The sequence below is a fragment of the Manis pentadactyla genome, chromosome 13, assembly GCF_030020395.1.
Source record: "Manis pentadactyla isolate mManPen7 chromosome 13, mManPen7.hap1, whole genome shotgun sequence".
Taxonomy (NCBI): Eukaryota; Metazoa; Chordata; class Mammalia; order Pholidota; family Manidae; genus Manis; species Manis pentadactyla.
Genome location: NC_080031.1, coordinates 80,167,289 through 80,239,377, shown reverse-complemented (window position 1 = coordinate 80,239,377; position 72,089 = coordinate 80,167,289). Strand labels below are relative to the sequence as shown.

Sequence of the window (72,089 nt, the reverse complement as noted above, 5' to 3'; positions counted from 1 at the left end):
CCCACTGTCCATGTCCACACCAACATTCAATATTGTTCTCTTTACTTTAAGCTATTCTGGTGGGTATGTAGTGTACTTCATGTCTCAGTTTGTGCTTTTCTTACACCTAATGACAGTGAGCATGTTTTCGTGTGTTCACTGGCCAATCTTACAAAAGTTTTTGTCCAGTGTTCAAACGCTAGCATTTTTAATGGGATAGTTTATTCTCATATATTTATTTTTTATTATATATGTGTGTATATTTTATCCCAATTTTTTGCTTGATTTTCCATAGCCTTAGCATTGATTTCTGAATAGTAAGAGTTTAAATTTCATTGACATTTATCTCTATTATCATTTTTATCTGTCATAATTCATGGTTTAGGATTTTTGGCATGTGTCTTATAAGACTTCTTATATTCCAATTTTTTGAAGACAGTTTTCTCTATTTTCTTCTATAAAATGTAGTTTTACATCTTACATTAGGTATATCATCTTTTTCTAGTGAATTTGTGTATGGCCTGAAATAACATATGAGATTCTATGTTTTTCCTTTACTGGTTTTCTTCACCATTTTATATCCTTTCCTTATTAAATTTTCATAGCCCATTAGAAAAAAGTTCAGTGTAATTCTATGTAACTATTTCTAAAGTCCTATCTGATTCATTTGTTTATATTTATGCTTATAACAGTCCTGATTAACATACCTGTATAGTCATTCTGAAAATCAGGTGGTAAAATTGGACAATATGGTTTCCTTTTTCCCAAAGTGTTGATTTTCTAAACATTTGGATTCCATGCACATTTCAGAAAGAGTTACACACACACACACACACAGCCTTCTGAAAAATTATGTGGAATCTAAAAACAAAACAAAATGAATAAAACAGCAGTAGACTCATAGACACAGATATAACTGGTGGTTACCATGAGGAGGTGTTGAAGTGGGCAGTTTAAATATGTGAAGGGGATAAAGAGGCAGGATATCTTATTCATAATATAAATTAGTTACAAGGATGAAAGTACAGCCTAGAGAATGTAGTCAACATCTCTTTAATATGTTTCTATTCTGACACATAGTAACTGCACTATTTGTGGTACACATTTAGTAATGTATATAACTGTTGAATCACTATGTTGTATATTGAAATAAATATAATATATCCACTATAATAAAAATATATAAAAGGAAAAAAGATGTTTCATCAATTAAACATCCATAGTGAAAATGTATCTTTAAACATCACTAACACCATAGATAATATCAGCTGCATTGTAATTCTAAATTTGAAATATAAATTACTAAATGTTTTAGTAGAAAACACATGTGAGAATAGGTGTATGTAACACTTATCTGTTTGAATCAACATTCACATTTGACCTTTTTGCTACCACCTTAAAACTCTTTGGCAGGTTTCCATTTTTTGTTATTATATAGAATATTATGAGGAATATAGATAGACAGTAGTTATCCACTATCTATCCTGGATCATCTTTTTTATATCATCAATCGTGACCCCTTTGCAATCTCATCACTGGGATATGAGACTCTTAGTGTTAGTACAACTATGATGGATACTTAATTTCTTGAGATTACAGGTATTTTGCAGTGGGGGAGTGAGGGTTGCAGAGTGAGCATGACACCATGAGCATCAAGTTTTAGGCATGTGTTGTCAGGATTCAGCCAATACTATTAAGCATAATTTATTTCTGTTGCATAAATATGTGCATAGATGTGAAATGAGGACATCTGGTATAACCCAAACAGCATATTTTGGAGTAAGAAGTGCCTTATCCTCACATATATTAAAGCCATAGAGCAAGGGAGAAAAGTCACATGACCAAATATTTAGACATTGAAAGGTATATGACATATTTAACCCCTATTACTGACAACTGTCCTTCTTTACCCCAAGTAAACACACATACACACACACAACAAAGATGCACACAAAAACCAAAGGAAAATGGAAAATAGATTAATATATATATACAGAGAGAGAGCTAAAATAGAAAATAATATATAGATACATTACATAAAATAATATATATACAAAATAACTAGAAAATAAAATTTATATATGCAAAATAAAGTAATTATATACATTATTTTATATATGTATATAAAAAACACATTCCAGCATCTTAAAAACATGATAAAATTGAAAATAAACAAGTTGAAAATAAAAACATGGTAAAATTGAAAGTAAATAAAACAGGATGCCCACTACACCTGCTTTTATTTATATGTCTTAGACTTTATTACCAATGCAGTTCACCTAAATATACTGAAAAGATAATGAAAATTGAAAATTAATTGATAAATATATTTCTATTTATAATGATTTGACATTACACTTAGAATATCCAAAAGAATCTACCTAAACACAATCAGAACTAATATCAAATAAGTGTAATTATTCCCTTTTGAATAATGTTATTACACAATATTTAATCATATCCAATAGAATAAATTTTAGAATGACCATATTTTGAGATTTACTTGACATTTTAGGATTACTCAGGTTTGTAGAAATCCTAGGAATTAGAAATTTTTTTCTGCAGCATCTACAATATTTATGATACTCAGGTTTACGGACTTTAAAAATTGTATGACAACAGTTGTGTTAAGATATTATAATTCATAAATTGTTATACACAAATAAAATAATTTACTGAAGAAACTATAAGTAAGCCTTACAGTCACAAAAAGCAGATGAAAATGGGAACCTTTAATAAAATTATTGACTCATTTATGTGTTCACCTGAAAAGTCCCCACACCTTGAAATATATCATATAAACAATTTCTTTTGGATGGTTTTCCTAAGAAAACAGACAGCTGCTGCTCTGTCTGTTTCAGCTATGTGGAAAGTGGAGGAATGTAAATAAAGACCAATTATTGTACTGAAAAACAAGAGGACCACACAGACGTGAGAAGAACATGTGGAGAATGCTTTAAACTTCCCTGTTGTTGATGGTATTCTGACTATAGCACAACCAATGAGTATGTAAGAAACTAAAATACAGGTAAAGCTCACCATCACTACAAGTCCCCCAACAATAAAAGTAAATAACTCATTGATGTGGATATCTGAAAAGGACAACTTTAGCAATAGATGAATATCACAGAAGAACTGAGGAATTTTGTTATCCTTACAGAAGGGTAATTGCACCAATAAGATGGTGTGTATCTGTGCACTCAAGACGGCAAAGATCCAGGAGCTGGCCAGAAGATAGGCACAAAATTTGAGAGTCATGTTGGATAAGTAGGATAAAAGGAGGCAGATGGCCACAAAAAGGTCATAGGACATGATAGGGAGAAGCAATGTTTCCAACCCTGAAAAGCAGATAAACAGGTACATCTGCATCATGCAGCTATTGAAAGAGATGGTGGAATTTCCTGTCCGAATGTGTACAAGAATTTTGGGAACTGTAGTGGAAGACAAACAGAGATCAATCAAGGACAAATTGCTAAGGAAGAAATACATGGGGGAGTGAAAAGAAGCATTTGAGATGATTGTTAGGATGATCAGCAGGTTTTCAACCATGGTGGTGAGATAAATGCAGAGGAGCAGGGAAAACAGGAGCGACTGTTTAGTTGGGTCATCAGAAAACCCCTTGAGAATGAACTCCACAACACTGGTCTGGTTTAGTCTCTTCCAAATTTCCATCACCTGCATGTAGATCTTGGGGTTTACAGAAGCTTGAAGCTCAGAAACCATATTTAATCAGGCCATCAATCCATGTTGGAATTTATTTCTATGAAAATATAATAAATACAATTTATTTGGGGTATGGTGTAATCATATTGGTTCAATTGATTCATTGCCATCAAATTAGTTCAAGAATAATTAAATTCTATATTAAAACAGAAACATTTTATCACACCCAAACTAAGCTATGTCATACATTCACTAATTCATTTTCATTCGATTCCCCTGGTAATTATATTATCTGTTTACCAATGAATAAACTGAGATTCATAAGATGTTACGTCTTTCCCATGATTTAGCATATACTTATAAGTAAGTGAAACTAATATTTCAACACAGATTCTCTGACTGTTCTTTTGCAATTCACATAAGGTGTAATTTCACCATGAAAATGCCAAATGTAAAATTATTGAAACACTCTTGTTTTTTGTACTATCAAGCGTAGTAGTTATAATCTATATTCCACTTTCTTTTGACTTTACAACCTCCCTAAGACTCATTCCAGCTTATTTTGGGTGTGTGTCCCAGAGCCCTTAATCTTTGTCAGAACAATTAAGCTGTAGCAATTCAATTGATCCTTAATTTATGTATTTTTAAATTAACTTGCAAGGCCCTTGAATAATAGAGTCTATGTCATGTTTACTCTTGTATCACATCTTTTAATAGTTCAGACTTGAATAATGGAATAATTACATGAGTGAAAAATTATCAAAACAAAATATTACATTTCAGGAAACTTTGGCTAATATAGCATCTGGCAAGATAGGGAGTGGCTCCCCTATTTTCATAACATAAAGCCTATGTGTTACCACTTGCAAAAAATAAAGAATGAATGATTTTTAAGAATTAATTGAAGCAATTCACAGTTTTTTATTGTCCCCATGTGTGAGATTAAACTCATATCAGAGAATTGTTGAACAGCAAATAAATGATTTAAAATACATGAATCAAAATTATGTAATTCTAAGTGAATGAACCTGGACAGAAAAGGATTCAAAGCTTATTAGCTCAGTAGATGTGAAATGAAAATTTGTTATTAAAAGTTTTCTGGTATATAGAATAATGAAAACAATTGCTTTACTTATGAAAACCTTTATCTGTTTGAATTAATAATAGAACAAATATAATGAATATACAACTAGTCTAATGTGTTTGGAAAATAATAGCTGAATTGAATGAAATGGAGATGACATTTCCAGGAGTAGACTATGGCAATGATTGCATAGAGGGAGTATTACAATTGACATCCTTCCTTTGTGTTATTTATGTCATCTGTGCCTATCTTCTTGAAAGTTTAAACTCATCTTGAAGTTCAATGTGAGTTTTCCTTTTATAATGCTCTTGAAGTTGGTAGAAGCTAAGTTTTCAATTAAAATTAATTCCAAGAAACAGTAAGGTGTATGGTTTTTTAAAGCATCATGTTATCAAAAAAATCTCTTTTGGAAAACAAAGGTAACCAGAACCTCAGTTTTTCTCATATCTCCCTGGGCATATTCATTTATCTTAGATTACTGGTCCAACGGGCCCCTCCAAATATAGCCATTTTACACATCTATTGAAACATACCTGGCTTCTAAAGGAGGAAAAGCCAATATTCAGAATAGGTGGCAAAATTAAGGAGATAGAGCCTAACTCTCATACATTAGAGATAAATAAAACTCCCAAATGTAGAATTCTTAAAGAATATTAATTGAAAAATGTGCTCAAGGCATTCATGGAAATTATCATAATTTCTGACTATGTGTGGCCCCAAAAAATCATGTTCTCTTTAGTAACAAATGCGTGGATGAGTTGTTCTTTCTCAAATACCACATTCCACCCCTGGAGTAGACAAAATATTTATTATAGCAGATCATGTGTATAATATAAACATCTGGAAAAGTCACACTAGAACCAATCTTGTATATGTAGACTGAATAGCTATGTTTAACGATATCAACATATTATTTGAATACTGAATTTATCTCATTAACCGAATTTTTATTTTTTGGAAAATTTATAGTCTCATCAGCATAAAATCAAAGACCAACTTATCTCATGCTACAAAGAACACAGAAATTCAGAAATGTGTAATATATATTTCTACAACATATATGATAGACAAACCCTTAGGCAGTGATATCAAGGAAAAGAAAGAGAAGACAAAAACAAAGAAAAGATCAGAAATGTAAGAAGAAGTTACCACTGACACAGGAAAACTCAAACAATTATATGAAAATCACATAGGAAATGATATACTAATAAATTTGACAAACTAAAAGAAATATATAAATTCCTAGAAACATACAATCTTTCAAGACTTACCCAGGAATAAACTGAAAACCTGAACAGACCAATTACTTCTAACAAGATTGAATTGGTAATCAAAAAATTCCCAATAAACAAAATTCCACAACCAGACAATTTCATTGGTGAATTCTACCAAACTTTTAAAGAGTTAATACACTTTTGAAAGTACTAAAGAAAAATGGAAGAGGAAGGAATAATTCTAAACTCATTCTAGGAGGTCAAACTACAAAAACTAGAAAAATATGAAAAAAGAAATCTACAAACCATAATTCTACATTCACTGAATTGTCATGGTTTGGACATTTTATAGTCTCATCAGCATAAAAACAAGGAGAAGCTTATATTATAAGGAAGAGAAATTCAAAAATGTGTAATGACATATGCTTTTAAATATTTCTAAAACAGCTTTGGAAATGGAGATGTTAGAAGAGTTTTCACCCTAAAAGTCATTTCAAAATATGAACTATAACCCATAGCTACAGATTTCAGATACTAAATAATATCAATATCTGTAAGCCTTATTATTTGGGTGACATCTGTATACTAAATCTCTCAGAATAACTTTCTTTGAGAGCAGGGACTACTAAATGTATAAAACTAAAAGATGCCCATGTAGACATTCTATGTATCATAGGCTGCCAGTAAAGGGGATTTTGTAAAAAACTGGAAATAACTTACCTAAATTAATGTTTTTTTTTTAGATAATTATTTTTTATTGAAGGGTAGTTGACACACAGTATTGCATTAGTTACAGGTGTACAACAAAGTGATTCAACAGTTATATACATGATAATTCCAGGTACCAGCTATCACCATACCAAGTTGTTACAATATTTTGACTATGTTCCTTATGCTATACATTATAACCAGGTTATTTATTTATTTTACAATTGGAAGTGTGCACTTTTTTTTGTTTTCTTTTTTTCTTTTTTTTTTCTTTTGTGAGGGCATCTCTCATACTTATTGATCTAATGGTTGTTAACAACAATAAAATTCTCTATAGGGGAGTCAATGCTCAATGCACAATCATTAATCCACCCCAAGCCTAATTTTCATCAGTCTCTAATCTTCTGAAGCATAACGGACAAGTTCTTACATTGAGAACAAATTCTTACATAGTGAATAAGTTACATGGTGAACAGTACAAGGGCAGTCATCACAGAAACTTTTGGTTTTGCTCATGCATTATGAACTATAAACAGTCAGTTCAAATATGAATACTCATTTGATTTTTATACTTGATTTATATGTGGATACCACATTTCTCTCTGTATTATTATTATTTTTAATAAAATGCTGAAGTGGTAGGTAGATACAAGAAAAAGGTAGAAAACATAGTTTAGTGTTGTAAGAGAGCAAATGCAGATGATCAGGTGTGTGCCTGTAGACTATGTGTTAATCCAAGCTAGACAAGGGCAATAAAACATCCACGGATGCAGAAGATTTCTCTCAGAACAGGGGGGGTGAGGTTCTAATCCTCACCTCTGTTGATCCCCAATTTCTCACCTGAAGGCCCCCCTGCAACTGTGCCTGTATTAGGTTGTACCTCGCTTGAGGAATCTTACCCATCTCTGGTTAATCAGTCAACTTCCGGGGCCATACAGGGAAATGTGAAGTTGGTAAGTGAGAGGGAAGCCTTATTGTTTGAAAAGGTTAGCTTTTTACTTCTTTGCATATTTATGCCCTGTGGCTTCTATGCCCAGCATTTATCTTGAGGTATCTTTACCACTTGGAAGAATTATACTCTGTAAATTTGAAATGAGGCACAAATTCAGTTTAAGGGTTGTAATTAGGAGGGAAGAAGGAAAGCTATAGAAGTAGCAGGCGGAAGAAAACATGGGAAGATTGATTATTTCTTTGACATAGCATCTTGTAGAGTAACTTCAGCATGTATAGGTTTTAAACTACTAATTAAATTGCGCACACAAATTAACATAGTAGGAGTATAGTTACGTAACCAAAGCATACCTGTAATTACCAGCCATCTCCAGTGAAAACAAGAAAACCAGTTAGGCACCTTAGGCATTTGTGAAAATTTATCTATGATATAGTGGATATTGTCCAACTGAACTTGAACAGAGAGAAATCAGACATATTAAAAGAACCCATTCCTGGGGATTGTTCACATCCCATATGTTCTTTTAACAGTAAACAGTCAGTAGTTGTAAGATTTTGGAGAGCTACAATTTGCACTTCTCCTAATTCTTGGTTGAGTTCCAACAGTATAGACTCAGTCAAATTTGTTGTTTTACTGTATGCACAGGCCAACTTAGATATCTTCTTCTTCATTCCCATGGCAATTCCAGGAACTGGTTGCATGAGTGCATCTATAGCTGTAGCAGTGCATTGATCTTTGTTGGGGTTTTTTGATGGTCATCTTCTTGCATGAGTCTTCCAGAGAGTGCTGATGATGGAAGTTATTTTTCATATCATATCTTAGTTCATTTTTGGGGTAGCCAAGTTAGGCTTTGATCCTCTGTATAAACACAAACAGACACTTTGCCTACAGTTTTATATGACATTTATACCCTTTTGTAGAACTCATTGGAGGTCACCACACAGGAACGGCCTTTTTTTTCTTTTTGTTATCATTTATCTACACTTACATTACGAATATTTTGTTTACTAGGCTCTCCCCTATACCAGGTACCGCTATAAACCCTTTTACAGTCACTGTCCATCAGCATAGCTAAGTGTTGTAGAATCACTACTTGCCTTCTCTGTGTTATACAGCCCTCCCGTTTCTCCCACCCAACCCATGCATGCTAATCTTAATATCCCACTTCTTCCACCCCCTTATCCCTTCCTACCCACCCATCCTCCCCAGTCCCTTTCTGTTTGGTACCTGTTAGTCCATTCTTGAGTTCTGTGATTCTGCTGCTGTTTTGTTCCTTCAGTTTTTCATTTGTTCTTATGTTCCACAGATGAGTGAAATCATTTGGTATTTCTCTTTTTCCGCTTGGCTTGTTTCACTGAGCATAATACTCTCCAGCTCCATCCATGTTGCTGCAAATGGTAGGATTTGCCCTTTTCTTATGGCTGAGTAGTATTCCATTGTGTATATGTACCACATCTTCTTTATCCATTCATCTATTGATGGACATTTAGGTTGCTTCCAATTCTTGGCTATTGTAAATAGTGCTGCGGTAAACATAAGGGTGCATTGGTCTTTCTCAAACTTGATTGCTGCATTCTTAGGGTAAATTCCTAGGAGTGCAATTCCTGGGTCAAATGGTAAGTCTGTTTTGAGCATTTTGATGTACCTCCATACTGCTTTCCACAATGGTTGAACTAACTTACATTCCCACCAGCAGTGTAGGAGGGTTCCCCTTTCTCGACAGCCTCGCCAAAATTTGTTGTTGTTTGTCTTTTGGATGGCAGCCATCCTTACTGGTGTGAGGTGATACCTCATTGTAGTTTTAATTTGCATTTCTCTGATTATTAGTGATGTGGAGCATCTTTTCATGTGTCTGTTGGCCATATGTATTTCTTTTTTAGAGAACTGTTCAGTTCCTCTCCCCATTTCTTAACTGGGTTATTTGTTTTTTTTTTTTTTGAGGCGTGTGAGCTCTTTATATATTCTGGACGTCAAGCCTTTATCGGATGTGTCATTTGAAAATATATTCTCAAATACTGTAGGGTTCCTTTTTGTTCTATTGATGGTGTCTTTTGCTGTACAGAAGCTTTTCAGCTTAATATAGTCCCACTTGTTCATTTTTGCTGCTGTTTTCCTTGCCCGGGGAGATATGTTCAAGAAGAGATCACTCATGTTTATGTCTAAGAGGTTTTTGCCTATGTTTTCTTCCAAGAGTTTAATGGTTTCATGACTTACATTCAGGTCTTTGATCCATTTTGAGTTTACTTTTGTATATGGGGTTAGACAATGGTACAGTTTCATTCTCCTACATGTAGCTGTCCAGTTTTGCCAGCACCACCTGTTGAAGAGACTGTCATTTCGCCATTGTATGTCCATGGCTCCTTTATCAAATATTAATTGACCATATATGTCTGGGTTAATGTCTGGATTCTCTAGTCTGTTCCATTGGTTTGTGGCTCTGTTCTTGTGACAGTACCAAATTGTCTTGATTACTATGGCTTTATAGAAGAGCTTGAAGTTGGGGAGTGAGATCCTCCCTACTTTATTCTTCTTTCTCAGGATTGCTTTGGCTGTTCGGAGTCTTTGCAGTTTCCATATGAATTTTTGAATTATTTGTTCCAGTTCATTGAAGAATGTTGCTGGTAGTTTCATAGGGATTGAATCAAATCTGTATATTGCTTTGGGCAGGAATGTCCATTTTGATGATATTAATTCTTCCTCGCCATGAGCATGGAATGAGTTTCCACCTGTTAGTGTCCCCTTTAATTTCTCTTAAGAGTGACTTGTGGTTTTCAGAGTATAAGACTTTCACTTCTTTGTTTAGGTTTATTCCTAGGTATTTTATTTTTTTTCATGCAATTGTGAATGGAGTTGTTTTCCTGATTTCTCTTTCTTTTGGTTCATTGTTAGTGTATAGGAAAGCCACAGATTTCTGTGTGTTGATTTTGTATCCTGCAAGTTTGCTGTATTCCGATATCAGTTCTAATAGTTTTGGGGAGGAGTCTTTATGGTTTTTTATGTACAATATCATGTCATCTGCAAACAGTGTCAGTTTAACTTCTTCTTTACCAATCTGGATTCCATGTATTTTTTTCTTTTGTCTGATTGCTGTGGCTGGAAACTCCGGTACTTTGTTAAATAACAGTGGGGAGAGTGTGCATCCCTGTCTAGTTCCTGATCTCACAGGAAATGCTTTCAGCTTCTCGCTGTTCAATATAATGGTGTCTGTGGGTTTTTCATAGATGGCATTTATTATGTTGAGGTACTTTCCCTCTATTCCGATTTTGCTGAGTGTTTTTATCATGAGTGGATGTTGAACTTTGTTAAATGCTTTTTCATCATCTATGGAGATGATCATGTGGTTTTTGTCTTTCTTTTTGTTGATGTGGTGGATGATGTTAATGGACTTTCAAATGTTGTATCATCCTTGCATTCCTGGGATGAATCCCACTTGGTGATGGTGTATGATCCTTTTGATGTATTTTTGAATTCGGTTTGCTAATATTTTGTTGAGTATTTTTGCATCTACGTTAATCAGGGATATTGGTCTGTAATTTTCTTTTTTGGTGGGGTCTTTTCCTGGTTTTGGTATTAGGTTGATGTAAGCTTCATAGAGTGAGTTTGGGAGAATCCCCTCCTCCTCTATTTTTTGGAAAACTTTAAGGAGAATGGGTATTATGTCATCCTTATATGACTGTGAAAATTCCTAGGTAAATCCATCGGGCCCGGGAGTTTTGTTCTTGGTTAGTTTTTTGATTACCGCTTCAATTTCATTGCTGGTAATTCTTCTGTTTATATTTTCTGTTTCTTTCTGGGTCAGTTTTGGAAGATTGTATTTTTCTAGGAAGTTGTCCATTTCTCCTATTTTTCCCAGCTTGTTAGCATATAGGTTTTCATACTATTTTCTAATAATTCTTTTTATTTCTGTGGGGTCCGTCGTGATTTTTCCTTTCTCGTTTCTCATACTGTTGATTTGTGTTGACTCTCTTTTCCTCTTAATAAGTCTGGCTAGAGGCTTATCTATTTTGTTCATTTTATCAAAGAACCAGCTCTTGGTTTCATTGATTTTTGCTATTGTTTTATTCTTCTCAATTTTATTTATTTCTTCTCTGATCTTTATTATGTCCGTCCTTCTGCTGAACTTAGGCCTCATTTGTAGTTCTTTTTCCAATTTCGATCATTGTGACATTAGACTATTCATTTGAGACTGTTCTTCCTTTTTTAAATATGCTTGGATTGCTATATACTTTCCTCTTAAGACTGCTTTTGCTGTGTCCACAAAAGTTGGGGCTTAGTGTTGTTGTTGTCATTTGTTTCCATATATTGGTGGATCTCCATTTTGATTTGGTCATTGATCCATTGATTATTTAGGAGCGTGTTGTTAAGCCTCCATGTGTTTGTGAGCCTTTTTGCTTTCTTTGTACAGTTTATTTCTAGTTTTATGCCTTTGTCGTCTGAAAAGTTGTTTGGTAGAATTTAAGTCTTTTGGAATTTACTGAGGCTCTTTTTGTGGCCTAATATGTGGTCTATACTGGAGAATGTTCTATGTGCACTTGAGAAGAATGTGTATCCTGTTTCTTTTGGATTTTGAGTTCTGTAGATGTCTATTTGGTGCATCTGCTCTACTGTGTTTTTGAGTGCTTCCGTGTACTTACTTAGTTTCTGCCCGGTGGATTTATCCTTTGGAGTGAGTGGTGTGTTGAAGTCTCCTAGAATTAATGCATTGCAGTCTATTTCCCCCTTTAGTTCTGTTAGTACTTGTTTCACATATGCTGATTCTCCTGTGACGGGTGCATATATATTTAGAATGATTATATCCTTTTGTTGGACTGAGCCCTTTATCATTATGTAGTGTCCTTCTTTAGCTCTTGTTACTTTCTTTGTTTTGAAGTCTATTTTGTCTGATATTAATACTACAACCCAATTTTCTTCTCGCTGTTTTTTGCCTGAAATATGTTTTTCCATCCCTTTACTTTTAGTCTGTACATGTGTTTGGGTTTGAGGTGAGTTTCTTGTAAGCAAGTTATAGATGTGTCTTGCTTTTTTATCTATTCTATTACTCTGTGTCTTTTGATTGGTGCATTCAGTCCATTTACATTAGGGTGACTATTTAAAGATATGTACTTATTGCCATTGCAGGCTTTAAATTCGTTGTTACCAATGGTTCATGGTTAGCCTCTTTAGTATCTTACTGCCTAACTTAGCTCGCTTATTGAGCTGTTATATACACTGGAGATTCTTTTCTTCTCTCCCTTCTTTTTCCTCCTCCTCCATTCTTCATATTTTGGGTCCTTTGTTCTGTGCTTTTTCTAGGAGTGCTTCCATCTAGAGCAGTCCCTGAAAGATGTCCTGTAGAGGTGTTTTGTGGGAAGCAAATTCCCTCAGCTTTTGCTTGTCTGGGAATTGTTTAATCCCATCATCATATTTAAATGATAGTCGTACTGGATACAGTATCGTTGGTTCAAGGCCCTTCTGTTTCTTTGCATTAACTATATCATGCCATTCTCTTCTGGCTTGTAGGGTTTCTGTCAAGAAGTCTGATGTTAGCCTGATGTGTTTTCCTTTATTGGTGACCTTTTTCTCTCTAGCTGCCTTTAAAACTCTTTCCTGGTCCTTGATCTTTGCCAATTTAATTATTATGTGTCTTGGTGTTGTCGTCCTTGGATCCTTTCTGTTAGGTGCTCTGTGTATTTCTGTGGTCTGTTCGATTATTTCCTCCCCCAGTGTGGGGAAGTTTTCAGCAATTATTTCTTCCAAGATACTTTTCATCCCTTTTCCTCTCTCTTCTTGTTCTGGTAACCCTATACTACAGATATTGTTCCTTTTGGATTGGTCACACAGTTCTCTTAACATTGTTTCATTCCTGTAGATCCTTTCATCTCTCTCTATGTCAGCTTTTATGCGTTCCTGTTCTCTGGTTTCAATTCCATCAATGGCCTCTTGCATCCTATCCATTCTTCTTATAAACCCTTCCAGAGTTTGTTTCATATCTGTAATCTCCTTTCTGGCATCTGTGATCTCCCTCCGGACTTCATCCCATATCTCTTGCATATTTCTCTGCATTTCTGTCAGCATGTTTATGATTCTTCTTTTGAATTCTTTGTCAGGAAGACTGGTTAGGTCTGTCTCCTTCTCTGGTGTTGTCTCTGAGATCTTTGTCTGCCTGTAGTTTTGCCTTTTCATGGTGATAGGAATAGTTTGCAGAACTGGGACGAGTGATGGTTGGAAGAACTTCCCTTCTTGTTTGTTTGTGGCCCTCCTCTCCTGGGAGAACCCCGACCTCTAGTGGCTTGTGTGGGTAGATGTAGATGCATACAGACAGGTCTTCTGCTTCCCGCCCGGCTGCTATGGAGTTTATCTCCGCTGTTGCTGTGGGCGTGGCCTGGCTCAGGTTTCTTCTCCAAGGTGGTGGAGTTGCATTATAGGGGGATTGGCCGGGAGGCTATTTATCTCTGTAAGGGTCCTCTCTGTTCCCTGCAGCCCAGGGGATTAGGGTACCCAGAGATCCCCGGATTCCCTACCTCTGGATTAAGTGTCCCGCCCTGCCCCTTTAAGTCTTCCAAAAAGCACCCGCCAAAACAAAACAACGACCATAAAAGAAAAGAAAAAAATTTTTTTTTTAATTTTAAAAACAAAATTGATTAATTAATTTAAAATGTCTGCTCATTTTTCTTTATTCTCCGGCGCCATCCTCAGGCATCTGCTCACCAGTCTTGCTGCCCTGTTTCCCTAGTATTGGGGTCCCTATCCCTTTAAGACTTTCAGAAAGCGCTCACCAAAACAAAACAGAAAAAAAAAAATGGCCCCTCGCTTTTCCTATGTCCACTGGCGCCATGCCCCCGATACCCTCTCACCATTCTTGTTGCCCTGCTTACCTAGAATCCAGGGCTTCGCACACGCACTGTGTCTGCTCTCTGGTCCAGATGGCTGGGCCTGGGTGTTCAGCAGTCCTTGGCTCCGTCTCCCTCCCGCTCTGCCTACTCTTCTCCCGCTGGGTCCTGGGGGGAGGGGCACTCGTGTCCCTCCTGGCCGGGCTTGTATCTTACCCCCTTTACGAGGCACTGGGTTCTTGCATGTTTGGATGTGGTCTGGATGTTGGCCTGTGTCCTCTGATCTTTATTCTAGGAAGAGTTGTCTTTGTTATATTTTCACAGATATATGTGGTTTTGGGAGGAGATTTCCTCTGCTCTATTCACGCCGCCATCTTGTCCCCCTCATGTAAATTAATGTTTTTATTTGTGTTTTTTTTCACTGCTGTCATTTCTGTTTCTTCTCATGAAAAAAGTGGGCTTAAATGATCCACCAGTTTCTTCTCCAACAGCAATGATAAAGCATGTGCATGATGAATTCGTGATTGGTCATAATGATTTAACCAAAGGATATGGAGTTGAAAGAGGTAAACAAGGAAGCATGAAGAACATGAATGTGCTCTTAGGTGTTCTCCAAGGTACAATCAATTCAATTTCTCAGGAGAAAGGGATACTAAGCAGATTGTCAACCTCAGGTGTGTACCCCAGAGATATTTTCTCTGGAGATGAATAAGGATTTATAAAGTTATCCCTTCTTTCGGTAATACTCACAGCAATCTAATGATAGCATTTTTTCACCACAGAGATTAGGAAATTGTTACATTTCCGAGGAGTTTCTGTTAACACTCTCTAAAGTAAAATTTCAGGTATGAACTTATGGTAATATCACCTTACAGTATGAACTCTACTGTATTTAATTGGTTCCCTTGTCATTAAACAAATATCCTTCATCTGAACTGTTGTGTTTAAAAAATTAAGTTGTCTTACTTTCTTTTTGTCTACCACGTTGTGTGACATAACTTATTTATCCAGGAGTCTGTACACCTTTTATAGCACTTATTACTTTTCACATGTAATTGTATAACCTTTATGCTAAAAACCTCTTCAATACAGATGACACATGTTATTTAGATCAGGATTTCCAAGACTTTGTGGAAAAGTAGAAAACTTTTCCTTTTCTAAGGTATGCAACTGTGTGAAGTAAAATGTTAAATAATGCATCAAAACAATAAAGATATAATTGAAAAGTACTGTATTGTGTGCTAGATATCTAAAACTTAGAATAACATGATTACCACCCTACCTTGTTTATCACCTCACTTAAACAGTTTGAGAATATTGGCATCAGCAAGGATAATATCCTCAAATATTTTTATTTTGTCATTATTTCTATTTTCTCCTAAACATGGCTGTTATTGATAATACAGACATAAAAGCCTTAAGGGACTACTTATAATTTGAATCCTTTAAATTTTCCCATGTGTAATTTTAAGGGTGAATTTCTCATTGTTATTTTATAAGTTACCAATTATAAATGACTGTTGTGAACATATATTAAAGCAGATATAAGAATTGTACAAAACTTTCGTGTTGATGTACATAAATGTATTAATATACTTAGTATATTTTTCTAGTTTTATTGAGACATAATTGATGTACAACATTGAGTTTTAGGTGCACAATGTGATGATTTCATACATTATATACTGCAAAATGATTACCACAATGATGTTAATTCATACATACATCACCTCACAAAAGTACCTCATGTGCATGTGAGTCTGTGTTAATATATTTAATATTTACAGTCTCAGCACCTTTCAACTGTATAACACAATATTGGTACCTCTAGTCACCCTGCTGTACATTAAATGCCCAGAACTTATTCCTATTAAAATTGGAAGTTTGATCCATTTGATCAACATCTGCTATATATTCCAAAACCCCTCCTCCTGACAACCGCTATTCTCACTGTTTTTATGAACTTGGCTTACTTATATTCCACGTATAAGTGACATTATACAGTATTCATCTTTATTATCTAACTCATTTCACTTAGAATAATGTCCTTTAGGTTCATCTATTTTGATGCAAATTGAAGGATCTCCTTGTATGTATATATTTTACTACCTTTAATCATTCATCTTTCAATGCACACAAGTTGTATGTTTTGTTTTGACTTTTGTGACTAATACTGCAATGAACATAGGTATGGAGCTATCTTCTCAAAACAGATTTCTAGGTCACATGACTCCTTTGTCAACTATTAGTTAGTTCAATGTACATCCATTAGCTTATATCTGGAATGTTGATTTGCTTCCATTGGTCTATGAGTCTACTTTCATGCCAATGCCATATTGTTTTAATTACAATATATTTGTAATGTAGTTTGAAATCACAAACTGTGAAGCTTCCAATTTTGTTTTTCTTCTTTCTACTAGGGTGTTTTTTTGCTTCTATATGACTTTCAACGTTATTTTGCATTTCTGTGAAAAACGCCTTTACAATTTTGATAAAGACTGCATTTAATCTACAAACAGCTCTGGATAATTTTGTCATTATGACATTATTAAGTTTTGTAATCCATAGATATGATAAATATTTTCATTTATTTGTATTTTATTCAATTTCTTATTCAATGTTTTATAATCCAGAGCACAAATCTTTTATCTCATTTGAATTTTTTGCTGAATATTTTATTGTTTTTGAAGGTATTATACATGGGATTGTTTTATTTATTTTCATATAGTTCATTTTTCTGTTTAGAAACAACTGAATGTGTATGTTGATTGTATATCATAGAAATTTATGTTGTTATTTTTAACAGTTTTTTATGGAGTTCTTGGGATTTTCTATAAAAAAGACCATGTCACTTGCAAACAAACAAAGATAATTTAATTCTTCATTTCTAATTTGGATATATTTCATGTTTTATTTATTTGCCTAATTGCTTTAGTTAAGATTTTCAGCACTACACTGAAAAAAACTGGAGGGAGTGGGCACACATGACTTGTTCCTGATCTTGGAGGAAATTATTTGATCTTTTTATCATTGATTATAATGCTAGTTGTGGGATTGTCATATATCTCCTTGAACAAGGACATATGAAACTGAGAAACAGAGAGAAAAATGGATGTCTAGGAATGAAAGAATGAGAAGAGAGTTGTATGATAACTCCAAATGAATCAATATTTGTGCAATAGGGATATCAGAAGGACAAGATAGAGACAAAGGGTTAGAAATACTCTTTGAGGAAATAACTTTTGAAAACTTCTGGGGAAGTTTTCTTTGGGGAAGAATATATACACTCAGGTCATGGAAGGCCAGAGATGCTCTAACAAAAAGAACCCCGGGAGGACACCACCAAGACATACAATAATTAAAATGTCAAAGATTAAGGATAAGGAGAGAGTATTGAAAGCAGCCAGAGAGAGAACAAAGATTACTTATAATGGAAACCCCATGAAACTATCATCAGACTTCTCAGCAGAAACTTTATAGGCCAGAAGGGAGGGGCATGAATAATTTGATGTACTGAAACAGAAGGACCTCTGACCAAGAATCTCAACCCAGCAAGATTTTCATTCAAATATGAAGCAGATATTTAACATTTCCCTGATAAATGAAGGCCTAAGGAATTTATAACCACTGAAGTAGAATTACAGAACACATTAAAAGGACTGCTGTAGACAGAAATGTTCCTTAGGCTGAAGAGCTTTCACCAGTGAAAATAAATGCACATTAAAGGTAGTAGACAAATTAATTATTAAGGACACAAAAAATTAAAACAAAGCAAAGGTAGTAAAGTTAACTACATAAGATGGCTCAAAGGATACCCAAAAAAATGCAGATTATGGCATCTAAAACATAAAGTGCGGAGGAGGATAAAGAAGACCAAAGCACTTTTAGATTGTGATTGAAATAAAACAATCATCAACTTAATATAGGCTGTTATGTACTTCATAAGCTATCCTTGAACCTTATGATAACCACAAACCTAAAGCCTGTAACAGACACACAAAAAAGTAAAAAAGGGAAATCCAACCACACATCACTAAAGAAAACCATCAACAATAGAGCTAGAAAGGAACAGAGAGTAACCTCAAAACAAACAGAAAACAGTTAATAAACTGGTGATAATATATACCTACCAATAATTACATTAAATGTAAATGGGCTGAATGCACCAATCAAAATACACAAGTGGCAGAATAGATAAAGAAACGAGACCAATATATATGCTGCCTACAGGAGATTCATTTCAGACCCAAAGACATGCACAAATTAAAAGTGAAGGGATGGAAAAAGATGTTTATTGTAAATAATAGGGAGAAGATGAGTCTAGTCCATGCTTTCTCTTCCATGGATGGAAGTTACACCCCACCATAAATTTCAAATTTATTTGTAGTTCAGGAAGTCCCAAGGTAAACTCCATATAATAGTTGTTATATATAATAATAATACGATTTCTTTGTTTATAGCGTCTCATAAAGAATGGAGTATATCAGAGAGGAAGTTATTATAGGATGAAAGTAGCATTAGTTTGATAATCACTGATATAAAGATGGTGGCACAATAAAATACCTAATTTGTGGTAACACATGCCTGGCTGAATTTCTTTTATAAACAAAATTTTGACAATAATTTAAACATATATCAAATACATAGCTCCAGTAGAACCATTCAGTAAGAGCATAAGACAGCCAGTTAGGAAAAAGTAGCCAAGTTAATTCATTGAATAAATTTTGAGGTGTTGTGTGGAAACAGTGTAATAAGGATTTGTGATCAACAGACTTGTAACATCCACAATTTATTCTTGAAGACAATGTAATAGACAATCCCAATGTATGGAGGTCCATCTGTATTTCAAAAAAAAGAGAAATAACCATTATAGATATAATGCATATATAACTTCTTTCTAGGAATCTTATTTAAGGCAGGACACGGGCCCATAAACATTGTCAGGGCTCCCTTGACCTCATTGTTCCACAGACTGTGGATGAGGGGGTACAACACAGGGCTTAAGATATTATAAAATGCTGACACAACCTTGTCATGGTTAGCTGACCTATAGGACTTGGATCTCATGTAAGTAGAAATGCCTGCTCCTTAAAACAGTCCCACCACAGCCAAATGTGAGAAGCAGGTGGCAAAAGCCTTTCTGTGGGCTTCTGTAGAACGCATCCGGAGAAGAGCAGCCAGGATGAGACTATAGGAAATCTGGATGAGGGAAAATGGGACCAGGAGCATTACCACACAGCAGGTGTACACGTTGGCACAAGCCAACCACACCAGAGTGAGCACGTCACCAAAGAAATGGTCAATCTCATGAGCCCTGAAAAACAGGAAGCCCAGGGAGGCAGCAGCCTGCATGAGCCCATCAGCTGCTCACAGGAACCAGGACCCCCAGGTCATTAGCAGGCATGGTCGTCAGTTCATGAGGACGGGGTATCTCAGGGGGTAGCAAATAGCCACTTCGCGGTCATAGGACATAACAGCCAAGAGGAAGCACCCACTTCCTCCCAATGTGAGGAAGAAGATCTGCACCCCGCAGCCAGTGGGGGAGATGGACTTTCTCCCTGTCACGTAGTGAGCAGCCATCTTGGGCACAGTGGCGCAGACCAGCACCTGGTCCGTGAGGGAGAGCTGGCTCAGCAGGAGGTATATGGGCGTGCTTAGCCGGGAGTCCTGGTGAATCAGCAGGATCATGAGGGCATTGACCACGAGGGAGAGGAAGGCAACTGTCGGAGCCATCACAAATAGAACGGGTGGACTCTTGAGTGCTTATGAGTCCTAGGAGAATGAATGTGAAGTGCTGTCCCCACTTTCCATGATTTCAAAAGGATTGACCCTGAAAACAGCGAAGTAGATGAATTTTCATCAGTCACAATGCTCCATTTCAATTATATTTTTAATGAAAATAACTGAAAATAACAAAACTTATTTCAAATATTTGATCTGTCATTTGCAAAATCTTTTAACTAGGGCATAAAATTAATATCAGTATTTTCTTGTTTTGAAGGTTTAAATTTTAAGTACTTATCAGTTTAGTTTGTTTAATTGACACAATGAATGACAATTCTTCATAAATCCAATTTGCTTTGTAAGTGTATCTTTATGCTCTATGATAGCAACACAAATGGACAATATATTAATTACATAATTTATAATATATTTGTTTTAGCCTTGTAATATCCTTGGAAGCTGAATTAAATCGATGCATTTAACTGTGTTAAAGCTAAGTACTTGATAATGGAGTTATACCTATGTAACATTTCAAAACTTATTGAAACTTACCAAAATCAGATAATTTTCCTGATGTTGAGTAATCTTAGGAGGCATTCTTTCCTTTCCAAACAACATAGCTTATTTCCTCTGCTCTAGGAACTGACAGGCCTGAGTCTGCAGATGGAAACAAAACTACTTGGAATTGGCAGTGCCTTCAGCTTGAATGTATCACGTTATACACTGAAAACAAGAGTGACCTTCTTTGAATGATTTCCCCCAAAGCAAGACTGTACTGCTTAGTGCGCCCTCATTTACTATATAAAGGCACTCATGTAATGACACTGATTCCCCTCAAATTCACAGAAATATAGTATCTTCTGATAAAGAAGAAAAAGAAAACACTCATTCATTTCTCACCCAACACAGAGATAAATTACTTTCCTCCTTGGTGCCAAGAGAACACACATATTTAAAGGCAATTTCATTTCTTGTCTTCTGTTACCGGAACTATTTATTATTTTTGAGTAAATATGACCAGAGATGGGGATGGTAATTCAGTCTCAAGGATCTGATGTCATTCAATGAAGTGACATGGTGGCAGGAGTCCCCATCCTCTATGGTCATGCCTTCTCCCCACTGCACAAAGCCCTCCCATACTGGAAAGCCAATGAAGACAGACAAAGGCAGTGCCAAGCGTTCCTCAATCACCAACCCCACTGCAGGAGCATCATTGTTGTATGGGCGGCATTCTGCTTGAGGGTTTTAGTTTTTTGACTCAAAGTTAGACATCACAGAGCCCACTTCCTCTTTGCATTTTCCAAAACTTTTCTATCTGTAAAGCCCTATATTTGTAACTTGCACTCTGAACACCTAGAAACTAATCCACCTAACTCATTTCTTTGATTGGAAGACTACTTATTTTCCATTATTCTGATCTCTCCTTGTTGAATGTTGACAAAACTTTAAACTTGTTTAAAAATCAATGCATAAAAAGTAAATGGTGCCTTTGTGAGTGTGTGTGTGTGTGTGTGTGTGTGTGTGTGTGTGTGTGCAGTAAGAGAGCACTTGAGAAATAGGAAGAACATTTGTAAGAGGTGGGGAGTCTGAATGTCACTTACTATTTAGTTTTTTAAAAACAACAATAAAAGATAAGGCTACTAAGTGTTAAAAAATCTGCAGTTTAGTCATTGTAGGGTGTTGGGTCATTTTCTTAAAATAATTTTTGCTATTATTGTACCCATTTTTAAGTATTCTGTAGCACAGAGATATGCATATTTGCATTTTTTTCTGCAACCATTACCAATATCCATTGCCAGGACTCTGTGCATATTCCCAAACTGAAAATACATGTACATTAAACAGTGACCCTCTATATCCCCGCCCCTGGGAACTGGCAGGCATCTTACTACTCTTCTGTCTCTTTAAATTTGACTACAATGGGATTATCAGATAAGTGGAATTATACAAAATTTGCCCTTTTGTGACTGTCTTATTTCATTTAACATAACATCAACACTCATCCATGCTGCAAATGTGTCAGAATTTCATTCCTTCCTAAGGTGAATAATATATTCCTTTGTATGTATAATGTTATCCTTATTTATTCCATCCATCTATGGACATTTGGGTTGATTGATGCTGCATTAATATTCCTAACCCTACTTTCACACTACGTTAATGAGTCAGTTTTCCACTGACTTAAGTATCTGTAAACCTACACAAATAAGATATTAAGAGATAATTCCTGGAGGCGGAGCCAACATGGTGGCGTGAATAGGACAGTGGGAATCTCCTCCCAAAAACATATATACTTTTGAAAATAAAACAAACACAACTAGCCCTAAAAGAGAGACCAGAAGATGCAGGACAGTGGCCAGACTGCAGCTACACCAGCGATAACCCAGCGACTGGTGAAAGGGGTAAGATACAAGCCCCGGCACGGAGGGACCAGAGCGCCCCTAAACCCAGCTGCCGGCGGGAGAACAATAGGCAGAGCGGGAGGGAGACGGAGCTCAGGACTGCTGAACACCCATCCCCAGCCACCCCCACCAGAGCACAGACACAGTGCGTGGGCGGAGGGCCCTGGATACTGGGGGAACAGGGCAGTAAGACCTCTGAGCGGGTGCTGAAGCTGATTCCCCTGTGACAAAGAAAAGCGGGGGCTTTTTGAAAGTCTTAAAGGGACAGGGACTTAACAGCTTGACGGAAACAACCCAGGTCACAGTACAGCAGCTAGAAATTACAGGGAAAACCGGGCGCACTAACCCCCTGGGCAACAGCTCTCAGACCCCTCACGGAGGTAAACAGTCAAGCAGTCCCCCCATCCATTACCCCTCCGGGCGCTGCGAAAGCAGAGAAGCAGCCTGAGACAAACTCCTCCCACAGAAATTGAAATTCTTCCCTTCCAGCCAGGCAAGACACAAAGACCCAGTCTACACGCAATTACCCAACACAAGCCACTGGGGGTCGCAGTTGTCCCAGTAAAGAAAGGCCAGTAGCAAGTGAAAATTTTGGCCCACCCAGCTGACAGTCAAAAGCACCTGTCAACATGAAAAGGCAAAAAAATATGATCCAGACAAGACTAACCCAGACAGCTTCGGCATCTGCTACATCTTCCACTGAGAAGGAATCTGGGGAAATAGATTTAGCCAGTCTTCCTGAAAAAGAATTCAAAACAAAAGTCATAACCATGCTGATGGACTTGCAGAGAAATATGTAAGAACTAAGGAAGGAGAATTCAGAAATAAAACAACTCTGGAAGGACTTCAAAACAGAATGGACGAGATGCAAGAGACCATTAATGGACTAGAAAACAGAGAACAGGAACGCAGAGAAGCTGATGCAGAGAGAGATAAAAGGATCTCCAGGAATGAAAGAATTTTAAGAGAGCTGAGTGACCAAAAGAAGTGGAACAATATAAGAATTATAGGTATTCCAGAAGAAGTAGAGTGAGAAAAGGGGATAGAAAATGTCTTTGAAGAAATAATTGCTGAAAACTTCACCAAACTAGGGGAAGAAATGGCCTCTCAGACCACAGAGGTACACAGAACTCCCATGACAAGGGATCAAAGGAGGGCAACACCAAGACACATAATAATTAAAATGGCAAAGATCAAAGACAAGGACAAAGTATTAAAGGCAGCCAAAGAGAAAAAAAAGGTTACCTACAAAGGAAAACCCATCAGGCTGTCATCAGACTTCTCAACAGAAACCCTACAGGCCAGAAGAGAATGGCATGATATACTTAATGCAATGAAACAGAAGGGCCTCGAACTAAGACTACTGTATCCAGCATGAATATCATTTAAATATGAAGGAGGGATTAAACAATTCCCAGACAAGCAAAAGTTGAGGGAATTTGCTTCCCACAAACCACCTCTTCAGGGCATCCTACAGGGACTGCTCTAGATGGGAGCACTCCTAAAAAGAGCACAGAACAAACACCCAACATATAAAGAAGGGAGGAGGAGGAATAAGAAGGGAGAGAAATAAAGAATCATCAGACTGTGTTTATAATAGCTCAACAAGCGAGTTAAGTTAGACAGTAAGATAGTAAAGAAGCTAACCCTAAACCTTTGGTAACCACAAACTTAAAGCCTGCAATGGCGATAAATTCATACCTTTCAATATTCACCCTAAATGTAAATGGACTGAATGCACCAATCAAAAGACACAGAGTAATAGAATGGATAAAAAAGCAAGATCCATCCATATGCTGCTTACAAAAGACTCACCTCAAACCCAAAGACGCACACAGACTTAAAGTCAATGGATGGAAAAAGATATTTCAAGCAAACAACAGAGAGAAGAAAGCAGGTGTTGCAATTCTGGTATCAGACAAAACAGACTTCAAAATAAAGAAAGTAACAAAAGACAAAGAAGGACATTACATAATGATAAAGGGCTCAGTCCATCAAGAGGATATAATCATTCTACATATATATGCACCCAATGCCGGAGCACCAACATACCTGAAACAAATATTAACAGAACTAAAGGAGGAAATAGAATGCAATGCATTCATTCTAGGAGACTTCAACACACCACTCACTCCAAAGGACAGATCCACCAGACAGAAAATAAGGAAGGACACAGAGGCACTGAACAACACACTAGAACAGATGGACCTAATAGACATCTACAGAACTCTACATCCAAAAGCAACAGGATACACATTCTTCTCAAGTGCACATGGAACATTCTCCAGAATAGACCACATACTAGGACACAAAAAGAGCCTCAGTAAATTCCAAAAGATTGAAACCCTACCAACCAACATTTCAGACCACAAAGGCATTAAACTAGAAATAAACTGTTCAAAGAAAGCAAAAAGGCTCACAAACACATGGAGGTTAAAAAACACGCTCCTAAATAATCAATGGATCAATGACCAAATCAAAATGGAGATCCAGCAATATATGGAAACAAATGACAACAACAACACTAAGCCCCAACATCTGTGGGACACAGCAAAAGCAGTCTTAAGAGGAAAGTATATAGCAATCCAAGCATATTTATAAAAGGAAGAGCAATCCCAAATGAACGGTCTAATGTCACAACTATCGAAATTGGAAAAAGAAGAACAAATGAGGCCTAAGGTCAGCAGAAGGAGGGACATAATAAAGATCAGAGAAGAAATAAATAAAATTGAGAAGAATAAAACAATAGCAAAAATCAATAAAACCAAGAGCTGGTTCTTCGAGAAAATAAACAAAATAGATAAGCCTCTAGCCAGACTTATTAAGAGGAAAAGAGAGTCAACACAAATCAACAGTATCAGAAATGAGAAAGGAAAAATCACGACGGACCCCGCAGAAATACAAAGAATTATTAGAGACTACTATGAAAACCTATATGCTAACAAGCTGGGAAACCTAGGAGAAATGGACAACTTCCTAGAAAAATACAACCTTCCAAGACTGACCCAAAAAGAAACAGAAAACCTAAACAGACCAATTACCAGCGACGAATTTGAAGTGGTAATCAAAAAACTATCAAAGAACAAAACCCCCGGGCCACACGGATTTACCTCAGAATTTTATCAAACATACAGGGAAAACATAATACCTGTTCTCCTTAAAGTTTTCCAAGAAATAGAAGAGGAGGGGATACTCCCAAACTCATTCTATGAAGCTAACATCACCCTAATACCAAAACTAGGCAAAGACAACACCAAAAAAGAAAACTACAGACCAATATCCATGATGAACGTAGACGCAAAAATATTCAACAAAATTTTAGCAAACCGAATTCAAAAATACATCAAAACGATTGTACACCATGACCAAGTGGGATTCATCCCAGGGATGCAAGGATGGCACAACATTCGAAAGTCCATCAATATCATCCACCACATCAACAAAAAGAAAGACAAATCCACACGATCATCTCCATAGATCCTGAAAAAGCATTTGACAAATTTCAACATCCATTCATGATAAAAACTCTCAGCAAAATGGGAATAGAGGGCAAGTACCTCAACATAATAAAGGCCACCTATGAAAAACCCGCAGCCAACATTATATTGAACAGCGAGAAGCTGAAAGCATTTCCACTGAGATCGGGAACTAGACAGGGATGCCCACTCTCCCCACTGTTATTTAACATAGTACTGGAGGTCCTAGCCACGGTAATCAGACAAAACAAAAAAATACAAGGATTCCAGATTGGTAAAGAAGAAGTTAAACTGTCACTATTTGCAGATGACATGATATTGTACATAAAAAACCCTAAAGACTCCACCCCCGAACTACTAGAACTGATATCGGAATACAGCAAAGTTGCAGGATACAAAATCAACACACAGAAATCTGTGGCTTTCCTATACACCAACAATGAAACAAGAAGAAGAGAAATCAGGAAAACAACTCCATTCACAATTGCATCAAAAAAATAAAATACCTATTAATGAAACTAACCAAAGAAGTGAAAGAATTATATTCTGAAAACTACAAGTCACTCATAAAAGAAATTAAAGGGGACTCTAACAGATGGAAACGCATCCCATGCTCATGGCTAGGAAGAATTAATATCATCAAAATGGCCATCCTGCCCAAAGCAATATACAGATTTGATGCAATCCCTATGAAACTACCAGCAACATTCTTCAATGAACTGGAACAAATAATTCAAAAATTCATATGGAACCACCAAAGACCCCGAATAGCCAAAGCAATCCTGAGAAAGAAGAATAAAGTAGGGGGGATCTCACTCCCCAACTTCAAGCTCTATTATAAAGACATAGTAATCAAGACAATTTGGTACTGGCACAAGAACAGAGCCACAGACCAATGGAACAGACTAGACAATAGAGACATTAACCCAGACATATATGCTCAATGAATATTTGATAAAGGAGCCATGGACATACAATGGCGAAATGACAGTCTCTTCAATTGATGGTGCTTTCAAAACTGGACAGCTACATGTAGAAGAATGAAACTGAACCATTGTCTAAACCCATATAAAAAAGTAAACTCAAAATGGATCAAAGACCTGAATGTAAGTCACGAAACCATTAAACTCTTGGAAGAAAACATAGGCACAAACCTCTTAGACATAAACATGAGTGACCTCTTCTTGAGCATATCTCCCAGGGCAAGGAAATCAACAGCAAAAATGAACAAGTGGAAGTATATTAAACTGAAAAGCTTCTGTACAGCAAAAGACACCATCAGTAGAACAAAAAGGAACCCTACAGTATGGGAGAATAAATTTGAAAATGACACATCTGATAAAGGCTTGACGTACAGAATATATAAAGAGCTCACACGCCTCAACAAACAAAAAACAAATAACCCAATTAAAAAATGGGCAAAGGAACTGAACAGACGGTTCTCCAAAAAAAAATACAGATGGCCAACAGACACATGAAAATATGCTCCACATCGCTAATTATCAGAGAAATGCAAATTAAAACTACAATGATGTATCACCTCACACCAGTAAGGATGGCTGCCATCCAAAAGACAAACAACAACAAATGTTGGCGAGGCTGTGGAGAAAGGGGAACCCTCCTACACTGCTGGTGGGAATGTAAACTTGTTTAACCATTGTGGAAAGCAATATGGAGGTACATCAAAATGCACAAAACAGACCTACCATTTCACCCAGGAATTGCACTCCTAGGAATTTACCCTAAGAATGCAGCAATCAAGTATGAGAAAGACAAATGTACCCCTATGTTTATTGCCGCACTATTTACAATAGCCAAAAATTGGAAGCAACCTAAATGTCCATCTATAAATGAATGGATGAAGAAGATGTGGTACATATACACAATGGAATACTACTCAGCCATAAGAAAAGGGCAAATCCAACCATTTGCAGCAACATGGATGGAGCTGGAGGATATTATGCTCAGTGAAACAAGCCAAGCAGAGAAAGAGAAATACCAAATGATTTATCTCATCTGTGGAATATAAGAACAAAGGGAAAACTGAAGGAACAAAACAGAAACACAATCACAGAACTCAAGAATGGACTAACAGGTACCAAAGGAAAAGGGACTGGGGAGGATGGGTGGGTAGGGAGGGATAAGGGGGGGATAAAAAGAGGGGTATTAAGATTAGCATCCATAGCGGGGTGGGAGAAAGGGGAGGGCTGTACAACAGAGAGAAGACAAGTAGTGATTCCACAACATTTTGCTATGCTGATGGTCAGTGACTGTCAAGGAGTATATAGGGGGGACCTGGTATAGGGGAGACCCTAGTAAACAAAGTATTCGTCATGTAAGTGTAGATTAATGATTTAAAAAAAAAAAAAGCAGTTCCTGTGTGGTGACCTCCAATGAGTTCTACACAATGATATAAAGGGCATATTAAAGTGTAGGCAAAGGTTCTGTTTGTGTTTATACAGAGGATCAAAGCCTAATTTGGCTACCCCAAAAATGAACTAAGATACGATATGAAAAAGAACTTCCAACATCAGCACTCTCTGGAAGACTCATGCCAGAGGATGATCATCAAAAAACCCCAACAAAGTTCCAGGCGCTGCTACAGCTGTAGATGCACTCATCCCACCAGTTCCTGGACTTGCCGTGGGAGTGAAGGAGATATCTAAGCTGGCCTGTGCATACAGTAAAACAACAAATTTGACTGGATCTATACTGTTGGAAGTCAACCAAGAATTAGGAGAAGTGCAAATTGTAGCACTCCAAATCTTACAACCACAGACTATTTACTGGTAAAAGAACATATGGGATGTGAACAGTCCCCAGGTATGTGTTGTTCTAATTTATCTGAATTCTCTCATACTGTTCAAGTTCAGTTGGACAATATCCACCATATCATAGATAAGTTTTCACAAATGCCTAAGGTGCCAAACTGGTTTTCTTAGTTTCACTGGAGAAGGCTGGTAATTACAGGTATGCTTTTTTTATGTACCTATATTCCTATTATGTTAATGTGTGTGCACAATTTAAATAGTATTTTAAAACCTATCCACGCTGAAGTTTCTCTACAAGAAGATATGTCAAAGAAATAATCAATCTTCCCAGGTTTTCTTCTGCCTGCTACTTCTATAGCTTTTCTTCTTCCTACCTAATCACAACCTTTAAATAGAACTCGTGCCACATGTCGAATTTACCGAGTATCATAATTCTTTCAATTGGTAAAGACACCTAAAGACAAATGCTGGGCATAGAAGCCACAGGGCATAAATATGCAAAGAAGTAATAAGCTAACCTTTTCAAACAATAAGGCTTCTCTCTCACTTACCAACTTTACATTTCCCTTTATGGCCCCGGAAGATTACTGGTTAGCCAGAGACGGGTAAGATTCCTCAAGTGAGGAACAACCTAAGTAAGGCACAGTCGCAGGGGGCCATCAGGTGAGAAAATGGGGAGCAGCAGAGGTGACGCTTAGAACCTCCCCCCTCATGTTCTGAGAGAAATCTTCTGCATACATGGATGTTTATTGCCCTTGTCTAGCTCAGATTAACACATAGTCTACAGACACACACCTGATCATCTATATTTGCTCTCTTACAACACTAAACTATGTTTTCTACCTTTATCATGTATCTACCTACCACTTCAGCATTTTATGAAAAATAATAATAATAGAGAAATGTGGTATCTACATATAAATCAAGTTTAAAAATCAAATGAATATTCATATTTGAACTGACTGTTTATAGTTCATAATGCATGAACAAAACCAAAAGCCTCTGTGATGACTGCCCTTGCACTGTTCACCATGTAACTTATTCACTATGTAAGAATTTGTACTCCATGTAAGAACTTGTTCGTTATGCATTCAAAGATTGGAGACTGATGAAAATTAGGCTTGGGGGGGATTAATGATTGTACATTGAGTATTGACCCCCCTATACAGAAATTTATTTTTGTTATCAACTATTTGATCTATAAATATGAGAGATGCCCTCACTATATATATATATATATATATAAACACACTTCCAATTGTAAAATAAATAAGTAACCAGGATGTAGTGTATAGCATAAATAATATAGTCAAAGTATTGTAACAACTTGGTATGGTGATAGCTGGTATCTAGAATTATCATGTATATAAATGTTGAATCACTGTGTTGTACACCTAAAACTAATGTAATGTAATACTGTGTGTCAACTACCCTTCAGTAAAAAAAAAATAAAAATAAATAAAAATAAAAAATAAAAAAAAATAAAATAAAGTGATAATTCCTAACTAAACTGCCAATGCATAAAAAGTGTGGTTGGAAATAAAAATGAAGAATTAGCTCATCTTGCAAGTAAAGAATAGTGGCACTAAGTGGAAGAATGGAAGTTCAACGCTGACTAGTGCAGGAACAGGAAGATTTACTACTCTAAAAAATAAGTATTTATTTTTCTTTTTTCACTACGGCTTCACAAATCCTTTTTTCCCTCTGTTCCCAGACTTTTGCTTAGAATATTTCTAAAACTTCTAGATATTTGTGTTCAGTCTCAGAATAACGTCTTTGAGAATGCTAATAGAAGGCACAAAGATACACCACTTTTTTTAAACAGTTGACACAGAAAATTTAGAGTAGTGTCTATAATTTTCCTTCTACATTTTCCTGATCCTTGTTGCCCTAACATTACAACTGAACTCTTTTTTCTTTAGGAAGCTGAGATGATTAACCAACCTATGCTCTAAAAACTAAAATAGTAATAGTCAAATCATTCACTGGACTGAATTGACAGGTTATTACTATAGTTTTTATCTGATGACTGTGTCAGCTATCATACATTTCAGTTCTTCAGATTGTAGGATAGCCCAATAGAGGCTATTATCTGTGAATCTATATGGAATAAACAGCAGAACTATGGATTTTCTGGGCTTCAAAAGTCAGTGTATGGAAAGGGATGAAATATTTGCCAACCACATAGAGTATAAGGGCTTAATATCCAAAATATATTAAAGAAACATACACAGCTCAGTATCAGAAGAGCAAATAATCTAATTAGAAAATGAAGAAAGGACCTGAGTATAATTTTTCCAAAGTGGATATGCAAAAGGCCAACAGGAATTGGAAAGGTGCCTCAACATCACTAATGGACAGAGAACTAGAAGTCAAAACCATAACCAGGTATCACCTCAAATATCTCAGCATGGCTGTTGTCAGACAGAAAACAAATATCAACAAGATATGGGAAAAGGTATCCCTCAGACTCTGTTGATGTAAATGTGAAACGGGGCAGTCTATGTATGGAATACAGTACAGTGGTGACTCAGAAACTTTAAACATAAACTCCATTTGATCCAGCGATATCATTGCTGGGATGTACCTGAAAGAACGGAAATCAGTATATCAAAGAGGATTTGCACACCCATGTTCATTGTTGCATTATTCAGAAAAGTCGAGCTATAGAAACAACCTAAAAGATCTTTGATGAATAAGTACACAAATAAAATTATACACACACACACACATCCATGGTATATCATTCAACAATAAAAAAGAAGGAAGTCTTGCCATTGGTGACCAAGTGGGTGAATCCGGAAGGCATTACTTTAAAGAGGTCAGTCAGACGGAAAGACAAATACTGCATGGCCTCACTTACATGCGAAATCTAAAAAACAAGCAAACAACTTCATATTACAGAGAATACAATGGTAGCTGCCTCAGGCTTCAGTGTGGGGAAAAAGGAGTGATGAATGTCAAAAGGTAAAACTTTTTAGTTAGAAGGAAAAGTTCAGATAATCTTATATAGAGCTTGGTGACTATAGTTAATAATATGTTTTTTCTATATTTAACAGTTGCTTAAAATAAATCTTATAGATTATCATTAAACTCAATGATTTTATTCTGTGAACTAACACCAGGTCAGTTTAGAGCACAAGCAGAGGTGTGACAGGTGAGCTTGGCGATCTCCGGGGGAGCAGGGAAGCAAGAGGCTAGAATATGAGTGAACAAAAAGATTTCATCATCAGGAATACTGCACTCATGTGAAGCTGATAATTTTTACTGTGAGAGGAAAGACAGAGGTGGTTTTGAGTAGGAGAGAAGCCTGTCATGTTATACTTACCTTGATCACTGTCTGGAAAGTGTAGACTGTAGAGAAAGCAGACCGGGAGGAGGACTGGATGCAAATACATGGAAAGGAAATATGACCACAGATTCTAAGAATTACTATTGTTAATACACTATACTACACCAAACCATCTTACAGATTCAGTTAATCTCTATCAAAATTATAATGCCATTTTTCAAAGAAATAGAGATTATCATAAATTAGTATGAAATAAAAAAATACTCTGACTAGCAAAAGCAGCCTTGAAAAGAGGGAAAAAGTTGGAAGCTCTCACTCTCATTTCAAGCATTATTATAAACCGCAGTAATTAAAATAGCATAGTACTGGCATAAAAATAGATACATAGATCAATGGAACATATTGGCTACCCAGAAATTAGTACACTTATACATATTCACGTAATATTCATCAAGGGAGCCAAGAAGATGAAATGAGAAATGATATCCTCTTCAATTAACAGTAGTGGGGAAAGTGAATAACTATATGAAAATACAATGGTCCCCTATTTTACAAAACTCACAGAAACTAACTCAAGGTGGATTAAAGACTTACACACAAAAGATCTGATACCATAACTCTCCTAGAAACCAGACCCAAGCCGCCTTGACATTGCTCGTGGCAAAGATTTTTGGATATGACACCAAAAGCAAAAGCATCAAGGCAAAAATAAACAAGTAGGACTACCCTGAACTACAGCGCTTCTGCAGAGCAGAGAAACAATAAAAGAAAAGGCAATGCATGGAAAGGGGAAAAATATTTGCAGACTGTCTACCTGACAAGGAATTAATACCCAGAATACATACATGCAATGTAATAGTAAAAACTAAGCAAATAAAATAAACAAAAAGTGGTTTAAAAATAGATATCTGCAATAAAATCCAAATTAAATGAGGTATCACTTTATGATCTGTTAGAGGGCTATTACCAATAAAATTAGACTCTAAGTGGTGGCAAGGATGTGTGGAGAAAAGAGAGTCATTGATGGGAATGTAAATTGGTACAGCCAGTGTGTAAGACACTGTGGATGTCACTCAAAAAATAAAACTACCATACAATTCACCAATCCCACTTCTGCCTATATACCTGAAAGAAATGCAAATATTATATTAATTTCAGTACAACACCCATAACCAAGAAAGATGTGGAAACATCTAGATGCGGAAATCCTAAGTGTCCTTCAATGAATGATGGAAAAAGTGTGACTTCATATACATAATATATATATATTTATATATATGTACTGAAATATGCAGTTCTATAAATGGTAATTTTGCCTATCTCAATAATTTGGATAGACTTTGGAGGCATTATGCTGAGTGACGTAAGTGAGATATACAAAGAATAACACTATGTTTTTATTTATATGAGGGGTCTAAAGAAGCCGAACTCATAGAAATAGAGCATCAAATGTTTATTGCTGGGTCTTGGATGAGGGAGAAATTTGGAGTAGTTGGTCAAATGGAACAAATTCCCAGCTGTAAGACAAATAAAAGCCGTTTCTCTAATGTACAGCATCATGATTATAATTAACAATACTGTGTATATACTTGGGGGTTATTTAGAAAGTAGGTCATATTATCACTACACACACAAATCATGATTATGTGAGGACTTAAAGGTGTTAACTAACCTTACATTAGGAACAATTTTTCAATGCATTTTTGTCTAATTATAACATTATACACTTTAAGTCTACTTATGTTTTGTTTCAATAATACCTAAATAAATCTAGGGAAAAATAATGCAAGAACAAAAGGAGACACACTATGACAATTTCACTGCTATTGATACTAATTTTGATCACTCGCTTGAGATGGTGTCTGCCAACTTCTCCAGGAGTAACGATCAGTACTAGGTGGGCAGATACCTTGATACTAGACCTCTTGTTAGACTGAAAGTTATCATTCCATTTTTTAATCCCTTAAGTTATTTACATGCTATACACTCTCCTGAAATTCTGTGCAATATTCTTAGTGGGTTTTTTTTTAGTGTGTAACACATTTTTTTATTAAGTTATCATTGATATATATTCTTATGAAGGTTTCACATGAAAAACATTGTGGTTACTACATTCACCCATATTATAAAGTACTCCCCATACCCCAATGCAGTCACTGCCCATTCGTGTAGTAATATGCCACAGAATCACTACTTGTCTACTCTCTGCTAAACTGTCTTCCCTGTGACCTCCCCACATCCCATGTATACTAAACATAATACCCCTCAATCCCCTTCTCCCTCCCTCTCCACCTACCCTCCGTCTCCCCTCACCTCCCCTTTGGTAACCACTAGTCCTTTCTTGGAGTCTGTGAGTCTGCTGCTGTTTTGTTTCTTCAGTTTTGCTTTGTTGTTATACTCCACATATGAGTGAAATCATTTGGTACTTGTCTTTCTCCACCTGGCTTATTTCACTGAGCATAATACCCTCTAGCTCCATCCATGTTGATGCAAATGGTTGCATTTTTTTTCTTCTCATGGCTGAATAATATCCCATTGTGTATATGTACTACATCTTGTTTATCCATTCATCTACTGATGTACACTTAGGTTGCTTCCGTATCTTGGCTATTGTAAATAGTGCTGTGATAAACATAGGGGCGCATGTGTCTTTTTGAATCTGAGATCTTGCTTTCTTTAGGTAAATTCCTAGAAGTGGAGTAACTGGGTCATATGGTATTTCTATCTTTAGTTTTCAAAGAACCTCCATACTGATTGCACCAATTCATATTCCCACCAACAGTGTAGAAATGTTCACTTTCCTTCATATCCTCATCTTCAGTTTTAAATGTTTGTACCAGTGGAAAGTGTTCATATAATGTCAGATTCTATATACTTTTTGAAATTGGAGCCAAGACAAGTTGCTAATGTGGAATGTGCAGTTAAGAAGTGATCCAAAAGAAACAAGGGTCCTTTGCTCTTCAGAAGGCAGGGATCTATGAACATTATGCTTCTCCACACTTCTGGGGAGTCATACAGGAAGGGGACCCGTGAGACCTGACTGTCGTTGGAAGAGTACTCTCTCTCTCCTGCCTGTATGCACAGCTACTCCTGGTTAATCTTCCTTTACATGTATGTCACAACGTGAAGCCTTGTAATCCCTAAATGTACAAACACATGGCTCTGCAAACTCATTTTTCTACCCAATGTCTACTCCTTCAGAAGTGTTAAAAATCTTCCATGCCATCTGGACTTTATTAATCAGCAAAATCCTTTAGAGTTTAAAACTTTACCCTGCAAGTCCATTCAAACATCATCATCTCCTTAAAATGCAGAATACATCCCACCACCAAACATCATTATCTCTTTAAAGCACAGAATACATCCTACCATGAAGTCCTCTCAAATGGTGTTGATACGTCTCTGGAAGAAGGACTTGCTGCCTAACTGAGGTCAGGAGACATGCTCAGGTAGTCACCATCTCAGGACCTACCTGGGGAAAAGTAGTCCATGCCCTGCCATGACAGCCCACTATGACTGAGCAATGTTGGGGTGAAGGGAAACCATGGTAGAAAATGCTTGTTCTGAGCCCTAAATGGATGTTGGTTCACGACCTTGTGAGTTCTCCAGATGAGATTCAAACTGACCACCACTCAATGGTGGGCAAGGAAAAATTAAAAAAGAGGCAGACCACTCCATGTAGGTATGCTGCAGGTTTGATAAGCAAAGGAACTTACATACATTGTTATTTTTGGGTGGCTGCAAGATGAATACATGTCTGTGCCTGCCCACCAGTATCTTAAAAGTGTACACAGAGGTCTTAATGGCTTCAGGAATTTATAGGGTCCAGATGGTCTCAATAACACTAATCTGTCATGGCTGTATTCTTAAATCAGCTCCTACAGTGGGACGGTGGCACAATCTAAGGAGAAGGGAGAGAGAGGAGCCTTCCACTTCCCAGTTTCAGCTTTCTCATCAATAGCGGTTACACCCTCTCCATGACCTCCTCCAGCACTAGGTAGGGAAAAGGTTTGCTGACTCACCCTCTTCCCAATCCTACTTCTTTCTAATTCTTTCCACTGCTGGTATTGATTTCTGGAGTATATACATCTCAATTTAATATCTGTGTCCAGGCAACCCTACCTGCAACACAGGGGGTGTTGCCTTCTCTTTCACCCCCTTGTATCACTCAGTCTAAGGAAGAGCATGTCTGCCTTACTGTCCATCACCAGTTCTAGATCCTTCTCCCTGCTTCTTCCAGGGGTGATGAGTTGCTTGAATGTTATGTCATAAGCCTATACTTCCTTCTCACCACTTTTGTTGAGTCGTTTACCCTCCAAGATTCCCCACCTGGATGATCATGCCCAGTTTGACTTCTCATTGTCATTATCCTAGACAAAATGAAAGATGAGGAATGTGGTATATGATTAATGTAATTATTTTGAGAATGAACTATTTCAATAACTGATTTTTTGTAAGAACAATGTAACTTAATGCACATTTAGAATGAAATTCTTCAGTTCCAAAGAAATTAACCACAGTGATGGTGTGATTTCATTTAATTTATTAGTGCTTCTGATAGGAGCTTTCAATTATGATATGTTTTAGTCTTACATCTGAATATAGAATTTTCTCAAAATATCATGTACATATTTTTGAAAACTTGAAATTTTTTGCAAAATATATTTTATACTTACCCTTAAATGCTATACCAAATTGATATATCTTGATTTTAACAATATTGTGATATCTGTAATATTTTTGGTGTGCTTTTTACAAATAATGGAGAAAATATATTATGTTTTATCATTTTATTTTTTTACTGAAACCATTCTACTTTCATCATATATTAGATCCAAAAGATACTTTGGTATTTAATTTTTAAACTTCAACTTAAAATTATTCTTCTGAAGATCATTATAGTATTCACATAAGTTTAATTACTAATGTATTTTAAGATAGATATATGACATAAATAGAAATAGAATTTCAAATAATAATTGAATCATGTATACAATCTGGAATTTTTAAGAGAGATAGCAATTTGACTAGGAAATACACACTACCTTTGTTAAATTGTTCTCTGAGTTATACATATGAGAGTTTGGAGGTTTGAACAAGAAGTGAACTGGAATATTTTTAAAAATCATTAGTCATATCAATAAAACCAAAAAATGTGATTTTCTTTGGCAAGTTCAATGTATTCAGATTTCCCTGTTTTAAAACAAAAATACGTGGAGTATATTGGAGGGGAAAGTAAGTATACTGGAAGGGAAAAGGATGGCAGTTTGAGAAAAGAGGTAAAAACCTCCCAAAACCACATATAACACAGAAATACAGAAAATACAACTAATCCTGAAATAGCAACCCAAAGATGGCAGAACAGACTTTCTACATCTGTGGGAAATAGAAGACCTCACAGAAAAGAACAAAGTAGAAAAGCTGCCCTCTGGCAGGACCCAAAATCTCTAGAATATAAACATGAGCAACTTTTCCCTGCAGACATCTCCTTGGGCAAGAGAAACAAAAGCAAAAATGAAAAAGTGGAACTATATCAAACTAAAATGTTTCTGTGCAGCAAAGTATACCATGAGCAGAAAAAAAAGGCATCCTATAGTATTACAGAATATATTCTTAAATAACTTATCCAAAAAGAGTTTAACACCCATAATATATAATGAGTTCCTCACACATCCTAACACCCAGAAAACAAATAACCCAAATACAAAACAGGTGGAGAATGTGAACAGACACTTCTCCAAAGTAGAAAATTAGATGGCCAATAGGCACATGAAAAGATGTTCCACATCACTAATTATTCAGGAAATGTAAATTAAAACCACAAGGATTTATCACCTCACACCAGTTAGGGTGGCCAATATCCAAAAGGCAAGAAACAACAAATGCTGATGAGGATGTGGAGAAAGGGGAACCCTCCTACTCTGCTGCTGGGAATATAATCTAGTTCAACCTTTGTGGAAAGCAATATGGAGGTTCCTCAAAAACTAAAATTAGGAATACAACTTGACACGGGAATTCCACTCCCAGGAATTTGCCCAAAGAAATCAACTTCTCAGATTCAGAAAGACGTATGCACCCCTATATTTATTGCAACACTATTTATGATAGCCAAGATATGGAAGCAACCTAAGTGTTCATCAGTAAATGAATGGATAAACAAGATGTAGTACATATACACAATGGAATACTCTTCAGTCATAAGAAAGAAACAAATCCGACCATTTGCAACAACATGGATGGAACTAGAGGGTATTGTGCTCAGTGAAATAAGCCAGAGGGATAAAGACAAGTACCAAATGATTTCCCTCATTTGTGGAGTATAACAACCAAGCAAACCTGAAGGAACAAAACAGCAGTAGACTCACAGACTTCAAGAAATGACTAGTGGTTACCAAAGGGAAAGGGTTGTGGAGGGTGGGTGGAGAGGGATGGAGAAGGGGATCAAGGGATATTATAGTTAGCACACAATATAGATAAGTCATGGAGAAAGCAGTATAGGATGGAGAAGACAAGTACTGACTATACAGCATCTTGGTCTCCTGATGGACATTGATTGCAATGGGGTTGGGAGGACTTCATAATATGACTGATTGTTGAAATCACAATGTTGCTCATGTGAAATCTTCATAAGGCTATATATCAATGATACATCAATTTAAAATCCAAAAAGAATTCAGGAAAAAAAGTTCATTTCCTATTAAATTCTTAAACTGATTTAAAATGTAGGATCTATTCTGAACTCTGAATTCTACTGCATGTGTCTATATGTCTGTCACATATAGTTGACTACTGTACCTTTCCAGGAAGTTTAAAATAGGGAAGTATATTCGCTAATCTTAAATTTTCTCCCAATTTTTCTCTGACTATTCTGGGTCCTTTGAATTTTTACATGAAATAAAATGGAACCCATGCATATTCATGAGTTAATTATGTTATTGGTTTATCAATTTTTACAAAAAATCCAAGTGGAATTTAACTGAATATGTAAATCAATTTGGAGAATATTTCCATCTTAAAAGCATCATAATTTCTGTCAACAATTTCTTATATTTTTCTGAGTATAAGATTTATACTTGTTTAGTTAACATTTTTAATAAAAAATTTATAATTTTTTTGTTGTAAATTGAATGGTACTTTTAATTTCATACCCCTGCTATGACAGATGCCTATGGGGTTAATGCAATTAGGGTGAAGAAAGCCCAAATCCCATAGAGGATAGGACATTTACCAGAAAAGGAGTATACTGTGTATATTACTCCCATCCCTGAATATATTTTGGGGGTGGATATAATGCAGGGCCTGTGGTTACAGACCATTGCAGGTTAGTTCAGACCAAGGGTACATGTGGTAAAGGAAGTTCTGAGGGGACATGGTAAGCACCCACCCATAGCTCTGCCTATACCTAGGTGAGTGACAAATATTAAGCATTATAAATTCCTGGAGGGGCACATGGAAATTGGAAAAACTCCTCAGTAGTTGGAGAAGGTGGGCATCATAAAACCCACTCATAGTCCTGTTAATTCCCCAGTGTGGCCAATGGAAATGCCAGACAGCTCTGGACTATAGTGAATCAGACAAAGTCACACCCCCTTTGCATGCTGCTGTCCCCTTTATAGCAGCCCTAATGGACACATGAAGTCATGAACTGGGGACTTCTCTTTATGTAGTAGACCCTGCTAATGCTCTCTTCTCTATTGACATAGTACAGGAAAGTCAGGAACAGTTTGCCTTCATATGGGAAGGACAGCAGTGGACATTCACTGTCCTTCTATAGGGATACCTCCACAGTGCCACCATCTGTCATGGACTTGTAGCCCAGGACTTGGCCACATGGAAGAAACTGCAAACAATGCAGGTGTATCACTACATTGATGATATTATGCTCATGACTGATTTTCTTTCAAATTGAGAAGGAGCAGTTCCTAGATGCTCCAACATCTAGAGGAGAAAGGATGGACTGTGAACAGCACTAAGGTTCAGAGACCTGGTTTGTCTGTAACATTCTTGGGGGTAGCTGAGTTGGGTAGATCTAAAGGTATTTCTGAAATAGTCATAGACAAGGTCCAGGCTTTCCCTACCCCAACCACAATGGTGGTCTTTCAAGAGTTTTTCGGTCTTTTAGGCTACAAGAGGGTATTTATCCCACACTTGGCACAAATTATGAAGCCCTCATACAGGTTGGTATGAAAGGGCATCAGGTGGCACTGGGATGAGACATGTGCAGCTGCTTTTACTGCTGCTAAGTGAGCAGTCAAGGCCATATAGACCTTGAGTGTAATGGACCCATCACAGCTCTGTGAGCTAGATGTTCATGTAGCCAAAGGTGGTTATGGATGGGGTCTTTGGTAGCAGCTTGAATGGACACAACAACCCATTGGATTCTGGTCACAACTGTGGAAAGGAGCAGAAGTCCAATACACCTTGATAGAGAAGCAATGGCCTGCTGCTTACCACACCTTGCTGGCTATGGAGCCCATCACCAGAACAGCTTCAAGATAATGACCACCTAACCCATTGAGGGGTGGGTGCAAGACTGAACCAAAGGGCCATGGAGTGGTGTGGCATAGATGCCTATACTGGCCAAATGGGGCTCATATTTACAGCAGCATAGCACCTGTTCTACTAGCCCCTTAAGTGGAGAACTTCAATACTTACTAGTGTCAGTGATGTAAACCAGTGGAAAGCAGAAAGAACTTGCTTTTGAACCATTAATAGCTGAGAGTCCTTACAAGGAGGGAAAAGCCCTTACATATACTTGGTATACAGAAGGCTCCATTTGCGGGCAGCCCGCAATGTGGACGCATTTGGCTTTTGATCCTAAAACTGAGACAATATGGATGGAGGATGGAGAGGGAAAGAGCAGTCAATGGACTGAGTAGCCGGCAATATAGATCATGATCACCCAGGAGCCTTCCCCTATAGTTGTCTACACTGACACCTGGGCTGTCTATCAGGACTTGACCCTGTGGCTACCTACATGGTACCATGTCAACTGGATGGTTGGTCACTGGCCCCTTTCGGGGGAAGAGTTCTGGCAAGACCTGTGGGCCTCTGGTCAGACTGAGACTGTTACTGTATTACATGTGACTGGCCATTTGCCCTTGGCATCCCCAGGGAATGATGAAGCAGACACACTGGCCCAGGTGCACTGGATAGAAGGAAAGCCTGCCTCTGATTAACCCAATGGTTACATGAGCATTTGTTGCAAGTGGAAAAAAGACAATGTGGGCTGTAGCCTGTCAGTGGGCCTTGCTGTTGACCTTTGAAGAAGTCAGCAGTGCCTGGAAGGAGTGCCTTGTGTAGTCAATGAGGTACTTACACTGAGACCTACAACAACATGGGATAATAGTAAAGGGGCTGATACCACTTGCCTGCTTGCAGATAGACTCTACTGGGACTCTGCCCATAACAGAAGGTATGCCATGATTTGTGCGGATATAGCTATTGGCCTATTGGTTGCTTTTCTTACATGTGGTGCAAATTAGCAAACCCTCAAGAGGGGTCTATTTCATCTCTGTGCAGTCTAAGGCCAGCCACAGGTCATTGAGTGATCAAGAACCCACTTTTTTGTACAAGCATTACAAGGATGGGTGCAGCAATTAAGAATAAAGTGGAAGTTTCATGTACCATATAACCCTCCTGGGAGAAGCATGATAGAGAGGTACAATGTTTTATTGGAATCTGGCCTGAAATCAGATATCAATAGTCTATTGGGCTGGGTCAGTTCAATTATGGACAGTGCTATGGTGTTTGAATGAGAAGACCTGAAAAGGATCTTTGAGCCCTGTGGATATGCTAACACACATTGCTGCATCTCCTATACACCTGCATGTGCTAACCAAAGAGGAGTTATTGAAGCTGGGATATGACCAACAGAGTAACATCTTGCTGCCAGCCCCTACTGCAGTAAGCCCTGGAGATGCTGTTGAATGGAAATGGCCCTGGACATTTTGCCACATGGACAAGAGTTGGCTGTTCCTTTTGGCACCTTGGAAAAAAGGCCTGGAAGCTGGCCTCATGTGTATTCCTGGAGGAACAGCAGAGTGGCCCCCAAAGATCACAGTAGTGTACCAAATGCATCTTTGAGGTGAAAGCATCTTACTGGGAAATTTTGTTTTATATTTATGGCCAGTGCATGTACCTCCCACAGCCCTACATAAAGACCCATCTGTAACTTCCACAGGGAGAGGGGTTAAAGTCTGGTATGCTAGACCAGGATGAGATCCCATTCCTGCCACTGTTTTATCACAGGACCACTCCATTTCATTCATCCTACCTGATGGACAAGAGTTGCCTATGCTGGTGTCATTTAAAACATGAGTCTTATCACCCTTAAGGTTATTTTCTTATACAGTCCTTATGGCCTGGATGTGCCTCCTGGCTGCAGGTGTGGCATGATGATTGCTCTGAATTACCTGTTCAGTTTCTTACTGCCTGTGGAGTAGGTGAGCTTTGGACTTACTCTGCCTAGGACTTTGAGCATAGCTGAAGCCTCCAACTTGTGGATTATCATGATTTTATTGCTTTTGTTATTTTATGTTCTTAGCCTCCTTGCAATGTTCTAGTTTTCTTGAACAGTGCCATTGCAGAAAACGGGTAATGTGTACATTGTGAGGTGAAATTTATGGACTGGTGAGCTGTGGATAAAATTGTAATATTTCCAGAATCCCTCATCTGGCTTTAATGCATCTGCGTATCAATAGGTGTTCCAAAGGGGTGGAGATTAGTAGTCCATCTTTCTATCAATAGGTAACTACAAGGGTGTGAGAGGATTATTTGGACCAGGAAGGTTTGGTGAGCTTTTTTCTGCTGCAGCCTGGTCAAGAGAGAGATTGGATGACTGCTTGCAAGAAATAAATAGGTCTCTTAACTTAATTTCTCCCTTTGACTAATTTTGGTTTCAGAGGTATTTTGCCCCAGGACTGTCCCCCTTGGACTTGCGCTCCATGTATCTCACCCACAGTATCTCTAATAGTGTGCTATTGAGGACTCCTCATCCTGTCATCTTCCTAATGACAAGCAACAATTTAGATATGATTTTTGATGACACATATTATATTTTTACTGTGACTTCCATGGCTTGGTATATGTCCTTCATTAGTCATTATACATTGACTAAATTAATTTAATATTTCACATGTGGTTATGTTTAAAAGTCCCAAGTTTGGTTGCTGGTAAATTTGATACAATCTTGGGAAGGGTCTAATGGTCTTTCTAAATTAATTCCAGCCATGTACAAATGGAGGCCCAAGAGATTTACTGGATGGTGCATTTTCTTCCTCATTTAGGCAGCCATTATTTTAGCTACTGTCTCTGTAGCAGCAGTGTCTCTCACAGAATCTATTCATATGGCTAAGGTGGTGTAACTCTAGGGGGAAAATATTTTACCAGCCTGAGGCAAAATAGCTTTGAACTGAAATCAGTCAAAGGGAAAAATGAAATGGGAGAAACCTCTTTATTGATTACACACAGTTGTTCACTTCTGCTTACCCATGTCTCTCACAATCTGGCTGCAAAAAGGACCCCACCAAACCTCTCTAGTCAGATATTCTCTGCTCCCTTTGTATTTACCTATTGATGCGGAGAATTCAGGTGAGAGATTCTGGAAATATTGCAATTTTACCTACAGGTAGTTAACCATGTTATGACTAACATCATTTGAGCAATGATAACACAAACAAAAACTGATAATGGCATTATGCAGAGGCTGCAGGCTATGGAGGCTGCTCTTGAGTGGCTTGGTGACCAAAAACAAGCTCTGTTGATCAACAACACATGCAATGCCATTGACAACATGACAAAGTCTGTGTCAGCCCATTGCTGTATAATCAATCCCAGCACTCATGGGACCTTGTAAATCAACACTTGCAAGGAGCCTTTTCCTCTAATCTTCATATGGAAATTAATACTCTCTCTACTCAATTTCATCAACAATTACTTGACATCTAACCAGTAACACAAATACAGGTTGAACAAGATTTATCCAGTGTCATGAAACGGTTACCCAACAAAATGGTTCCATAGAATTAGTTGATGTATTGGGTCATTGTAGCTCTTTGTCTGTTAATATTTTTCATTTTTCTCATAGCCTTATAAATGATTTGTATTGTTATAACCTACTCCAAGCATCATGAACAACAGGTGGTTATGTTGCTATTTTCTGAGAAATCTGAAGGATATTAAAACCAAAAATGGGGTTATGTGGGGAGCCACATGGCTATGTCCTGGATTGGAAAGCTGTAGGGCCACCTGGCAAAGCAGAACACTGTTTCCTCATCATGTTAGAAACAGCACAATATCCTACGCTTACCTATTCACTGGTGCATAGGATTTTACTTTCCTTTGAAATCATGGAAATGGCTATACTTGACTGCCTGCATGTTCCCTGCAACATCCTATTTGGCACGTAGCCTTCTAACATACCATACATTGCTTTTGTAAATGTAGGCTTAATAAATATGAGAGCTTGAGAGCAGTTCGGGTGACCTCCCTTAGCCTCCATTTCACCTCTCCTGACTTTCCCATCTTGAATAGTTCTTTCTGTCACCGCTGACTATCTGGGACAAAGCCCACGGAGTATTCTGCACTTCAAAATTTACTAAATGAGTAGATCTCATGTAATGTTCCTACCACATACATGCTCATGCACAAATACACATAAGAACACAAGGAAACTCTGGGAGATGTTGGCTATACCCATTACCTTAATTGTTATGATGGTATGATAGCTATTTGCGTATGTCCAAACATGTCAACTGAATATGTTAAGTATGCAGTTTTTGTATATCAATTTATGCCAAATGACACTGTTAAAATACATAAAATGTAACAAAAATAAATAAATGAAGTTTTTAAAGCCATGATCCTTACTCCCAACACAAAACTATTAGGGCATTGAAGATTTTGAGATCTAATTTTATTAATTCATCTAACTTATTAAGCTTTAAACAGTGAAAATTACCTTAGCTTAGTCTTTATCCATGTTATCGTTTCTTATCAGACTAATCTACTTTTTTTGCAGTTTCTTAAAACTCATTGCTATTTTGAAGTAGTGCATGCCCTCTTCATGACATCTCTCCTCACTGAAGAGATAGAATACCACTTTGGGATCGTGACAATAAAATGTAGAACATTTACTTTTTCCCCACTCTGGACATACCTCAAAGTATTTCTACTCAAATATTGATACCATCTCAAAATCAGTCAGGATTCTTTCTTTACTATCCTTCAAAATTAGTAAAGGAGCAGAGACTAATTCTAAGTTTTAAGGTTAGAATCTTACATTTTGTTTTAATAGATATTTTCCTGTTGTATTCTGTGTCTTGTGATCTTCAAACTTATCCTAGTTTATTTACTATTAATGTTGGTGACAATGAGGCTGTTTCAAACACTTAATTGTAGATGTGAGAGGTGGGTGAATAGATATATTTTTATTTCCTATTTTCACACAATTTTAGACATTTATTTTTCAAAAGTGATAATTGTATTGATAATACTTTAATTCCAATATATTATTATATTTATATGTGCATGCATGTACAAATAAAACATTATATTACAGAGTTTAATTCTCACTTGAAGTATTTTGTTCTTATTATCATGAAGCATTAACTTGGAATGTTTTTAAACCAAAACTGACCCAGACCCCATTTTAGAGAAATTACGTTTTCTCAAGTAGTATAAAAACCTCTAGTCAAAGTTATATCCTAAAAAAGTCTTTTATGAATCTAATTAATTTCACTGGATTGGCCAAAATATCTATGGGAAAGAAGGTGTTGAAGGCTCTTAGCTTTTCAGAAGTCTACAGTTATTAGTTCCTCTGAGGGCTATAAGATATATAAGTACCACAGTGCCCTCCAAAAAGAAATCACAGTGCAAAATGGAGTAAGAGTACACACTTCCTAACGTGATTTAGTGTAACTATACACTCTGAGAAAGGTCTCTCAGCATCATTAGTCATCAAATAAAATGAAGGTTAATGGTATTGCACTTCATTGATTCTGTAAGAGATGCTGGTGTGTGGGAAGACAGATCTTATGTCTAAGCTCTCAGGTATATCTGTTTTTTCATCTTGTTCAGGTCTCTGTGGGACTGTAGTTTAGATTTTTAAATTCCATTTTACAAATTTATAAGATGTCCAGTTTGCAGTTATAGCATTTTTGTATTTTCCTTTATTTCATTTTATTGATTTCATTCATTTGACTAATATGTACTGCACATTGCTTGGTTTTTATAAGGCATGCAACCTTAAAATCAGTAATCAATTCATAAAAAATATTTTACAATATATGACAATCATTTTGTTCTCTATTTTGAGTGAAGCATCATCTTACTACATCATCTTCAGACTCGAGGTTACAGAGCATGTTAGTAGACATGGACAATCTCACCATCTTCACAGAATTAGTTCTCATGGATATCTCCAGTTTCCGGGATCTTGAAATCTTGCAAGGTCTCATGTTTTTAGTAATTTATCTAGGTGACTTGGCTGGAAATCTTCTGGCCATTATTATCATTGTGATGGTCTCAAGTTTTCACTTCCCTATGTACTTCTTTATAGGTAATTTATCTCTCATAGATTTTGTTTTCACCACAGTTGTCTTTCAAAATCGATCATTAATTCTCTAATAGGCAGTAAACTGATTTCTCTCAAAGCATGTGCTGCTCAGACTTTCCTGTATATTTTCTTTGGGTCCACAGAGATCTTCTCCCTTGTAGTGATGTCCTATGACCGCTATGTTGCCATTTGCCATCCTCTTCACTATGGGCTCACCATGACACCACGTCTGTGCACACAGGTGGCAGGTGTCTCATGGGCAGGTGGGCTGGTCAACTCTACTGTCCACACGGGGACTATGTTCAGACTTCCCTTCACAGTGTCCAATGTGATTCATCAGTTTTTTTGTGATGTTCCTCAAGTCCTGAGCATCTCATCCCAGGAGGTGCAGTTTCCTGAGTGTGTAACTCTTGCTGTAAGTGCTTGCATTGTTTTATTCTGCTCAGTCATCTTATTCAACTCATATATTCACATATTTTCAGCTGTGCTCCAGATGCATTCTGCGAAAGCCCGGAATAAAACCCTGTCAACATGCAGCCCCCAGATAGCTACTTTCATCCTATTTGTAATGTTTGCATTGTTTGCTTACTTGAGCCCCATTTCACATGTATCAACCATTCAAATCCTTCTTACAGCCATGTTCTATTGCATGGTGCCCCCCTTTGCAAACCCTTTTATCTTTAGTCTACGAAACAGGGAAATTAAGAGTGCTCTGGTTAGAATGTTTATTAGAATGTTTCATTTCCCTAAAAGAGTTTGTATATGCGTGTGATTGGAAATATTATTTTCAATAATCAAAGTGGAAAGTGACTTCCTATTAACCATTAATCAAAAATTAAAATATAGTTAAAATTAAAGCCACATAACTGTTTCATACTTCAAAGGATATATAGATAAATTAGGTATATTTAATCATTTGAATTATATCATGGATTGTGTAAAAATAATTTCTTATACTCTTTTTGAAAGATAACATACGGTAGTAAACTTTTTGTCTTATCATCTCATGGTGTAAGTGAATTAAGATGTCAAAAGAAAATCTTTTTCCTATGGAAATATTTAACTGCAGAAAAACTAAGTTGGATATGTAGTCATAACTAACTGTAATATTGTGCCATAATCTCTTATTTTATCAACATTTAATATGTTTACACATACAGGTCTGTTGTATTTTCATAAACATAAGGGGTAGAATACTGAAATAAAGTTCTGCATTTCAAATACATATACATGTATATGTCTGTACATATATGCATATAGAAATAAATATATAAGACATAAATGCAAATAAAAACAAATTTTGTATATAATATATATGAAAGTTACATAAACAAACATAAAGATCTGGTGTTTAAATAACGATGTATATATTTGCATTAAATATGTGTGTGTATATGCTTAATTTTATTTAAAAATATATATATATAAAATTTGAACGACAGAATTTTTTTTCTGTATATCTACTTGTCATATCTATGAAAATATGACCTGGGCTTTTTCTGGGCAATTACAAAGAGAAATACTTACACCTACAAAGGGATTCAATCATATTTATAACATATACAGTATAAAATACTTGTCAAAGTTCCTGTAACTAGTTGTGGTGAGAAAAAGGCAGCTGGTAAAATCCCCAGTTTCTAAGAGGTTACTGGTTAGTAACATGAAAAAAATGTAGATGAACAATATGTAATCATATCCAACATAGGAAACAGATGCTTTTAGTAAAGTTTTAATGCTTAACATAAATATAAATAATTTAGTAAAACAAAGATTAAGAAAATTACAATAAGGTGGCCACATTCGTTCATTTATACTCCAATATATATGGCAATAATAACAGGAAATAGTGAAGGGCAATGAATTAAAATGCAGATCTAGGAGAACCCAGTGACAATGCAGATTGGACAAGAAAACAGATTTTGGCACAAACTATATGAATCACAGGGAAATATAATTTCTTCTCAGTACCATTTAAAACTGCTTATGCAATTATTACTGTCTTATAATGTTTAATTTTGTATGTGGCTAAATAGTTTAGTTCCAGAAATGATGGAGGTTATATGTTCAGGAAAAAAAGCATTTTCTAATTCAAAGATGCCTGGATATTAGATAATTTTGGTCTACTGTAATATTAATCTTTCATTGAACAAATTATGACAACTGGCATTCAGTCCTCAATAGGCAGTGCCCAAAAACATTTTTCCTTCAAATGCAAATAGTACTGAAGGTTTAATTCATATTGAATGACACTATCTGTGTTTATGCATTTCATTAATTCTAATAAATATGGACATAATATAATATCAGTTGTTGTTTTTTGTTTAAATCAAGTGGGTCAGTGAAAGCTTTTGAACTTAAAACTAAATATACAAATTTGTACTAAATGCATTGAATCTTATACCACTCACCACATTTCACCCATTTATTCCATAGTCCATGAATATCTAAGTAGTTACAACCATAAGCATATAAAATGTTTCTGTTTTCAGAAAAAAATTTCACAAATTTAAACTCCTATCAGCAATTCACCAGCATGGCACTTATTCCACAACTATGTAAAAATATGGTCAAATCTAACTTTCCAATTGTTGCTTTTTAATGTTTATTAAGTTATGTGTCATTTTTGTCTGAGTTGCATTTTTTAGATTACTAGTGAATTAGATGTCATAACTGAATCTACATGTGGGAATTATCTTACAGATATTAAAAATATTAGTTTTCCCATATGTTTTAGTTGATGTATTAATGCGAGAATTAATTTTTTTACATACTTGCACATTGTGAAAAAATTACCACAATTATGATAATTAACACACCCACCATCTCACATAATTACCATTTATTTTATGTGTGTCATTGGAAAACAGGATCTTCCTTCTAAGAAAATCTCAAGAACACAATATATTAGTGTTACTTATAGACAACGTGGTATATATTAGTTCTCCAGAAAACTGGAGTTACAGGCAGGCTCATACTGAAAGCCACGCCTTAACTAAATATAGACTCTCAAATGAAAAACAGCATTGGAATCAGCACAGGGATGGGTAGGAAAACCTGAAGGGCAATTGACTAATTGCTGGAGACTCAGTTTTGCACTCAGTTTGCACAACTCTTGGAGTCAAAAACGCCAGGAAACTCAGTCAAAGTGATGCTGATATCTCATGTCATTTTGATTTGCACACCATGATGATTAATGAGGAGGAGCATCTCTTTAAGTGCCTGTTGGCCATTTGCATTTCTTCTTTTGAGGCAAGGTCTGTTAAGGTCTTCCACCCATTTTTTAATCAGGTTATTTGTTTGGTTGCTGTTGAAGCATAAGAGTTCTATGTATATTTTGGATGTTAGGCCATTGTAGGAGAAATCGTTTATGAATATATTTTCCCATACTGTAGGTTCTTTTTGTTCTGTGGATGGTGTCCTTTGCTGTACTGAAGCTTTTAGTTAGACGGTAGTCCCACTTGTTCCTCTTTATATTTTGTTTGTCTTATCTGCAATGTGTCCAGAAAAAAATTTGCTCCTGCTTATGTTCAAGAGGTTTTTGCTTATATTTTCTTGGAAGAACTTCATGGATCAATGTCATCATTTAGTTCTTTAATTGATTTTCAGTTTATTTTTATGTTTGGAGTTAGACAGTAATAGTTTCATTGTGTTATATGTAGCTGTCTAGTTTTCACAATAAAAGTTATTGAAGAGACTTTCTATCCCTCATTGTATTTTCATGGCTACTGTATTATATATTAAATTACCATAGATTATTTGTGCTCTATTCTCTGACACTGATCTCAGGGTCTATTCCTACATGAGTACCATACCGTTTTGTTTACTGTAGCTTTGTCATATAGCTTGAAATCAGGAAACATTTCCTCAGCTTTGTTCTTCTTTCTCAAGATTGCTTTGACTACTGGAGTCTTTTGTGGCTTCATATGAATTTATGGTTATTTGCACCAATTCTTTGAAAAATGCCATTGATATTCTGATAGTTATTGCATGGAAGCTGTACATTACTTTGCAGATAATGGGCATTTTGACAATAATAATTCCTCTTATCCATTAGCGTGAGATAGATTTCCATTGATTTTTGACATCTATAATTTCACTCATAAGTGTCTTATAGTTTTCACAGATGTCTTTTACCTTCTTGGTTAGGTTTATTTGCAGGAATTTTATTATCTTGGAAGATGCAGATGTAAATGAAATTGTTTTCCTGAGTTCACTTTCTACTATTTCATTGTTAGAATACAGTAATGAAACAGATTTCTGTCTATTAATTTTATGTCCTGCAACTCTGTTGAATCCAGTTATTTTTCTAACACGTTTGGGTGGAGATTTTAGGGTATTCTATATGTAGTATCACTTCATCTGCAAATAGTGAATTTCACTTCACCCATACCAATTTTAATGTATTTTACCTCTTTTTCATTTTCTGATTAACTTGGCTAGGAATTCCAATACTTTGTTGAATTAAAGTGCTGAAAGTGGAGAATCTTGTCTTATTCCTGATTTTAGGGGAAAAGCTTTCATGTTTTCACTATTTAGTATGATGTTAGCTTTGCGTCTGCTGCATATGGCATTTATTATTTTGAGATTAGTTCCCTCTAGAACCATTTTGTTGGTAGTTTTTAATCATGAATGGATGTTGAATTTTTTCAAATGCTTTTTTAGCATCTATTAAGATGATGACATTGACTGATTTATGAATAGTGCACCATCCTTTCATCTTTGTAATTAATCTGACTTGGTCATGGATGAAACTTTTGATATACAGATATATACTTTTTTGCTTCACATATGCTGTCTTTATTCTTAAACTTCAGATATTAATTATTCTTTTTTCTTTTATATATATATTAATTTTGTTATCATTAATCTACAATTATATGAAGAACTTTATGTTTACTAGGCTCTCCCCTACCCCAAGTTCCCCCCCACATACCCCATTACCGTCACTGTCCATCAGCATAGTAAGATGTTGTAGAATCACTACTTGTCCTGTCTATGATGCAAAGTCCTCCCCTTTCCCCCAACCCCCACATTATACATGCTAATCATAATAATCCCTTTCTTCTTCCCCACCCTTGTCCCTCCCTACCCTTCCATTCTCCCCAGTCTCTTTCCCTTTGGTAACTGTGAGTCCATTCTTGGGTTCTGTGATTCTGCTGCTGTCTTGTTCCTTCAGTTTTTCTTTTGTTCTTATACCTCACAGATGAGTTAAATCATTTGGTATTTGTCTTTCTGCGCTTGGCTTATTTCAGTGAGCATAATACCCTCTAGCTCCATCCATGTTGCTGCAAATGGTAGGATTTGTTTTCTTCTTATGGCTGAATAATATTCCATTGTGTATATGTACCACTTCTTCTTTATCCATTCATCTACTGATGGACACTTAGGTTGCTTCCATTTACTGGCTATTGTAAATAGTGCTGTGATAAACATAGGGGTGCATCTGTCTTTTTCAAACTGGAAAGCTGCATCCTACGGTAAATTCCTGGAAGTGGAATTCTTGGGTGAAATGGTAAGTCTATTTTGAGCATTTTGATGAACCTCCATACTGCTTTCCACAATGGTTGAACTAATTTACATTCCCACCAGCAGGGTAGGAGGGTTCCCCTTTTTCCAAAACCTCACTAACATTTGTTGTTGTTTGTCTTTTGTATGGTAGCCATCCTTCCTGGTGTGAGGTGATATCTCATTGTGGTTTTAATTGGCATTTCTCTGATAACTAGTGATGTGGAACATCTTTTCATGTTTCTGTTGGCCATCTGAATTTCTTCTTTGGAGAACGGTCTGCTCAGCTCTTTTGCCCATTTTTTATTTGGATTATTTGCTTTTTGTTTGTTGAGGTGTGTGAGCTCTTTATATATTTTGGATGTCAAGCCTTTATTGGATCTGTCATTTATGAATATATTCTCCCATACATTAGGGTACCTTTTTGTTCTATTCATGGTGTCCTTTGCTGTACAGCTTTTCAGCTATACATAGTCCCACTTGTTCATTTTTGCTTTCGTATTCCTTGCATGAGCAGATATGTTCATGAAGAAGGTGCTAATGTTTATGTCCAAGAGATTTTTGCCTATGTTTTTTTCTAAGAGTTTTATGGTTTCATGACTTACATTCAGGTCTTTGATCCATTTTGAATTTACTTTTGTGTATGGGGTTAGATGGTGATCCAGTTTCATTCTCTTACATGTAGCTGTCCAATTTTGCCAGCACCATCTGTTGAATAGACTGTCATTTCCCCATTGTATGTCCATGGCTCCTTTATCAATTATTAGTTGACCACATATTAATTGACCATATATATTTGGGTTAATGTCTGGAGTCTCCAATCTCTTCTACTGGTCTGTGGTTCTGTTCTTGTGCTAGTAACAAATTGCCTTGATTACTATGTCTTTGTAGTAGAGTTGAAGTTGGGGAGTGAGATCCCCGCCACTTTATTCTTCTTCCTCAGGATTGCTTTGGCTATTCGGGGTCTTTGGTGTTTCCATATGAATTTTTGAACTATTTGTCCCAGTTCGTTGAAGAACATTGTTGGTAATTTGATAAGGATTGCATTAAATCTGTATATTGCTTTGGGCAGGATGAACACTTTTACAATATTAATTCTTCCTAGCCAAGAGCAAGGGTTGAGTTTCCAATTGTTTGTGTCCTCTTAAATTTATCTTAAGAGTGTCTTATAGTTTTCAGGGTATAGGTCTTTCACTTCTTTGGTTAGGTTTATTCGTAAGTATTTTATTCTTTTTGATGCAACTGTGAATGGAATTGTTTTCCTGATTTCTCTTTCTATTGGCTCATTGTTGGTGTATAGGAAAGCCACAGATTTCTGTGTGTTACTTTTGTATCCTGCAACTGCTGTATTCCGATATCAGTTCTAGTAGTTTTGGAGTGGAGTCTTTACGGTTTTTTATGTACAATATCATATCATCTGCAAATAGTGACAGTTTAAGTTCTTCTTTGCCAAACTGGATTCCTTGTATTTCTTTGTTTTGTCTAATTGCCATATCTAGGACCTCCAGTACTATGTTAAATAACAGTGCGGAGAGTGGGCATCACTGTCTTGTTCCTGATCTCAGAGAAAAGGTTTTAGCTTCTCGCTGTTCAGTGTGATGTTGGCTGTGGGTTTATCGTATATGGCCTTTATTATGTTGAGGTACTTGCCCTTGTTACCCATTTTGTTGAGAGTTTTTATCATGTATGGATGCTGAATTTTACTGAATGCTTTTTCAGCATCTATGGAGATGATCATGTGGGTTTTGTCTTTTTGTTGATGTGGTGGATGATGTTGACGGATTTTCAAATGTTGTACCGTCCTTACGTCCCTGGAATGAGTCCCATTTGGTCATGGTGTATGATCTTTTGATATATTTTTGAATTCGGTTTGCTAATATTTTTTTGAGTATTTTTGCATCTACGTTCATCAGGGATATTGGTCTGTAGTTTTGTTATTTGGTGGGGTCTTTTCCCTGTTTTGGAATTAGGGTGATGTTGGCTTCATAGAATATTTGGGAGTAGACCCTCCTCTTCTATTTTTTGGAAAACTTTAAGAAGAATGGGTATTATATCTTCTCTGTATGTCTGATAAAATTCCGAGGTAAATCCATCTGGCCCGGGGTTTTTTTACTTGGGTAGTTTTTGAATACCGCTTCAATTTCTTGGCTGGTAATTGGTTTGTTTAGATTTTGTGTTTCTTCCTTTGTCAATTTTGGAAGGTTGTATTTTTCTAGGAAGTTGTCCATTTCTTCTAGGTTTCCCAGCTTGTTAGCATATAGGTTTTCGTAGTACTCTCTAATAATTCTTTGTATTTCTGTGGGGTCCATTATGATTTTTCCTTTCTCGTTTCCGATTCTGTTGATGTGTGTTGACTCTCTTCTTTCCTCTTAATAAGTCTGGCTAGAGGCTTATCTATTTTGTTTATTTTCTCAAAGAAGCATCTCTTGGTTTCATTGATTTTTGCTATTGTTTTTTTCTTCTCAATTATATTTATTTCTTCTTGGATCTTTATTATGTCCCTCCTTCTGCTGAGCTTAGGCCTCCTTTGTTCTTCTTTTTCCATTTTCCATAATTGTGACATTTGACCATTCATTTGGGATTGTTCTTCCTTCTTTAAATATGCCTGGATTGCTATACACTTTCCTCTTTAGACTGCTTTTACTTTATCCCACAGTAGTTGGGGCTTTCTGTTGTTGCTGTCATTTGTTTCCATATGTTGCTGTATCAACATTTTGATTTGGTCATTGATCCATTGATTATATAGGAGCGTGTTGTTAAGCCTCCATGTGTTTGTGAGCCTTTCTGCTTTCTTTGTACAATTTATTTCTAGTTTTATGCCTGTGTTGTCTGAAAAGTTTGTTGGTAGGTTTTCAATACTTTGAAGTTTACTGAGGCTCTTTTTGTGGCCAAGTATATGGTCTGTTCTTGAGAATGTTCCATGTGCACTTGAGAAGAATGTGTAACCTGTTGCTTTTGTGTGTAGGGTTCTGCAGATGTCTATTAGGTCCATCTGTTCTAGTGTGTTGTTCAGTGTCTCTTTGTCCTTATTTTCTGTCTGGTGGATTTGTCCTTTGGAGTTAATGGTGTGTTGAAGTCTCCTAAAATGAATGCATTGCAGTCTATTTCCTCCTTTATTTCTGTTAGTATTTGTTTCAGGTATGCTGGTGCTCCTGTATTGGGTGCATACATATTTATTATGGTTATATCCTCTTGTTGGAATGAGCCCTTTATCATTATGTAATGTCCTTCTTTATCTCTTGTTGCTTTCTTTGTTTTGAAGTCTATTTTGTCTGATACTATTACTGCAACTCCTGCTTTTCTCTCCCTATTGTTTCCATGAAATATCTTTTTCCATCCCTTGACTTTTAGTCTATGCATGTCTTTAGGTTTGAGGTGAGTCTCTTGTAAGCAGCATATAGATGGTTCTTGTTTTTTTATCCATTCAGTGACTCTTTGTCTTTTGATTGGTGCATTCAGGCCATTTACATTCTGGGTGATTATCCATAGGTGTGTACTTATTGCCATTTCAGGCTTTAGATTCACGGTTATGAAAGGTTCCAGGTTACTTTCCTTACTATCTAACAGTCTGTCTTAACTCACTTAGTATGCTGTTGCAAACACAATCTAAAGTTTCTTTTCTATTTCTCCTCCTTTTTCTTCCTCCTTCATTCTATATATATTATGTATAAATTCTGTACTTTTTGTCTATCCCTTGATCGACTTCGGGGTTAGTCAATTTAATTTTGCATTTGCCTGGCAATCAGCTGCTCCACCCTCCCTACCATGATTTTACTACCTCTGGTGACAGCTATCCTACCCTAGGAACACTTCCATCTATAGCAGTCCCTGCAAAATAGACTGCAGAGTTTGTTTGTGGGAGGTAAACTCTCTCAGCTTTTGCTTATCTGGAAATTGTTTAATCCCTCCTTCAAATTTAAATGATAATCTTGCTAGATAAAGTAATCTTTGTTCCAGGCCTTTCTGCTTCATGGCATTTAAAACATCATGCCATTCCCTTCTGTGCTGTAAGGTTTCTGCTGAGAAGTCTGATGTTTGTCTGTTGGGCTTTCCTTTCTTTGTGATCTTATTTTTGCCTCTGGCTGCTTTTAACACTCTGTCCTTATCCTTGATCTTTCCCATTTTAATTACTATGTGTCTTGCTGTTGTCTTCCTTGGGTCCCTTGTGTAGGAGATCTGTGGATCTCCATGGCCTGACAGACTATGTCCTTCCCCAGACTGGGGAAGTTCTCAGCAACTACCTCCTCAAAGACACTGTCTATCCCTTTTTCTCTCTCTTCTTCTTCTGGTATCCCTATAATGCGAATATTGTTCTGCTTGGATTGGTCACACAGTTCTCTCAATATTCTTTCTTTTTTAGAGTTCCTTTTTTCTCTCTGTTCCTCAGCTTCTTTGTATTCATCTTCTCTGGTTTCTATTTCATTGATTGTCTCCTCCACTATATCCAAGCTGCTTTGAATATCCTCCATCATGTTCCTTAATGATTGGATCTCTGACCTGAATTCATTCCTGAGTTCTTGGATGTCTTTCTGTACCTCCATTAGGATGTTGATTATTTTTATTTTGGACTCTCTTTCAGGAAGAGTCATGAGGTCCATATCATTTAAATCTTTCTCGGGAGTTTTATTAATTTTACTCTGGGCAAGGTTCCTTTGGCGTTTCATGTTTGTATATGGTGCCCTCTAGTGTCGAGAAGCTCTATTCTGGAGCTGCTGAGCCCCTGAAGCAATGTCAGGGGTCGCAGGTGAGCCATACTGGTGCCTGGGGGTAGGAAAGAGCTATTCCCCACCTCCTGGCTCCTGTGCCTGTCTCCACTGCCTGCACCAGTGGGCTGGTCACACAGGTATAAGTTTTTGTCCCAGAGCAGCCGGATATGAATCTCTCCTTTCCTCAAGCAGGCAGAAACCCAGTGTCTCCAGGAACTCTGTCTGTATTAACTTTCCAACCCAGTAGTCATGCGAGTCTCATGAAAGCACCAAGAAATGTGTGTTTGTGCTCCCAAAGCAGATCTCCGGAGCTAGGTATTAAGCAGTCCCAAGCCTTCCACTCCCTCCCTGATCTGTTTGTCTTCTTCCCACCAGTGAGCTAGGGTGGGGGAGGGGGTTGGGTCCCACGGAGCCACAGCTCTGGTATGTTACCCCATTCGCTGAGGTCTGCTCTTTTCTCCAGGTGTGTGCAGTTTGACATCACCCTGTTTCCTGTTGCTCTCTCAGGATTAGTTTCGCCAATTAAATTTTCTAATTGTATCCAGTTTTAGGTGGAAGCCTCTGTCTCTCCTCTCACACCGACATCTTTCTCATTATTCTTCTTGATATATATTTGAATATGTTTTACTAATATTTTCTTGATGATTTTTGTATCTATGTTCATCAGTGATACTGGCTTATTGTTTTAATTTTGAAGTGTCTTTTTTTTGGAATAATGCTGCCCTCATACAATAAGTTTACAAGATATTCCCTTCTCTTTTACGTTTTGCAATACTTTTAAAAAGCTCAGTATTATGTTTTCTTAAAATATTTGTTTCCTAACAAATATTTTAAGAAAACATAATACAGAGATCAGCTGTGAAGTTGTGTGGTTTTGGAATATTTTCACTTGGGAATTTTTTTATTACAAATTCAATTTTGTTTCTGGTTCACATTTTCTGCTTCTTTCTGGGTCAGTCTTGGAGGCATATACTTCTAGGGACTTTTCTATTTCTTCTAGATTGTCCAATGTATGGGCATATAATTATTCATAGAATTATCTAAAAATTTTTCATATTTCTGTGAAATTAGCTGTAACTTGATGTATTATGTTGACTATTTTTAGTTTTATTTTATTTTATGTTTTTCTGGCATAATATCAGGGATATTTGTAGAATTTTTCATGTGCTCCTTGGAAAATTAAAAATTTTTAAATTTTTAATGAAAAACATTTTCTTGTTTGAGGGTATTGTCAACATGTCTTTTATGTCAGGTTAATTTGTCATGCTATTCAAAATATGCACTTACTAATGTCCTTTCATTGATATTCCTCATTTTATTTAAGAGATGTTAGATATCAGCCTGGTGGTTATTAAAACAATGGTCATCCCTGAGGCCATCCCAGAGGAAAAGTGTGGATTAACAAAACACAATACACATCCTTAGACGACAAGATTCTTACTGACCAACCCGACACCCACACATGAAGTAGGAACACAGTCCACAACATCCACCTCTGTGTCTCATTAGATGGAGTAATGTGGGTTGGTAGCCTTTCTGTGAAACATCAGAATTCACCCAAACGTGGAATTACCTTTGCTCCTCAGACTTCCTCCCAAATATTGCCAATGCTATTCTGGAGCTCTGATATAGGGTTTCCTGAAAAGATATTTGCAGATTAATCGTTTCGGTGAATGGACTAATTCCCGGACTGTCCGTCTTCTATGACATCACTTTATTTTTTTAAGTTTTACAGATATTATTTTTTCCTGGGACATTTTTATTTTTGTTATATACTGTGAAAATGTCATTCCTGTATCTTCTTACTTATATTCTTTAAATGAAACTGTGTAATCAAACTTATTCTTTGTCCTTTATATGTTAATTCTCCAGCTGATTTTCAGTTTTACTCTTTACAACCAGGAGTAATTTTACCATGATGTGTCTTTGTGAAGATTTCTTCATGTTTGTTTTGCTTATAATACATTTATCTCAGACATGGTGGTTTATAGTTAACATCAAATTTGTAAAATTTCGGCCATTATTTTTTTAAACATATTTCTTCCCCTTTTCTTACTTTTCTCCTTTGTGGATACTGATTATATGTAAAATGGGCTAATTTTAGTTGATTTTTTACATTTTAAAATCTCTTGTATGTTTATTCCCAATAGTTTCTGTAACTGTAATTTCAGTTCCATTCTTTTCTTCTGCAATGCCTAAAATACCATTGTTCACAAATATATTTTAACTCTAAAATTCTGATTTGGATAAAAGGGATCTGGGTCTTCAAAAATTTAAACTAAACTACATACCTCATAGGCAGTTTCTTTGCTTTTCCTTCTTTTCATTTCTTTTATTTTTTCCTCTCATTTCAATCCAGCATCCAGTTATGAGATGGATTCATGGCATAAAATCAGCTATATTACATGGTATTTTGTGATCGCGTTATATATTGTTCTCACTTCTGTGACCAATTCTCAGTCTTCCCTGTGTTTCATGACCATTATTTCATTTTTTTGAAATATAGTTGTCAATGATTTTACAGAATGCTTCTCATTTTGTGTCTGATGCTTTCTCATTATTAGATTAGAGCTATAAATTTTGGGAAGAGAAACACAGAAATGAAAGTCCCTTCCACTCTATCACTGTATATTAAGTTAATTAACACTGAATATGTTAATACTGATATTTTGTTAAGGTGCTGTCTGGTGTCACCACCACCATATACATATGCTAAGCAAAAGGACCAATGTATCTTAGCCCAGCACCTGGCTACAGAAACAAGAGCAATGACATAGGTGTGAGAAAAATGGCCAAGAAATGGAGTCTCCATGACAAAGAATCTCAAAACTTCCAGTAAAATTATAATGTACAACAACTGGTTTAAGAGAAATGGGGATATTACTATTGATGGGATGAAGGTGAAAGTTTGGATAATATGGAATATACGAACAAACTTTATGTGAGTAGTTTCATTTCTCTGAATTTATTATGGACCCTAATATTATGATTAATTGGGGAATACTTCTGTCGACTCTTGTATAAAAAAAGAAGAATATATATCCAACATCCTTCATGTACCAACTGTGTATGCCAAATTGGAATGTATAAAAATCCTGAAATACCCCAAGGTTGTTGTTTTGGTGTAGATAAATATACCTGGTGGACAAAAAGAGATTAACATTTTAGATTAACAAAAATACATAACATGTTAGAAAACAATATTTTTTTGGAATTTTTTAGACTCCATATTCCACATCTGGGGATAATGCTACCTCTTATCCATAAAAATAACTAAGTACATCTTAAATGGTTAAATAAATAGTGGACAATCTGATCTGAAAATTGTAGTCTTCCTCTAGATGCCCTGGGCCCCAAAGATCCTCACTTATATTTGATTTTGGAAGTGCCTATAACACATCCTTGTGCAGGATGGAACTTTTGGAAAAGGCCGTGAGAAGCTTCTAACAGGGACTACTTGAATTTAGATCATATAATTTTCAGTGGAGAGATACTAGCTTGGTATTCTCCTTAATGATATTGTAGTCTGGCTGAAGGACCTATAGTAATCATAAAAGCTAAGATATCCCATGTATTTGGTTGATACTGAATACTCTAATGGGGATGGTGGTGTCCAGAGGAGTTCCACAGTAAAGTGGAAATGGATTCTGCAAGAACATGCTACCAGGTAATGAAACCACCCACCTTATTCACAAGCTGACATCTTTTTTCCAAGACTGACATTGGAACCACCTGAGGAATTTCTGAAGCCTGCAGTCCCATGGGCAGTCCTATGAACAAATAAATTTTGAACAAAAAAGAGCTGCCTGGTTTGTGGTTTGTCATTGCAACATGAACAGACAGCATCCTACTGGGCAGCCGTCCACAGTGATAGAAAAGGAAAATCACATCAACCTGGTGGGCTGAATTACATGTTGTTTCTTCTTATCCCTGGGCTGTTACTGCTTCATGGCCAGTGATTAAAGGCCTGTCAAAAATAATATATATTTTGAGCAATGGAATACTTGTTTTTTTAAGGAAAACCCTTGTTGACTATGGACCTTGAAAATTACCATAAGAATTCAAGGCATCAGAAGAAACCTTCACAGCATTGGAAGTTGATTGGAATTGAAAAGAGGGCATCCTGATGCTCTCATGGAGGTGGCCACTGAGTTCATGAAACGATAGGAAGTGAAAGAGCTGCTGTAATGGAGAGATACTAGGATATTTTCCTTCCATCCTCTAATCACCAAATTCTATCTTCCACATAGCTGGAAGTCTGGAATGATGCATGTACACACAAGAGACTTCAAAAGGGTCCTAACAGGAATAACAATAAACTCCTGAATGGGCTTGCATACACAGTTGTAGAAGCAACTGTTTACAAAAATCCTGAAATGGAAGATATTTGGACAGTGTTATCACATCAAGTGAATATACTATCTTGCATATCATATTGAGTAATGGATTCCTAGACAACTGGAATGAGCAACTGAAATATTTGTGGACAGAAACTGTGAAGACACAGGCATGAAATGCTTTCTTATAACTTTCATAGATCTGAGAATCACACCCGGTAAGAGGAAGATTAATGGAAGGTCCCCTAAATAGATTCCTCTCCTTTTTTAGGACTTGTGGGGAGGAGGGAGGAGAAGACACTGCTATGACTGTACAGTTCTTCAGCACATGACTTCAGCTTTATTTTTGTCCAAGATCACCTGTTTATTTAAAACAAGTTTTGTTGCCCCAGGCCAACACTACATCAGTGGGTGCTTGAAGAGAGGATGTTCTTTAGACAAGAAACCACAACTATATTCTAAAACTTTTTGGTTAGTATTTGTAAGGGCCTGATGGAGTGGATTATGCATTTGCCTCATCTGGAAACACTGGAGTTTATATTAAAATCTACATTGCTTAATAGTTGAAAGGGGCTACAAGTTCTGTACTTATGAATCCCTACCTTATGTGATAGGAATGGACCAAAGGTGATAGTAGCCCAGTACTGTTTTCATGAAATAGACCATCACAACAGCTGAACTAAACAGCCCTTCCAAAGACAAGAGTGTACAATATATTTTATGTTACTTTCATCTCCAAAGTTTACCTAAATATCAGCCTCTAGTGTCTCATGTACTTAGGGACACAGGCACGTGCTATATTTGATAAAGTAAATATCATCAAACACTTTTTGTCATGTTTCAAATCTCTGTGTAGCTCTCCTCCATGACAAGTCAGTTGGTCCATGCAGAAATCACTAGAAGAGATATTTGGTCATCTAGCACTTAAGGTCTAGATGAGTGATATTCAATTATCATAACATCTGCATGCTCTCAATAAATGTGGATGTACTAGTTCCTGAGTTAATTATGTAACTCCTTTAAGTATACCAATTCACTCAAGATTAACTGGTGTTAGACTTTATTAAATATAGAAATAATATTAGGAAAGAACTGTAAAAGTTTAGACTGAGAAAATAATTCTAAAACTATTGGCATATCTAGCTTGATGTATAGACAACTACTTAGAGATGCACTGTGTGTCCTGGTGGTTAGGGAACCAGGTTTACTGGTTTCATGATAGTGCTGATTGTATGGTCACTCAGGCTTTCGTCTGATTTAATTAGCTGAATATTACAGTAGTAGGAACAATTTGCACCATTTAATTAATTATTAACAGTGGAATAGTCTCATTTAAATATTGGGAAGTATTTTATGCAAACCTGAGTCAAAACTTTTGTGTTGACTTTATGTTTTAAAGTCAAATCAATGACTTTAAAGAAAAAACAATTTATAGCATGAAAAGTATAAAATGGGGTAGTAATTTATTGATTGTGAAAATACTTAAGACAGATAATTTATAAATCGTAAATAATAGCATAAAAACTAGAAAAAACCCTAGATAACCAAAATTAACCAGAAAGTAACAATCATTTCCCAGCTGAGAGAAAATCAGAAAGAAGAAACTTTGGACAGAGTGTCAGCTTGTGCTTGAGCAAAGAGATGTTCCCGGGGCAAGGAGACCACAGCAGGCCTTCCAAACACTGGGTGCTGCCATGATAAAGTCTGAAGTGGTCCACAGGCATCATCTATTCTCCTGAAATTGCCACAAGGAACTTCTGAGGACATTTCATCCCTAGGAATTTTTAATAATTGTTAATTCAATGTGCTTGTTAAATTGTTCAACAGTGAAAAGTACACTATATGCTTTTTAATCATTTTTGCATTCTGTACTCATTTACATTTGATTACTATGTACCCCAAAGCAGGGTACTATTCTTAGTATATTTGTCTTGTTAATACCCCTCTTACTGGTGTCATGGTTATTAAAATATATAATTTTGAAATATTTGTCTAAGTATTTATTCAAGATTTTTCTACTCATTCTTCATGACAGTTTCAGAATTTCACCTTAAAATTTTACCCATTTGACTTTTTCATTACAACCTGTGCATTAGATACTCATCAGGGACTCATCCTAGCATAGGTAATAATTTATATTGTCATCTATAATAGCCATTTTCAGTTTTCATCCTGTGGTAGCCAATTTTCAAAATTATAGCAGTAACTTCACCACTTACAAGGATGAATTTGTGTCTGCATCAGACACTTTCAGTTAGTTTAATTCAGATATGAAAGTTGAACACACCTCCTGACTTTTTTAATTGAAGTATTATTGATATATGATCTTATTTTGGTTTCAAGTATAAAACACAGTGGTTGAAGAGTTACTCCTATTACTAAATCCTCATCCCCACTAATGTGGTTGCTATCTGTCAACACAGAAAGATGTTAGAGACCCATTGACTATATTCTTCATGTTTTATTACTATCACTTTGATCAACTTACATTATGATTGAGACTTTTTTGTCCTGTTTTATCCCCCTCACCCTCCCAATCCATCCACACCAATTGCTCCCCCATGGTAACCACTAGTTACTTCTCAGTGTTTCTGAGTCTGCTGTTGTTTATTCTGTTTTGCTTTGCTTAACAAAATAAGTTAAGACATATGGTATTTATTTGACTCTATTAATACACATTTTATAAATATATTTATTTATTAACTATTATTGACCCATGAACCATTTGAGGATTTGTGCTTTCTCAAGTTTTATGAAACATGTTACATATATCATCTCTAAAAATGGACTTTTGCTGATTTAATTAATCTCAGTGGACTGGCCAACATATCTGCAGAAAACGAGATATTGAAAAGCCTTTTGCATTTCAGAAAGGTGAAATTACTAGTCTCCTAGGTCTTCCCAGGGTTTCAAATAAAACATGGCCTTTCAGAGAGAGATCACCTAGTATAACAGAAGAGCCCGATGCACATCATCTCATGTGGCTTAGAGTAAAAGTCCTTTCACCTTCAAGAAAGGACTCTCTGGTGTGCCTGATGAAGGGAATTGAAGAGTATGGTATTGAAGAGTTACCGAGCAAGTCTTTGTGAGAAGTACTTATATGTGGGAGAGAGACCTCATGTCTCCGTCATCAGCATATCTGTGTTTACCCTTTCTGCTCATTCCTTATTTGGACTCGATTTATTTTTTATACCCCATTGGAAAAAACAGATTTTTTGAAGATATATAGACAGTATTTAATATTTTAGCTTTATTGTATTTCTTATACCTTGATAATTTCATTTGATTAATTAATAAGCACTCTTCAAGGTAAAAGCTTTGAATATGAGTTGTGCATATTTAATTCAGTAAACCAATTTATACCACATATTTACAGCGTATAAGGACATAATTGTTCTCTCACCTATTTGTTGCTAGCACGATCTTATCCCTTTGCAAATGACTACAGGTTTCTGAAGTATGTTAGCAGATATGGACAACCTCACCATCTTCACAGAATTCCTCCTGATGGATGTCTCAGGCTCCCGAGAGCTCCAAATCTTGCAAGGTTCGATATTTTTAGTGATTTATCTGGCTGCTGTGGCTGGAAATGTAGTGACATTTACCATCATTGTTATAGATCCACATCTTCACTTCCCCATGTACTTTTTTATGGGCAATTTATCACTTATAGATTTTGGATACATCTCAGTTACTGTTCCCAAATCCATCACAAATTCTTTGATGGGTCATAAAGTGATTTCTCTTACAGCATGTGCTGCTCAGACTTTCCTATATATTTTCTTTGCATATGCAGAGTTCTTCTTCCTTGTGATCATGTCCTATGACCGCTATGTCGCCACCTGCCACCCTCTGCACTATGAATCCACTGTGAGCCCCCGTTTCTGCACACAGGCATCATGTGGCTCATGGGCCAGTGGGCTGGTCTATTCTGCTGTCCACACAGGGACCATGTTCAGTCATCCCTTCACTGAGTCCAATGTGATTCACCAGTTTTTCTGTGATGTATCTCAAATTATGACCATAGCATCTAAGGCTGTGCAGTTTTCTGAGTTTGTGGCCATTTCTGTCATTGCCTGCTTTGCATTACTTGGCTTTGTAATCGTATTTGCCTCATATGTTCACATCTTTTCAACCGTGCTGCACATGCGTTCTGTGGATGCCCAGAACAAAGCTTTGTCCACCTGCTCCCCCCAGATAGCTACACTTACTCTGTTTATAATTACAGGATTGTTTGTTTCCTTAGGCCCTGTTTCAAGCTCACCAAGCATTCAAACCATCCTCACAGCTATGTTTTACTCCATGGTGTCCCCCTTAGTCAACCCCATCATCTTTAGCCTGAGGAACAGGGAGATTAAGTCTGCTGTGCATAGAATGTTAAAGAAAGCTTTCCAGTTCCGTAGAAGCGATTTTGTTTCTTAACCAGAAATTAATGTTGCTCTAATCAATGTGGGAAAATGTGTACAAAAATATTGACTTTAATTTTAAAGTTACATATTAGTAGTGTGGTCATTTAATAAAAGAGAGATGGATGTATTAATAAATTTGAAGTAAATCATGTGAACAAAATACCTGTTTGAATAAAATGAGCTATTATTTCTTGTAACCACTGTTTTTAAACACTAATTGTTATGCAGTATGTAGTGGTATTTCATGTAGTTTCATTCCTATGATTTTGCAAGTGAATAAAGATCTAAAACGATAATTTATTTCCTCACATGTGCACTGATTTTTTGTAAAGCTTGATATGAAAAATCAGTTCTGTTTTTCTGTAAGATAATCCATACCTATAATTTTTCACTTTATCTGTATTACAGTGTAATTTCACATTCCGCCGATGAACATAAAGCATGTAATTTTATTAGATATCTATAGAAAATGTACTTGTATCTGTTAGTATGCCATACATATGCATAAACATGTACCACATAAATCTGTTTTCAGATTGTCCAACTCTCGACTTAGTAAAGTGAAAGTTGATAATTGGTACACATACAAGGAAACACTGAATATCTCCTTATAGATATATAAAACAAAGCATCATAAAATAGTGCTTATTATTGAAAACATATAATTGTGATAGTGTTTTAATTAATGCTTAAAAGAAGTATTAATCATTTACAAGACAAAGAATAAAAACATGGAGATAACTTAGTTGAAGTCAGTCATTGACCTTCTTGCACATGGAACCTGGTTGCATGTGATGGGGTGAGACACAGGGAAATACAATTTTGGGGCCAGGAGAAGCTAGCCATTATAGTAGGTAGGAGAGAAAATACAGCTTAACACATATTGAATGATTCCTATCAGAGAAAATATATTTGTTGTTCTCTGTAACCTTAAGAAGTTTTGGTGAAATTGTAAGTATAATTCCTATTTCAGTGTTGAGTTAAATATTATTCCAGCAGAATGGAGGAGTTTATATTTATAAAAAGACATACGATTTCTATGATTTCCAGATATACGGTAACCTTAGTCTAGCCTAAAATTAAATCTTAAATTGAGCAAGCTATGGCATGTCATTATCTACAACCCTAACTGAAAAAATTCAAAGGGAGAACTCCCTCCAGTTTAGTTGTTAGATAAGTCAGAATTCATAATAAATATGGCCATCTGTTTTTGTTGTGTGATCCATTCATTCTAATAAATATTACTAAAAGTAAATCTCATATCTCTTTTATTTTAACCCAAAGGGATTGTTGAAGTTGCTGAGTATAACTGTTTAATTTATTCTTCCTACAGCATTGCACCTCATAGGACTCACCATATTTCACTTATTCATACCCTAGTCAGTGAATATCTACATTATTCCAACACCCCCACACTAAAAGATTTTGTTAAAAAAGAACTCCACCTATTTTTACTCCATTCGTATTCCTCTATATGATGATTACCGCACATCCTTAGATAATTGGAAACCCAGTTTTCCAAATGTTGTCAGTTATGTGTTAAAAAACTTTCATCTCAGTTGTATTTCAGAATATTAGAGAATTAGAATTTCTTTTAAATGATATACATATTGTACTTAAAATATGTGAGGGAGTTACTTTATAAATATGTAAAGCTTGTTTTTGCCATTTTTATTGTTATTGAATTTCTGATATCACTGTGATTTGAAAATGTTATATATATTAATTTGTTAATAAGATATATATTCCTTTCTCACTTTGAAGTAAGAGAAGCAAATCCTATATTTACATTTCTATTTAAGTGGCGGTGTCTTCTTTTTGAAGAAAGAAGTTTTATTACCATCAAACTATTTTTTCTGAATTTTCTGGGTTTCAATATTATTTGATAAATTGTTATCAACCCAAGAGCATAAACGTATCTAATTTTTTAATTTTCTCTGGGATTGTACTGTTTACAGTTTGATTTTAATTATTGAAACTCCAGCATTTTAGAGCAGAAAGAATGCAGGTGACTATATAAGTGATTCATCTCCTAATGATGATACAGTTTTATTTGTCACTATCTACAAATCTACTTTTCCTTTGCTTTGGGAAAACCCTTAATTAAAATATAAATTTACCTCAAATGCATACACTTATTTGTGAGCATTTTATGTTCATTTTATATATTTACTTCTCCATCAAAATATTAGTCTGGCTACCTAGAGATACTGAAGAAACATTAATTTTATTTATATACTTGTTCTTTTTCAAGTTGAGTCATATCAGGAATACTCTGGGAAAACTGATTTTACAAATACGAGGTAATATAGTCTTTTTTCATATAATACTTAAGAATGGAATTAATACATATTAATTGCAAACTTGAAGTATAGAAAGAAATGATATATTTTAATGGTTCTACGTAAAGAAGATCTAAATTTCCTGAAAATAATTGCATATTTGTATGTATTCATCCTAAACTTGATTTCTTTCTAATTTTAAAGGTACCCTTGAACACTTTCATTAAAGACTTTGAGTTTGGTACAGTGCTAATAAAATCCATTTCTACATAGTGAAATAGGCATTGTTATATCAAACCTTTACCTCTCCTAAGATGTACCTACTATATGCTTAGCATTTTAGAGTTGGGGAAAGGAACATGTTCAGCTTCTCAACTTTTTATTATTCTAAATGTTATCTATTTACTAGCTTCTGTTTAGGCATTAACAGACTTAGAGCAGGAGAAGATAGCAGATAAAGAAAGATAAAGATAATTCTAAGTGGCTATTTTACTGGTAATTGTCATTGATGCCCCATGTGTATTATCAATACACATTTGAAGACCTTTTTCCAATAGTACGCTATTTATTCACATACACTAGCATACATTTTTACCAGGTCAATTGAGTGATAACTGAAAGACATGATGTGGAAGAAAGCAAACTGTCCATCAATAGATGAATAGATAAAGAAGAGTGTCATGTATATACAATGGGATAATATTCAGCCATAAAAAGAAATAAATCTTGCCATTTGTGACAGTATGGAAGTATCTAGAGGATACTATGCTAAGTGTAACAAGTCAGGCAGAGAAAAACAAATACCATATGATTTTATTTACTTGTAGAAACTAATATAAAAACAATAGAAAATTAACAATATAGCAGTACACTCATAAACACTTGGAAGTGACTGGTGGTTACCATGGGGGAGGGTTTGTGATGGGGGGTTGTGGAGGTTGATGGTGATAAAGAGGTACAAAAATTCTTAATCGTAATATAATTTGGTGAATCAGACATTTTGTGGATGGTAGTATAGCATAGAGAATACATCTAATGATTCTGTAACATGTTCCTATATGGGAAGATCATAACCGCACTGGTCGGTGTGAGGATTTACTAATATGGGCAACTGTTGAACCACCATGTTGTATACTTGGAACTAATATAAGATTGTATATCAATTACACTTCAATTAAAGAAAATAAAAGGATCATTGTGCATGTTTATGGTGCAAACCATGAATATTTAAAACCGTATATGTGGTGAATGACAAGTACAACAATGTTGCTAAACACATTACCCCACATAATCACATATTTTTGTTGTGTGACATCTTTTAGAATTTACTGTCATCATCTTTAAATTATATAATGCAGTATGCTTAATTACATTCAACATGCTGTACATTAGATCCCCAGGATCTATCATATTTTTTACTAGTTGTATAAATTTATTTTAAATTTTTTTTATTAAGGTATGATTGATATACACTCTTATGAAGGTTTCACATGAAAAAACAATGTGGTTACTACATTCACCCATGTCATCAAGTCCCCTCCCATACCCCAAAGCAGTCACTGTCCATCAGTGCAGCAAGTTGCCAGAGATCCACTATGTGCCTTCTCTGTGCTACACTGGTCTCCCCATGATCCCTGAACACCATGTGTAATAAACATAATACCCCTCAGTTCCCTTCTCCCTCCCTCCCCACCTGCCCTCCCACACCCGTCTCCTTTGATAACCACTAGTCCCTTCTTGGAGTCTCTGAGTCTGCTGCCATTTTGTTCCTTCAGTTTTGCTTCATTGTTACACTGCAGTTGTATAAATTTTAATAAAATCATACAGCAGTGTAACCACTACTACCACAATCAAGATACAGAACATGTCCGCCACCTTCCAAAATTTCTCTGTGCCCTTTTTGTAGAAAATTCCTTTTTCCCTCCTTACGGTGGCAACCACTCATCTCTTTATGACCCTATAGGTTTGCCTTTTCCAGAATATTCTGTGAATATAATCATGAAGTATGTAATCTTTTCCTTAAATGAAACTTTTAATTTTAAGATAATTGTAGATTCACATGCTGTTGTGAATATTCGCCCTAATGGTAATGTCTTGTGAGAACTATAGTGAAATATCAGAAGCAGGACTAGCTTTGATACAGTCAAGGTACAGAATATTTCCATCACCACAAAGAAACCTCCCGTGTCCTTTTTATAGCCACGCCTACTTCCCTCCCTCCCAAGCCCCTAATCCTCTCTCCTCGGCAACTACTAGTTTGGTCTTTGTTTCTAATTTTGTCATTTCAATATTGTTGTATAAATAGAATCATACAGTGTGTGTAGTACTTTGGGACTGGCTTTTTCTTTTCTTTTTATTTATGGTATCATTGATATACAATCTTATGAAAGTTTCTCATGAGCAACATTGTAGTATCAACATTCATCCATATTATCAAGTTGCCCCACACCCCACTGCAGTAACTGTCCATCAGCATAGTAAGATGTTACAGAGTCATTACTTGTCTTCTCCCTGCTGTACTGCTTCCCTGTGACCTACTTATATTATGTGTGCAAATTATAATGCTCTTTAATCCCCTTTTCCTTCCCTGCTTGCCAACCTTCCCCAAACCCTCCCCTTTGGTAACTGCTAGTCACTTCTTAGAGTCTGTGAGTCTGCTGCAGTTTTGTTCTTTCAGTTTTGTTTTAATTATACTCCACAAATGAGTGAAATTATTTGGTACTTGTCTTTCTCCAACTGGCTTATTTCACTGAGAAAAATACCGTCTAGTTCCATCCATGTTGTGGCAAGTGTTAGGATTTGTTTTACTCTTTTGCTCATGTTTATATTCAAGATAGTTTTGCCTATATTTTTTTCCAAGAGCTTTATGGTTTCATGACTTACATTAGGGTCTTTGATCCATTTCAAGTTTACTTTCGTGTACTAGTTTAGACAGTGATCCAGTTTCATTCCCTTAAATGTAGCTGTCCAGTTTTACCAATACCAGTTTTTGAGGAGGCCGTCATTTCCCCATTGTATGCCCGTGGCTCCTTTATATATATTAATTGGTCATATATGTGTGTCTTTATATCTGGGGTCTCTATTCTGTTCCATTGATCTATGTGTCTGTTCTTGTGCCAGTACCAAATTGTTTTGATTATTGTGGCTTTGTAGTAGAGCTTGAAGTTGAAGGGACTAATCCCCGCAGCTTTATATTTCTTTCACAGGATTGTTTAGGCTATTTGGGGTTTTTTGAAGTTCCATATGTATTTTAGAACTATTTGTTCATGTTCATTGAAAAATACTGTAAGTATTTTGGTAGGGATTGCATTGAATCTGTAGATTGCTTTACGCAGGATGGCCTTTTTGACAATATTAATTCTTCCTACCCAAGATCAAGGGATAAATTTCCATTTATTAGTGTCCTGTTTAATTTCTCTCAAGAGTGTCTTGTAGTTTTCAGGGTATAGGTCTTTTACTTGCTTGGTTAGGTTTATTTCTATGTATTTTATTCTTATTCTATTCTTTTTGATGCAACTGTCAATGAAATTGTTTTCCTGATTTCTCTTTCTGCTAATTCATAATTAGTATATAGGAATGCAACAGATTTCTGTGCATTAAATTTGAATCCTGAATATTTTCTGAATTCAGATATTGGTTCTGGTAGTTTTGGAGTGGATTCTTTAGGGTTTTTATATACAATATCGTGTCATCTGCAAACAGTGACATTTAACTTCTTTCTTACCAATATGGATGCTTTTTATTTCTTTGTGTTGTCTGATTTCCATGGCTAGGACTTCCAGTACTATGTTGAATAAAAGTGGGGAGATTGGGCATCCCTATCTTATTCCCAATCTTCAAGGAAAAGCTTTCAGCTTTTCACTGTTAAGTATGATATTTGCTGTGGGTTTGTCATATATGGCCTCTATTATGTTGAAGTATTTGACCTTAATACCCATTTTGTTGAGAGTTTTTATCATGAATGGGTGTTGAATTTTGTCGAATGTTTTTTCATTATCTATGGAGATAATCATGTGATTTCTGTCCTTTTTATTGATATGGTGGATGATGATGGATTATTGAATGTTGTACAATCCTTGCATCCCTGGGATGAATCCCACTTGATCATGATGGATAATCCTTTTGATGCATTTTTGAATTCAGTTTGCTAATATTTTGTTGAGTATTTTTGCATTTATGTTCATCAGGGATATTGGTCTGTAGTTTTTTGTAGTGACGT

General features: G+C 36.2%; 1 protein-coding gene and 1 pseudogene across 1 annotated transcript; one reads left to right on the top strand and one right to left on the bottom strand.

The window, feature by feature from the left end:
- Positions 1–19,254: 19,254 nt before the first annotated feature.
- On the bottom strand, positions 19,255–46,533 carry LOC130680254 (olfactory receptor 2T8-like; annotated as a pseudogene).
- An 18,117-nt stretch (positions 46,534–64,650) lies between these two features.
- Positions 64,651–65,601, top strand: LOC130680253 (olfactory receptor 14I1-like). The gene has a single exon (XM_057490511.1). It carries the CDS (start codon positions 64,651–64,653, stop codon positions 65,599–65,601), a length of 951 nt encoding a protein of 316 aa, XP_057346494.1.
- The last annotated feature ends 6,488 nt before the right edge of the window (positions 65,602–72,089 follow it).

Excerpts from the sequence above, each read along its gene's own strand:
- LOC130680253 (XM_057490511.1), top strand. The coding sequence starts at position 64,651 with ATGGACAACCTCACCATCTTCACAGAATTCCTCCTGATGGATGTCTCA.